Below are 60,948 nucleotides of genomic sequence, written 5' to 3'. Positions count from 1 at the left end.
CACATTTTTAATAAACATGTTTTCATCTCAGGAAAAAACAATGGGCTTTTATATTTTCTTTTCTATTCATTCATGTGCTCCTGATTCAAGTAAAATAAAACCTTAATAACTTTCATTATTTCATATAGCTTATTTTACAGTTTTGTAATATGTTTCTTAAATAAAAGTATGAGTTGATGTGTTGCTTTTCAAAATAAAATTAAAGACAACATGGGGAGTGGATGAAGTCAACTCCAGCCCATACTTGACTTTAGTTATTTTTTCATGGTGCCTTTGGGCACTTAAATACTGCACTGCATTATCTTTGAGGTAGAACAATAGCAACGATGACAAAACAAAGGCCAAAAAATTCACATAAAAAGGAAAAATGAGAAAGAAAGATGTGAGAGATTTCTTTTTAACACAATTCTCATTATCAGGCTTTGCAGTCTTCTTTGACACAAAGTTGAGAAATAGTCTTCTTAATCCGAAGGGCGGTTAGGCGGGCTGCCCCATTGGCATACCAACACTCACGCATTATTCTCCCCATGACTCGGAGTGCCTTTAAGAGAGAAAATATCAAAGTCTTTAGCACAAAACACAGTACGAGAGAAGAAAAACCACAAACACAGGAATCGATGCTAAGCTCTGATACAGAAATAGTAAACTTAAATCAATATGAGAAGGAGATCAGGGCCAAATCACTTCAAAAATCCTGTCAACGGTGTCTCCCCTCAGACAAGGAACAGGGCATCTCCCCCCAGACAAGGACCAGGGCATCTGCCCTCAGACAAGGACCAGGGCGTTTCCAGACAGAAAGGGACCAGAGCATCTCCCCTCAGACGCGGACCAGGGCATCAACCCTCAGGCAAGGACCGTGGCTTCTCCTCCCAGACAGAGAACTTCTCTTAGAAAAAGACCAGGGTGTCTCCCCTCATAAAGGCACCAAGGTGTCTCCCCTCAGAAAGGAATCAGAGTGTTTCCCCACAGACAGAGACCAGTGTGACTTCTCTCAGAAAGGGACCTGGGTATTTCCCCACTGACAGAGACCAGGGCATCTCCCCTCAGAGGGACCAGAGCATCTCCCCACAGAAAGAGACCAAGGTGACTTCTCTCAGAAAAAGACTAGAGTGTCTCTTCTCAGAGACCAGAACATCTACCCTCAGACCAGGACCAGGACATTTCCTCTCAGAAAGGGACCAGACTGTCTCCCCTCAGACAAGGACTAAGGCATCTCCCCTGAGAGGGACCAGAGTGTCTCCCCATGGACAGAGACCAAGGTGATTTCTCTCAGTAAAAGATCAGGCTCTCCCCTCAAACAGAGAAAAAAGTTTCTCCCCTCAGACAGAGACCAGGTCAACTTCTAGCATAGAAAGACCAGGGCTCTCCCTTCAGACAGAGCCCAGGCTGTCTCCCCTCAAACAGAGACCAGGGCACCTCCTCTCCTAGGGAGACCAGGGTGTCTCCTCTCAGACACACCAGGTGTCTCCTCTCAGAAAGGGGCCAGGCGATCTTCTCTGGCTTCAGGCAGAGGCACAGGGCCCACTGATCTGCTAGATGATTTGAAGCCATCATTTGTGGACCTTGAAGGTAGCTATAGGAGATGATAGGGAGTCTCTGCTCAGTGGCATTTTGGTTTATGGAATTACACTATCATTTTTAAGGTCATGTTTGATTACCATAATGTGAAATGATGGACCAGTTTCATTTGTATTAGTCTTTTCTGTTTAGTGATTAGTTGTTTATATGTCTTCCACCTACTCTGTTGAATGTAATTTTAAGAAAGAGAATATGGCCACCTTACACAACATCCTTTTAGAGTAAGTGAAATCGATTGAATAGCTTTATCTTCTTGAGATGATCAGTAATCTTTGAAACATAATTAATCTTTGTATGCATTTTATGAAAATTTTCCTCTTCCTTCAAGCTGCATGAAAATAACATGCTTTTAATTAAGAAATTATATATGTTATGTATAAAAAAGCTAACAATTTCTGCCCTTGGGCTTTCAGAATACATAAACTTTCTTTAAAATCTTTGTAGTGGAATTTAAATATTTTTAAAAATCCTGTCAAAACACAGATATTAATCCTATAGAGGGAGGCTATTAATCCTCTTTTAACTGAAAATTCTGGGAATATGGTAGAATGACTCTCTTTTAAAATATTCTAAGAAAGGACATGAAAGACAAAAATGGATAAGGGATGGGTTAGAAATTCCCTATGTTGCTCTGCATGGTAAGTACACACGTATACATTTTTTTTTTAAAGTCATCAAACTGTATACTAAGATTTATTCATTTTATCATATGTAAATTATGCCACAATAAAATAATGATCTAAGTACTAATATCAAAATTTTTGAATTAAAAAAAATCAGTATAAGTGAACTGGTAAATAAATAAGATAAATACTCAGAGGGGAAAACAATGAGAATGCATGAATCCAGAGAGGTATAAGAAACCACTGAAGCAAGGCATTGCTCTGATGGCATCTGCTGATCTCACAGTCTAGAATTTCAGAATTGATGGACCACATGTGAAAGACAGGAAATACAGCCCAAAGCACACAGAAGGTGTCAGATCAAGGCATTTACAAAGTCCAGACTGTAAGGATGAATTGGTCTTAGAAGGAACTTTGTGAAGAAAATTGTCTAAATCTTTGATCTTGGTAAAGAAAAAATCAAACCTTAGCCTTAAAATGTTGCAGTAAGCCTGAGCTCATAGTGAAAATTCACAAGATGAGGAAATAAAGTATCATAAGCAAGAGTTAGTCAAAACAACAAACAGGAAAATCAAACCTATCAAAACATTAGATGCTAGAATTAAATGATATAAAATATTTAAAAAATAAAGTACATTTTCAAAAGCAAAGAGAAAAGTCTAAACATAAGTAAAAAGCAAAAGTATATTTAAAACAAAACAAACACATGGCATTTTTCACAGAATCAGAACAAAAAACAAAGAAAATTTAAAAAAGAAAACAAAAACCCCAAAACCAAAACAAACAATAAAAAACAAAACTAATATAAAAAAAGGTGTCAAAGGTAAGACATGCAAAGTTTTAAGGAGCAAAAGTATCATAACTTTCACACAACATTGTACTGGAAGTCCTAGAAACTGCAATAAGAAAGGTATGAGTCCCGAACTCTCATTATTTTGGGATATGATCATCTATGTAGGTACTCCAAAAGAATCTATCGTTTTATACCCTAAAGAAATAATTTTTACACACACACACACACAACAGTATTGCTTTAAAAGAAACTAAAAATCACACATGTGACAATCAACAGTAGAGTGAAAAAAAGAAATTCTGCTATAACCATACAATGGAATACTACACAGATATGAAAATAAACAGATTATAGCTATACATATACAAGGTAAAGTAAAAAAAAATTAAAAAGAATATCAATAGTAAGTGTCATTAATATATTTCACAAATAAACAAAAGTTAGCCATATACACATACATATATATATATACATATATATATATATATGTATGGCTAAATTTTAAAGAAAAGCAAAGCAATAATAAAATGATTAGTTATAATAGTAGCCTCTCAGAGGGGTGAGGAGTCTTCAAAGGTATTGGAAGTGTTCTATTTTTTAAACTTGGTCATGAATTCTATTATCTTTACATATAACTTTACATATATGTCAATATCCTCTCATATGCATGAAATGGTTAATATCAGAAAAAATTTTAATTTAATTTCAATTTGCTTATAAATGCCTCAAATTCTGCTTCTAAAATGAGCATGTAGGTAAGCTATCTACACAAAATAGAAATATCAGGACATAAATCTTGCCTTAAATAGGAAACGAGTTGACTGAAACATGAAGGAGAGGAAAAATGAGGAAAAAAGTAACTGTATAAGATATGACATATGACAGAGCCAAAACTAAAAAGATGTCACCTAAAAAATCGCCTTAAGCATTACATTTAAATATGGCAGAAGACAAACAGTCATAATTGGGATGGGGGAGATTAAATCATTAAAATAGTTGTGGAACTAGTTAGATGATTTATAGTCTTTCCTCCACCTTCCCTTCTACTTCCTGTGGGAGCTAGGGAAATCTCTCTCTTCACACAGGCAGAACAAACATTGCAATATGTCTGCTCTATGATGGTTACTACATGTGTGGTTCAAGATGAGGAGATAAACAACAATGGTCCCTGCCATGGGGAAGCTTTTCTGATGGAAGAGAATAAACTCAAACTTCAGCAAGTTAGGGATTAGGAATAATTTATTGACTCTAAGGATGACTGAAATTGTAATACTCTGTGTAGCACAGACATTGACTACCCACCGAATATGCCTGTGTTCCCAACATTCCCAGCTCCCTTCCAGCTGGATGGGACTGTGTGACTCGTTCTGGTCTATGAACCATGAGTGGAAATGAAATGTGTCACTTGAGCCAAAGTATTAGAGAGCCAGTGTGTGACCCTCCAGCTCCTCTCTTCTCCTGATCTAGACCTCTGGAAACTATGTGTTGAGATAGCAGCATCGCAAGATCAAAGTCACCTGGATTACTGAATCACCACAGGGAGCACAGATTCCAATGAAAGTTGCCTAACCTGTAGGGGACTTGGCATAGCAAGAAATAAAGTCTTGTGTGAAGTCACTGGGATGTCAAGGTTGTTCCTGCCACATAACTTAGCATTATGATACTGACAGCTAAAGGGAATAAAATCCTTCTGAAGCTTATACGAAGACATATACCTACATACATGAAATGAATTGGATGCCTAGATAAAGAGAAGGACTATGGTCTCTGAAAATCCACCCTGATACTTACCTCAAAATTATAATGGAAAAATATACATAAGAACATAGCCTTACTTCGCAGCTTTGCCACTGGTTTGGGATACTTGGTCGGAACTTCTGGTCACAGACAACCTTCCTCATTTCCTCTATTGAGGGATCTGAAGGCACCATGTCATAATAAGGCAACTGGTACTCCTCAACAATTCCTATAAAAAAGTTGTGTAATAAATTTCCCAGTGTGAATAATAAGCAAAGATGTTTATTTCAAAATAATACTAATTAAGTTTTCTAGGCACAAGTAGTACCCTGGAAAACTGGAAAATCAGGCTTATTAAAATTATGTATCATTGTAAAACCAAAGATATAAGTTTAAAGCACTAAGTTGAATAGTTATATAAGTTTATGAAATTTTATACTATGAAAATTTATATAATTTTGATAATTAAATAAGTTATATGAGACAAAAGTATACGTAATTACTGTACAAAATATATAATTTTATATAATTATACATTATACATATACAATTCTATATAAAATATTATGTTACATTGACATAACTTTTAATAATTATAAAAATATAGTTTTATATTATGAAAATTATGTAAATTTTGATTTACATAAAATGCCATTGTGCAATTCAGAAGTAATACCTAATTACAAAATTTATAGCAAGCCTCACTGATCTGTGAATGACGTATATTTCTCCATGAATGAAGTATATTTCTCCTTTTCAAAACACAATAGCTTTCTCTTTTTGAAAATTGTTAGACAATCTTTTAAGAGCTGAGTTTTTTACATTTGGATTTTACAGCTACTACATCTGAGAACGTTCCAGAGAAATGGCCAAAGGTATTTGAAGATGAACAGTTCAACGTGAAGGTTAATATTTAAAGAGTCTCAAATAATAGACAAAGATTTGACCTTAATTATCAGAATGTTACTTGAGTTCAAGAATTTCCTTACAGAATCAACTGAATTAAACTATAGTCCTTTTAATTTAAATATTTAAGATTGGCATAATTTAGAAAATGAAATTCAAATCATGTTAACTAAATTACTATTTCAACTGTTGAAGAAAATTTAAGGACAAAAATCTAAAAGCAAATCTAGACAAATATCAGTATGAAATTTAAAAAAATAATAACATGTTTGAATCTTGCTATTTACCAAGCACCTTCCTAAGCCCTTTACATGTTTTAACTAATTATTCCTCAAAAGCACTGACTAAAGAAAGTACCATATTATCCCATTTTTACAGAATCGGGAAACTGAGGCACAAAGAGTATCATGAATTTTCTCAAGGTCACATAGCTAGTAAGTGGCAGATCTGGAACTCGATCCCAGGCTTGGGGATTCCAGTGTCCCTGTTCTGTTTCTGCACCACTCTAAGTCTACTGCTTCTATGAATAGTTTCATCTTCCTGAATATTTTATTATCTGACCTAGGAATAAAAGGGGGAAAGCATGTTTTCTCATTCAAATATAATTTTAAGCTTTTAAGCTTTTCATTTTTTAAAAAATGAGATTGATGTAAGGCAAAATGACATCAATACAAAATGCAAAAACTGACAGTGGTTTAATAATGACAGTTCTTTCATTGAATGTTTACTATGAGCAGGCTCTCTACAAAAAGCTTCACATGAATTAATTGAATTAGTCCATTAAACCTTTAAAGCCCAAGAGGTCAGTTTTATTATCTTCATTTTACAGATGAGGAAAGTGAGACCATATAACTCACCTAAAGTCAGACATTCAGGAAGTTGCTAAACCAAGGTTTAGGACTAAGTCTGTCTCACTTGAAACTGAAAAATCTAAACCATTTTCTACCAGGATTTAACTTTTCTCCACTGATGAAACAACTCCATCAGACTGCATTTACAGGGTTTCATCTTCCCAAATTCTTCCTCTTAATCTCTAATCTTCCTATTAATCTCTAAACTGCTGGGAGCAGTGGAGTCAGGAAGTTGCTTTGCTTACCTCTGCCCTCCACTTTAATCCCCGCACATTCATCATCACCGGAAAGAAATGAACAAGAAAAGCCTGAGAACCAGAAGACTTCAATTTAAGTCCTGCGGCCTTGGCAAGTCATTTAGTTTCCTTGGGTTTAATTTCTGATACAAAATAGGAATACAGCTCAAAGAAGAAGATTTTCAAGTGCTTTGCAAAGTATTATTATGGAAATCAGAATTATCAGGAGAACTAAGCGGTAATCACAACCGAAAATCTCCATTCTGTTCAAAATGCTCCACTTTTGCCGCTGGAAAGATATCGCAAAAAGGTAATCTCTTAAATATTTAGAAACGATTCAATATAGTGCATTGAATTAGAGCATCGAGGAAAGGCAGACGCAAAGAATATTTCCAAAATCTTACCTCCGACTGAACACCTCCGGGCTATCTCCCAGTAAACCAGACCAACAGAATAGATGTCAGCTCGTTTGAAGGACTCGAAGATATTCACATTTATTGTATCATCAAGCATTTCAGGAGCCATGTACCTTCAAAAACATGCACACTTCAGATTCTGTGTATGATTTTATAGCAGTCCAGTAAAACACAATGTTAATAAATCCTGATATACAATATGTTAAGGCAGTTTACATCAAATTTACAGGTTGATCTGAGCCACTATAATACAATAAAATTAAATAATACACTTATTGAACGATAATTTTAAAAACATTTTAAATAGACCTAGAGATCATCCTAGCGTTAAAGCCTCTGGGCCAGGAGCCAAATACTTGGAAAGCACTCAATAGGAAAGATGGAACTCAATTTCCAGTAGTTTGGAGCCCAGAAAGCTCCTTGAGGGCAAGGAATACGTCCTATTCATCATGGTGGGCCCAGTACTCCAACTCAGTGCTCAGCGTCACTCCACAAATACTTGCTCTGAATGAACAGTGTTATTATACATTGGCTCCAAGACATATATTCATATTATATACTGGCTCCAATAAAATTACAGCCTTGCTGGAATAGGACTAAATCAAAAATTCTACAGTCCCTGGGGCCTGACTGAGCCTAGCTGTCCTAGGGATATTTCGAGGATTTCTCAGAATATTGAGGTGAGGATGCGATACTCTCCCCAATCTTTTAAAAACTTTAGATTCTCTGAAGGAATCCAGCATCCCAGGCTTGCCTGATGGACAAGTTAAAACTTGCTTTTTAAAGGGAAAAAAGAAGAGGTCCCTTAGGGCTGCCCAGTCTGAATAAACTGTCCTGAAGTGTTTCTGGGGCCCCATTAAAGTCTCCCAGGGAACGAAGTGAAGGACTCAGAGGGACTGGCCTGGAATCTCAAATATGGCTTGTAGGCCAACTATACCAGCTTAGAAATTCTCTACTCTCAAGGGCCTTTAACAACTCCAGGAAAGTGTTTTGGTTATTTCTGATTTCAAGGTCAAGAAACCTGGAATTATGCCAAAGTAGCACAGATCCTGAAATTCAAATGAAAGGAAACGGAAGTATGCTGGCCATATGGCCACAGTCTGGCTATAATAAGAAAACACCAGGAATCCCATTACTAATGGGCCTGTCCTGACATACGTGTGGTATGCTCTATATAAATCATGCTTGTTCTTAACTTTCAGAGATTCTGTTCCTTGAAAGTGGGAATTGTGTCCAAACTCATATTACCTTAATACACATCAACTGGGGAGACTTAAGGATAGGTACAACTATAGGTAAATATATTACATAATATTTTTAAATATTGAGAGAATATTATATAGAGTCCCTCATCTATCTAGTTCAGCGTATTGATTCTATAACTGTTGTTAGGACCTGAATGTATAGAACTAGCCCTGAGTTTCCGTTCATTTACGAAGTCTTGATATAAAGGCTTTGGAGGAGCTATACACTGCTAACATTTTTTTCCTCCTCTCTGTAGGAAAACTATTCTCAGATGTGGCACACTAAAAATAATCTATCACCATCACTTCCACCATTCCTTTCCACTGGACTCCCCACACAAATAGCTACTTTCTATATGACCAAATGCCAACTCTTCTTGCTTTATAACCATTGTGCCGCTGATTTCTCGGTGACCCAGAGAAGACTTCTTGCTTTCTTGGGCCTAATGATTTCCCACTTTGGATCTGCCACCCACCTCCCTATGCACATATCCCAGGCATTCATGTTTATGGGGCAGTCATAAGTCTCAGTATGCTACCAAAGTAAGTTATCTTACCTTTTGGTTCCTACTTTAGGATTCTGAGGTATGTCAATAGTGTTCAGTATTGAATCATGCTTCACAGCCAACCCTAAGTCTGCTATGGCACAAGTTTCACATTTTTTCACTAAGATATTCTTTGATTTTATATCTCGATGAGCAATAGCAGGTTTACCTATGAAGCATAAGGTAAACATATTCACTTTTTTCATTACTGGAGATTGAACCTCTCTGAAAGGAGTCATCTTGAAGACTTGGCTCAAATGTTATCTTCTAAGAATGGTCTTCCCTGATCCCCATTCTACATTCCAAGTCATTCTCCATCAGACTATCCCATTTTGCCTTCTTCATAGCCCTTATCACTATCTAAATTATCTTAGTCATTCATATGCATTATCTGTCCCTCCCAACTAGACTGTAGGCTACATAAGGGCAGTGGCTATGTCTTACTCATCACCATGCCTCCAATGCTTAGAAAACTAGGTGACATTTAGTAACCACTAGTAAATATTTGCTGAATAAGTAGGGAAACTATTAGCATTGCTACGTCCACATAAGAACATAGCAAATATTCTCTTACAAAACAAGTTTCAAACTTCTACCACCCTACACCGGCAGTTCTCAAATGTGGCCCAAAGATCCCTGGGGGTCCTTAAGGCTCTTTTCCAACTACATATCTGTGTGATGTCACATTTTCTTCACATACTTCAACCAAAAACAACATACTGGGACAGACTGAATGAAGAACAGGTATGAAAATCCAGACATTAAGGAGATTTGCAAAAGTGTAAAATGGCATTATTTTAGCTAGATTGGCTTTTGTACTACAAAAATTATGTAACTTTTAAAAATTATGTTATTTATTTTAATATTTAATTGGTTAATTATTGTACTTTAAGTAAATTAATAAATACTTTTAAATTTCTCAATTTTAGTTTCTGATATAGTAAATATTAATAGATATAACCCACATATACAAACTTTTGGGGTCCTCAATAATCTTTAAGAGTTTAAAGGGATCATGGATCCAAATCTGAGAAGCACTATGGTGACTAGACTGACTTTCTAGAGCCAATTCTCTATTAACTCAATAAACAGACGAGACAGTGTGTATTATTTGGCGTTCAAGTACATGATATATAAGTATTTTTTTAAGGTCAGAATAACCCTTTCTAATTATTTTAATTATCAAAGGTAAACAGTTAAATCATTTGTATTCTCTGAAAATAGAGCATTTGCCACCAAAGCAAGATCTCTCAGGTACATATTGTAAATAGCAAAGATAGAGCCACTAGGAATAAAAATATTATTATGGATAGTATACAAAATGACAAGTATGTAGATGAGAGTTGGCTATATCATGACAAAACCTTCAGCTTTATAAAATACCTTTAGTGTTTCTTTACATTTGATAATTGTTTGTAATAAACTAAAACACAGCTGAACACTAAAATACAACTTAGTGTTTCTATCCTCATATTCAAGGAGAAAAAAAATTAGAAAGAAAATACATACCTTGTGTACCAACAATCTCCATATGAAGGTGGGCCAGACCACTAGCTATTGAAAGTGCCAGTTTGATCATTCCAGCCACTGTCACTATGTTTCTATTCAAATAGTCATATAAGGAGCCCTGTTCATGATATTCAGAGACAAGCCAAAGTTGAGTCCAAGTTCCATTATCTAACAGGAAAAAGTTATTTTGTTGCTGTAAGTTTATGTTGAGAAAGAAGCCAAAAGCTTTTAACAAATGTCAGTGTTTAAAGCAAATCTGTGTTGTTAACAAAACAAAGTTAATTCTTTCAGTGATAATACTTACAGTCCAAGTTAGTAGGCTGAAAATTCTCAATGAATTCCTATTGATATATTAGAACCTGTTACATGTACCCACCATCGCTATAGGAAGCTGTGAGGCAGTGATTCTACCAACTGAACTACTCCTTTCTTATTCCCTCTGTATCAATACCTGCTGGTAATAGCAACCACATTATGGGAGAAACTACTGAGAGATGTATTTAGGCTCAGCGTTGTGCTATAAATTATTCTTGAGCTTTTAAGAAAGATTGTACCAACGAAAAACAAAAATATAACAAATTTACACAAAGTATTATTACTACCACAAAAGCTCTAACATTCCAAGGATGTTCATATTATTCACCATTCAAAATATGAAGTTTATGATTTCCCTCAAAGCTTAATATAAGCGCCAAACACAATTACTAGAACTTTTCAAATAATTTACCTTATTTAACCAAAGGCTAATCCAGTTTATAAAAGATTTTTAGCAGAAGAGAAATTAGCCTAAATTTTCTCTAGGTATTAGAGTCCCTAGACTTAGCTTTAGCTTTCAGAATAAGATGTCTACAATAGCCCTGGGAAGTCCTGACCAGTTTTGATCCTCAGTGAAAGGGAACTGTAATTAAAGAACATTTGCTAAGGTATCTTTGTACCTAGTGCTTTATGTACAAGAGCTCCTGGTTATCCAAGAATTTAATTTCCAAATCCAGGCAGTGATAACATTTCCTAGGAATGCAAAAATCAACATAACATGATAAAGTTCACTAATAAACTGACCACATATAAAACTAACACTTACACCTCTCTCCCTGCTTAACACCAGTGGCTATCTTTGCCCTCTCGTATCAATGTCTTTGTCAGACAGTTGACTAGACTAAAGAGTGAAACTGTAAATGTTGCAAAAGATATAGAAACGCATGAAAATGAAAGTGATGTTAGAGACCACTTGGAATCAAAGCCACTGACAAGTAAGCCATTGACACAAGTAGACCAGTTAAACTGAAGAAGAGACAATCAAGGGTGATCTTTCTTGTGCATATTGTTTTATAATCCAATAAATGTCATGATTAAATTAGCTCTATCAGGATGGTCCACATAACGGCAGTCATTACTGCTTTCATAACATTGCGAATTAAGCTAACCAGTAGTTTAGCTCAATGTTACGAAGAAAAAGTAGAAGTTCTTAACAGCTTAATAAGAAATGTTTCATTTTCAATAGCATAGTTAAGAATTTGGAAAGAACCTTTTTCTTTTTTAAGCTCAGTTTCTCCCTGGCTTTACTTGGGCTTTATTCAGTTTCTCCCTGGCAAATCAGAAAAGACAAATCATCAGCAAACATAACTATGGCCAAAATGTATAATAACACTAAGCTTCTCTTTGGCCATCTAATTAATCATAAATACTTTCATGATCAAGCTTATATTAAATAGAAATAACCATAGATTTTAAACTTTCCTAGGTAATGGTAGGTTTCTGATAGCCACAGATAATTTGTGGCTAGATAGAGGTTACAATCTCCACCTCTCCAAAGTTCTTCATGAGTATTACTGATTCAAATCAAAAAATAATTGACTGGATCAAGTTTTGCTCACCTTTGTTCCCTGTTTCCCTTTAAGGGAACTGTTGCACAGCTAAATGAGTAAAAGCTATGCAAAAAGAAGAAAGAGAGCATAGGTAATCCACAGACTCTATATCCAGTCCCTGATTACTGGGCATATACAGAAAATTTTATGACTATTGATTTAAATACCAAAAAGTTGATGGTCTGTCTTATTCCACAAATCTCATAAAGCAGTATGATTTGGGGTTGTTAATGTTAAACCTCACGATATAAACCATACTCAAAGTACATTAATTTCACTAAAATTATCTTGCTTGCCACCATTCTAATAATGTTCATAGAAAACTAGAGTCCTGGAGTTGAGGTCTGTTGTACAGATGAAAGTATAGTCCTAACAAAGATGAATATTCAACTATCATTCGTTGGTATCTTTGTACCAGTTATCAAAATATTGAAATATTTCTGTCCTGTTTAATTAACAGCTGCTATTCAAAACGTCCAATGGTATTCCTTTGCCCTAGACACCCAAAGCAACTCCTGAACCCCCAAGATGCCTCCAGATCTTTTTATGACCCAGCAACTAAAGGGATAAAACCTAGCATGGCAGGGTTCTCCCAGGACTCTGTTCCAGTTGAAGCTTCTGTTCTGGTTGGTTAGTTCCTGTGCCATACCAGTCATCAAATATTTTAAATATCAAGCTGGCTATAGTGTCATCATGACTTCATATCACTCGTCTGCCCTGCTTTATTTTACATTTATTGCACATTTATCTGTGGAGAAGAGGAAAGCATTTTCTTTCCTCAAAAAAGAAATCAGACTTTTACATAGATTTTATTAAAACAAAGAGATTATTTATTCTCCTCTGATAGTAGACAAAACATTTTATTTGCTGGACCCAATTAGATTGAAAATACCTTTGTTGTCAGCAGCAATGAAGCCAAGGATGTTTTCATGTCTCAGCATAACGGTCTGATAAATTTCTGCCTCTCGAAACCAAGACCTTTCATCTCTGGAGGAAAATATTTTCACAGCCACATCTTCCCCGCACCATCTTCCGTGCCAGACCTCACCAAATCTACCTTTTCCTACTATTTCCTGAAGTACAATCGTCCTTGCAATTGTTCTTTGAACCAATAGAGGCAGACCTAACCAAAGAAAAGATGAAATTGATGATTAAAAACAAGTAATTGCCAGAAAACAACTGTCACAATGACCATTATTTTCACATAAAAAAGCAAACATTTAACCACTTTAGTAATTTTACTGATTTTGAAGAAATAAGCACCATTATACCACACTTTAATTTAGTCAAAGCATGCTCAAAAAATACTCCAAATTCTTACTATGATCTCTCTTCTCATATTCACAAATAAAAATTTCTTGAATATAGCCTGCCACTGCAGATATCTAATTTTCCAAAATTGTTGCAAATCTCTCTGATTTGCACATTGAAGCCAGTCAGTTTACTAAATACACAAAGGTTAAAAAGCATAAGTTGTTAGCCTCTAAAATAAAATATATGATTCCTAGTACAACCGAGAATGCAGAGAATTCTTTATGAATTTTTTTAAAAACCAAGTTAAAATTGGAAAGTGAAGAATCGAATTCAATGATGAAGTGAGGCAATCATGTTACACTAAAAGCAAGGTACAGTCATAGAAAATATCAAATGGATATTTTCTGTGGAATAAAAGAAAGTCAAAGAAAATATATTCTGAATGTATGTAAAATGTTTAGGTTCTTTTGAACCAATAACTTTACCTCTAGAATTCTATTCTAAAGATTTAACGAAAAATGCAGAAAAATTTATGTCAAGATACTTAATATATTATTACTTATAGAAAAAGTAAGGAAAAGTGTCTGATAATAGAAAAATTGTTAAGTACAGTGCAGAGGTTGAGACCACAGATAAGAAAGGCTTGGGTTCAGATTTCATCTGTGCCACATGGTAATCATGGGCAAATTATTGAACTTCTCTGAGCTTCAGCTTCCTTGCCTGAAAACCTGTGGGCAATAATATTACCTATATCATAGGGATACTTTGAGAATTAATAAGCATGTTAAGCACCTAGCATGGTATCTGGCCTATTACATGCTCAATAATGGTTTGCCCTTAACATTACGTCTAAGGATGGATTACTTAGAGCCAAAAATAATGATGCTGTTTATGAAGAGTTATTTCTTAATGACATAGGAAAGTACTTCTGCTATAATAAAAACCATACTTTGTTAAATGAAAAAATACTTTTGTTAAAGACAAATAGCATAGCAAATTCTATCCATCTAAATAAGTGTATCTAGCTATTCGAAATATTCACGGGAAAAACACTGAAAAGAATATATGCTAAATGCTATGATGGGTATTTCTATTTAGTGGAATCGGGGTGAAGTAAATTGTGATATTCTCCTTTCTAATTCTTTACATTTTCTTAATGTCCACAATATTCCATAAATATTTATTACTCTTATAATTAGAAGGAAAATAGCTAAAGAGGTCACAGTATAATTTATTCAGGAAAGTCATGTTTAGTTGTCATTGTAGTCAGATGGCTGGGAAACCCTTATAGCAACAGCCCTGTAAGCTCCTGTAGGCTTCGACCTCTACTCCTGAAATGAGCCACAGTTTATTCAGATGTTCTCATGTTCATGAGAACCACCCACCATGACTAAATAAGCACAGACTATAAGTTTGCTATTATGGGTCTCAACAATTAGTCACAAAGCCTCACAGCCAGAAAGTTCTTCTGAGATCATCTGGTTCAACTTTGTCATTTAGAGATGAGAAAATTGGGGCTGTGTGGTAGTCAAAAACTTGCCCAGGAATAAGTGGAAGTCAGACCTACAACTAAAACACTGTTTTTCAATCCAAATTCTTATGCTCTCACCATTCAGTGGATATGACTACAGTCCTCCCCAGTTGGAAAGATTTCTAGCAGCAAACTATCCAGGATATTTTTGTAAGCTAGAGTCAGTTTCACTACTTGCCACACAATGAAAATTGTACTAACAATTATTAAGCCAAAGTACAATTTCAATCTCTCTCTCTTCCCTCCCCTCGTCTTGCATACACAAACTCACAAAAGCATCACCACGACCAATCACAACAATATTGACAACGACAACAATACAACAACAACAATTGGCTAGAGAACTAGATAAGCCTATGTTTTCAAACTGCAAATTGATTAGGCACATAATCAATGCCTCAGACCGGGGACAAAGAAGGATTTCATCTAAGGTACTCAGCACAGCAATTAAGTTGAGGCAGTAAAACAATGAAAATTGCTTCAGCATATTTCAAAGCAACCACCAAAAATAATCTGAGTAATTTTTGTGTTACACACTTAGAGATTTCCTTTGAAGGCACATGGACTTTGGCTCTCCCTGCAGGTCCATGTTACTCTTTTTTACCAGGGGCTGTAGAAGCTGATGCCTGACTGATGGAAATGTTACCATCCATCAGTAGTGTTATATCACGACAGGAAAGCAGAAACCTACCAAGCCTCTTAGAAGTCACCTGAGACACCATGATCTCTCAAAGACCATCCAGTCAAACACCAGTCCATTTTCCTCTCTTGCAAACATTATATCTCTTCGAAATCTGTCCCTGACCAGGTCGGGATATGCTTCATAATTTTTGTCTCTCAACATCTGACAAAGCTGCTTCTTGCTTAAGGTCGCTGCCCAGGGAAGAGAAGCAGAGGGGAAGCAGAACTCCTGATTTCCTTCCTATGGGTGAGCTTTTGTGACAGAAGCCTTGCTACACATGGACCCATTCTCCCTGATGATCAAAGGCAGTATGGCCATTCATTACTGTTAGCCAGCGGTCACTGGCAAACATATGCAGCTGGCTTTGGGGAAAAGTGCCTAGAACTATTTTAAGTTGATCATTAAAGAAATCATCCATGCTTGGGTATATTTACAGCTTTCTTTTAAGAGAGAACTTAGAATAATCTAAAGAGGAAAGGGTTCAGCAGTCAATAAGTCCAGATTTAGGTTTCAAGATGCACAAAAATACCAAAAAACTTAACGTTAATTTTTGATTTTATGCCCTGGCTCACAACCGCTTTCTTAAACTAAATATCCAGTCTCCAGTTATAAAATCTCCATTACTTTTATTTGAAAGGGAAATCCTTGGTCAATCTTAAGTATAGTCAAGAAGTAGCTCCAAAACACATATTTCTGCCTTACCTCTTCATACGAACTGAAATGTTTTGGTGGGGATTAAATAGATGGTTATTTAATCACTTGAACCTTTTAATAAATTGTATAAGGTTTCAAGGAACTTGGCACAAATCAGAGCTTTCTGTGCCTATATTCTAAGCCTAGAATGTTGCCAGGGCTCAGGAAGTTAGGGCACAGCGGCCCCCAAAAGGTAACACTCAAGGAAGGAAAGAGTATTAAATCCTAGTAAGTTTTACTTTTAAAGAAAAAATGTCAACTTTCTATCCAACAATTTAATCTGGATTTCAGTTTTATAAACTTCGCAGTTTGGAGATACTCTTTCCAGTATTCCTCCTTTGAAAACATGCCACCTGATTTGTGCAATGATGGTGTAAACATCGAGGCTTTGGTCAGTGAGCAAGCGATCTTGCCCCCAGAAGCAGCCAACTACCTGGGCTTTCTGGATGACATAATTAGGTCTCTCTTTTCTGATAAATACTTCTGAGTCCAAAGCTGCTTCTTGTTAAATATGGATGCCCATATAGGTGCTACCAACCCTCTGTCATCTGCCCTTGTTAATTGTGCCTGCCTGGACACTCCCAAAGGCCACGGGCAAGGGAGTTCCTCAAAATCTGTTTGGGGTGATCATCCTTAATGATCTTTCCAAAGCAAGATGGGATGCAGGGGTGACTGAAATGACTCAATTAGGCTTACCTTAGTTCATGTTTCTGCAACACCACATGCTGACAGGATTTCTGGAATTATACATGAAAGTTGGGAGTTCCCTGCCATTTTAGGGAGTTTATTATTACGGGATGTGGGTCGGGGGTCAACGCTCTTCTGTCACCGGAAACTCAAAAAGCCCTCAGATGCTTTGTGCTATGAGAAAGGCTCATTTAAGCCATAATACAGCCTGGTATTTTGAACTGCTTCATCAGTGGTTCTGAAGTTCCATTAAAGAGGGAAAGCGTTGTCATATAACCTTATGAGCACAAGCCAGCACAGGAATGCTCCCTTTCATCTTCCGTTTCTATGCTTGAAGACCACATTCTTGATTTTAATTTCAGGTCAGCTCCTTATTAACTTCACAAACACACATCCCAGGGGTTGCCTACCGATTCCAAAGACCTTTATGATCACAAGAAAAGAACGCTACTTTGCATAACTGATATGTTTTCCCCAGAACTCAACTGCTTAAGCCCCGCAACTATTTTGTGCCCATGAAACATGACCAAGACAGCAACAATGATTATTACTAACCATAATGTGGGAGAGGGCAGAGAAAAGAAACTCTTTCTGGCTTCAGAAATAAATTCTGAAGGCATGTGAAAATGAGAATCTGAACACCTAAAGGCACAAAAAGCAATCGAGAAGACTTCATTTTTAGGCCAGGACAGTTTTTACTCTTCATCAAATCCTGAAAGGAGTTTCCATGCCAGAATTTACCATGTACCATATCAAGCATTTTAAACAATGGAATTAATAATATTTGGGCCCTCTTTTGTTAAAATGGGTATTATTTTTACGTAGAGTTTTTCTTACTGAAAAATGAACAATAGGCACATACCAGAGCCAGATCCAGAGGCGGTCACATCGTAAATCAGATCTTTTAGAGTTTTCCCAGCATTGACCAGATTGCACTCAGAAAGGGGCTCCTCCACATTCGGTCTCTTTTTCTTTCTGTAGGTGCACAGTCGACCTTGGCATGCCCATACTGTCAGCAGTGAAGCTATGGACAGGAGGCAAACTGGCACAGTAATAATAATGGTCAGCTCCATGGGTCCAAGTTTTGGGGCATTTGGTGATGCTGTAATTAAAAAAAGAAAGAACATGACCATATGTTAACCCACGTTAAGTATTTTAGAAATTGGAAATGCGATCACCAAAATTTTATATCTATAATGTGCAGCTACACAGTATGCACTCATGTTAGTGGGTGAAGACTCTCTATGATGAAAGCAAAGGCGGGGAAAGGGAGTTGAGGTGAGGATGCAGTTGCAGTTCCATTCTGCTAGGTGACAATGGAAGATAGAATTAGGATCATGGAAAGCACTAGCACCTGCGATCCTTTTTAAAACCTCCAAACCATTTGACATTTTATTACTATTTTCTCGCCATTTTTCAGCAATCCATCCTTAAGGCACATTCATTCTTTTAGCCACAGATAATTACTGAGCTCTTGCAATATGCTGCCACTATTCCAGGTGATGGAGATAGAGCAGTGAGTGAGAGAGCCCAAATCCTTGCTCTGTGGTGCTTATGTTCTCAGACAACCACAGATGGGTATGTAATACAAAAGCAAGAGATCATAAGTGCTATGAAGAAAAAGAAAGCAGAACAAAGAGAAAAAGTGATGGTGGGACACTACTTTAGAGAGACTGGTCACAGAAGGCCACTCTGAGGAGGGGGCAGGGAGCTACAAGAGAAGTATCTCAGGGAAGCATGTTCCCAGCAGAAGGAAAGCAAGTGTGAGGTGCCCTGAGGTGGAGACCTACTTGGAGTGTTCAGGAACAATCTTTGCCTCAAGTGCAGTAAATGAGGAGAAAGGTAGAAGGAAATGGGGTCAGGGAGGTCAAAAAGAAAAACATCATGTGGGGTCTTCAAGGCTGAAAGGACTGTGAATTGTATTCCAAGTGGAAGCTGTCACAGGGTTCTGAACAGACAAAAGATAGGATCTAACTTATATCTTGAGTGACCGCTGTGTGAACAGACACTAGGGGCACAAAAGTAAAAGCTAAGAAACCAATTACAATGTATCTGGTATTTTCATGGTAAGCATTTTTGCCGCAAACATTTTGGCTGAATAACTACTTGGCCATAAGGCAATTCTGCTGTAAAAGATAAAATAACAAAAAATAAAAGTGGCACATATATACAATGGAATATTACTCAGCCATAAAAAGAAACGAAATGGAGTTATTTGTAGTGAGGTGGATGGAGTTAGAGTCTGTCATACAGAGTGAAGTAAGTCAGAAAGAGAAAAACAAATACAGTATGCTAACACATATATATATGGAATCTAAGGAAAAAAAAAAAAGTCATGAAGAACCTAGTGGCAAGACGGGAATAAAGACACAGACCTACTAGAGAATGGACTTGAGGATATGGGGAGGGAGAAAGGTAAGATGTGACAAAGTGAGAGAGTGGCATGGACATATATACACTATCAAACGTAAAATAGATAGCCAGTGGGAAGCAACCGCATAGCACAGGGAGATTAGCTCTGTGCTTTGTGACCACCTAGAGGGGTGGGATAGGGAGGGTGGGAGGGAGGGAGATGCAAGAGGGAAGAGATATGGGAACATATGTATATGTATAACTGATTCACTTTGTTATAAAGCAGAAACTAACACACCATTGTAAAGCAATTATACTCCAATAAAGATGTTAAAAAAAAAAAAAACTCCTACAATGATTCTTTTTAAAAAAAAAAAAAAGGAAACAATGAAACAGTGAAAAATGAATAACAAAATTTAAAAGACTTTATAGTGAAATACAAAATATTTTAATACATTTAAAAATGTGTAAGAGATTCACGGTGATACTGCATAAATGGCTAATTTTACTTAATGAGTTGTACCTAAGCACTTGTCTTCCAAGTCTTTCGTTCATAGTATTTTATACCTTTTTTTTTGCTTGTTGATTCATCTCCTCATTCAGCATCACACTTTTTTGCTAAAATTTATTCCTTAATTAAGAGAGGTATCAGTTTCCAAATGCTAGGATGCATACTTGTAACTGAGCTTTGTATTGTTTTATGAAAGCCTCTATGCTGCTGTTTGTTCTTGGCAAATTGTCACATGTCTATTGATAGACATTCCAAAGTTGCACGGGAAATGTGGGTTCAACTCTGCACCTTCAAATCACCGAAGGATTTGCAAACCAATATGTTATCATTTTCTAGTATCGTATGCAATCTGGCTTTACATTCTCTTATTTCACACTTCCAGTAATTTATTACCATCTTTTCTATCAAGTCGATATAATTGTTATCATCCAGTATTTTAAGATCACCACATCTACTCATCACTGTAGAGACCATTATGAGGGCTAAGATTTATCTAATATAAAAATAGGAGTACTCTATCAATGGAGAAATGAAACCAAACTGTCAACCAGTTATTTCATCTTTCATGGCAAAATTACCTTACGGCCAATTAGTTATATGGCAAAAACCGTTTGCTGCAAAAATGTCTGCGGCGAGGATGTTTACCTGGAAAATACCTACAACCCAATTAGAAACCTGATGCAATAATCCAGGCAGAGATGATGGTTTTGGCTGACAACTCTATCTAAAATACTACTTCCTTCTCATTCCCTGTTTACTCTCTGTACCCTTGTCCTGTTTTATTTAACTTCCTGGATTTTATCACCACCTGGCACATCACAGATTCACTTATTTATCATCTGATTTCTTCCAAAGAACATATGCTAGTTCTTAATGAGAGGAAGAATTAAGTCACTCCTCAGGCTTCCTTCTTGGTAATGACAATCCAAGAGAGCTTATTATGCTAAATGTACTTGAATTTTACTTACAACATGTTAACCAGAATATGTGAACATAATTTGAAAACAAATATTATTTAATTCTAAAGGAAAAAGAAATTCCTCAAAGATGTGTTCATAAAAGTTTCACTATAAGCCTAAAAATAGTAGTCTATCTACTACCAATGAGTAAAATATTTAAAACTGTTAAGTGAACTTTGGAAACAAACATATTTCATGCTCTTCTCCTTTGCCAGGTGAATTTTGGCAGATCACCAACTTTCCTTCTCCTGAGTGTTGCAGGATTCCTCTGAAATCATTAGAAGTTGTACAGGTGCATATGAGGACAGCTTGGGCTTGAGTGTTCTTAGGACAAGGTGCTAAAAGAGGTCTCAGACTTGACTTTGGCTGAGAAATCATTAACCATGGAAGTTGCACTTCTGAAGTTTGCTGTTATAAAAAAGTTGTATAATCCACTTCATAATAATCTTTCTAATCTACATTTCAAGTTGCATCCATATTTTTATGTCCTCACAAAGGTATTCCAGGAATTCTAAGAAAGCCACAGAATGTACTTAAACCATTTGCAACTTACATAAACATGTACCTAAACATGTTTTTAAGAATAAAACTCCACTATTGGATACATTTATATGGCTAAATTTTATTTTGATACATGTTATTAGGAACTATCAATATAAACATTACTGTTAAAAAACTTATTGTCTTCATTTTAGTAAAGCTCTATTAAGCAGAGCTCAGATCATCACTATGGCAACCAATAAAGAGGCAAAAGGTCAGCAAGCCTGAAAATAGAATAATATCTATAAAAGTGCACTGCTCTGGTGATGGCTACTGCTCTCAGGGATGTTTATTACAGATGGGCAATGTTTCTACTTTTGTGAACAAATTTACTGAAACGAGTTAGTAAGAAAAAAAGATGACTCGGCTAGAAGAAGGCTAGCAACACCATCCAGAAAGAGCTCCTTAAGCACTGAGCAATTTTTAAGGCAAACATTTGTAAAACTATCTTCTAAACCAAATGTTGATTGTAATCTCTACAGGAGACAAATGAAGAAAACTGTGGTCTACACCCAATGAGTCATGGTAGAAAAAGACAGAAGTGCAGTTAAGAATACATTTTAATAAGTTATCTCAGATGAAAATATTAATTTTTCTAACAGATTTTACATTCTTGATCATAGGAGAACTCTTTTTTGTTTTTTGCTTTTTTTAATATTTTTTCCATTTCTATAATTTTATTTTATTTATTTATTTTTATTTTTTTGTCTGCATTGGGTCTTCATTGCTGTGCACGGGCTTTCTCTATTTGCAGCAAGTGGGGGCTACTCTTCATTGTGGTGCGCGGGTTTCTCATTGAGGTGGCTACTCTTGTTGCAGAGCAGGGCTCTAGGCATGCGGGCTTCAGTACTTGCAGCATGTGAGCTCAGTAGTTGTGGCTCACAGGCTCTAGAGCACAGGCTCAGTAGTTGTGGCGCACGGGCTTAGTTGCTCCGTGGCATGTGGGATCTTCCCGGACCAGGGATCAAACCGTGTCCCCTACATTGGCAGGCAGATTCTTAACCACTGCGCCCCCAGGGAAGTCCCAGGAGAACTTTTATTATTTGATAATTTCCAATTTTTGAGACCGTGTCAACTGAGGTGATTTCTCCATGGAATAAGCAGCTCCATGGTGGCATACGTTAATCCCAAAAGTGAGGTCTGGGAGTGCTGCATTGCTAACTCTAGTTATTTCACTCTCTAGTAAATTAAATAGAAGAGGTTGGGAAAAAAGAGACAAGCACTAGCCCACATGGATGAGAGTCTAGCTTACAAAAGTCTCCCCTATGTAAGTTCTGCAGTCCATTAAACAAAGATGACGCAGGGGAAGGAGGTATTAACAAGCCAGGAAGAAGGGAATGTATGAGGTGGAAGATTCTGTGCAGCTGGAGGGAATCATACAAAAGGCAAAAGATTGTAAGAAGGTAAGAACAAAAAAAGGGAGAGGAAAAAAGAAGGAAGGAAGGAGGAAGGAAGGAAGAAAAAAAGAACGAAAGGAGAAAAATTTTTAAAGTATTTTTGTGAATTTGCAACTTTCCCTAGAGACAGGAGTGAAACTGGTGATTGTGAAAGCAGTGGTGGTTACTACTGCCCAAATGAAGTTCAGAACCAGTTTAGATGCCTCAGCTTCTCCCAGGATAGTTCCTGTTACCTCCTCGCCACCTCCTATTTCTGGCTTTAGGGAGGCAAACTTCTCAAGATGAAAAGAAAAAGATGAGAAAATGTGGGCATGATCTCCATGTTTCTTCCCCTGCTGACCTTTTCTCTTTCTTTATTAAAAGTATGAAAAATTATTGATGTTTATGAGATTTATATGACCTTCATATTAATTAATTTATATTTCTTTAGTATACGGTAATAGGAGGAGATGCCTTAGAACTGAGGAGAGATGTGGACTTGATCAGTGGCTTCAAATAACTCATATTGACCTTTGGCACAAAAATCCTGTACTATATTTGTGTTCAACTTAAAGGTATATTTCTTCACTGTATTTGAATGGCATTCAACTGACTAGAAACTGATATATTACAATGGAGCGATGTACAGAAAATGAGGATATAGTGACTGAAAAGATATACACTGGCTGGACAGCTGTTTAAAAACAAATTTGAGCAAAGAAAACAGAGGTCTTCATCCAGACGAAGTGAATTTTTACGAACCATTTCAAGGTTAGTGCTTCCTTCCCAAAAGTTGCTATAGCAAGTAGCTACATAAATTTAAGAGGGTCCAAAGCACCCCTAAAGAAACCACAAACTAATTTAGCATTGAACCACTCCTATTCCTTTTATTAAAAGTTTTCCCCAAGTGAAAAGATGCTATTATTGCAAGGTTGAATCCATGAATGTATAAATATCAAGTCTTCAACTGCCTCCTTACCACCCGCCCGCCCCCCGCCCACCCCAGGAAAAGGGAAGCATTTGTTTCTCCAGCTTGTGGCTTTGAAATGTTCTCAGAATAAAGCAACCAAAAAGACTGTGTTGCTCGAGATGCTTTCTGATAGGTCTGTTTCTGTCCTGGCACCAGAAGAAATGCCACTAGGAACAACTGAATGACATGGTGATGTACAGGGTGATGTACCCTATAAACTTCTATACTCTATAAACTTCTATGACCTCTGACTTCAGTTAAAGAGCTTTTTGTTTAGTTCACAGGTTTCTGGGGGGAAAAGTGTGGAAATAATAAGTGCAGCTGAAACAGAAAAAAGAAATACATTACCTCTAAGATATTCAAAGCTACCTCGTTAATTAGCTCAACAGGAATGATTTCTTTTGTCAAAAACAGAGTGACATGTTAAGCAATGAGAAATCTCCCAAATCTTCTCCTTTACCTGCCATTTCAAAGCACCCAGAAATATGGGTACCATTATCTCAAACATTTGCCTGATGGTAATGAAAATACGTTTCTAATTGATTTCTTGTTGCTTTACTAAACTGGTTCAAAACCTGGAACCAAAGGGATTGGTGTGTATAATGTTGCACTGAGAACAACTCTCTGGGATGGTGGGCAGAGAGTGGGGCACAGTCCACACCTTTGTGGAATTTAAAATCTACTAAGGAATACATGACCCATCTAGGGTACAATTCCAAAGCAATTTGGCTGGTAAAAATAAGGAGAAAACTTTATGTAGCAGCGAGAGATGTGGCAGATAAGAAAAAGATCATGATGAAGAGTTCCATTCATGATGAATCAGTCTAGTATAAAGAATATGTAACTAAAACTTTACATGTGTGAAACACACACATGGGAAGTAGAACGGGTCCAAGGAGTTAAGTCACAAACGCAGTTTTATTTGTCTAACACTTCCATGTAATTCTTTACTCCTGATTACAGGGAGCCCTCCACCACCACCCACGAGAGCCTGTCCTAGCCTCCTACTTCTTCACAGTGACCCTTATATTTATAAATGTCACCAGGAAAAATGCAGTTATAAGTTAATTTGGTTAGATCCCTCCAACATGCTTCACTATAGGGGGAAGCAAATGGTCCCCCTTCTTCACAGAGTGAGAATAATCATGTCAAACAGGTTGTTTCTGATCAACATGAATCTCAAGTACTGAACAATGGCAGAATATTTTCTAATCTAGATATTCAACTGAACCATGACAGTGACAGAAATAACATGAGAATTATTTCTGCCTTTTAACCATATCAGGTGAGGTACTGATGGGCCATTCCGTCATTCAGTGCTCAATCTATAAATGGCTACTAGTATACAAGGTCTACATCTGGCCTGATTTCATGCGTGTGTAACAGGCAGAGAGCACCGCACATCAAAATATTTCCTGGCTAGTTCCCCTTGTGCTGCCAGTTTTCTGGGAAGAACACTGAGAAGCCTCAAATATTCTTTTGTCCACCAGCACCTGAATTTTAAAATAACAATGATTTTATATATTAAGGAAATAAGAATGTTAGATTGAAGAGTATAATCTTTGGCATAAGGGGTAGGAAGAACTCTGACTCAAGCAGAGGTGAGATTAATACAATGTAGGAAGAATTCAAATCGGCTTCACAGTTTTTCTTAATTTTAGGGCATGCACCAGAGATCAGTTTCTTAATCTGTCATCAAAACACATATTCTTTTTTTATTTATTTAATTTTTTATTTTATATTGGAGTAGAGTTGATTTACCATGTTGTGTTAGTTTCAGGTGTACAGCAAAGTGATTTAGTTATACATACTCATATATCAATTCTTTTTCAGATTCTTTTCCCATACAGGTTATTACAGAGTATTGAGTAGAGTTCCCTGTGCTATACAGTAGGTCCTTGTTGATTATCTATTTTATATATAGTAGTGTGTATTCTTGAATGATACATATCTATAAAGAAATTAGATAGTAATTACTCAAAGAACATTTTACATTTTTTTATGCCAAACTTTTACATAAGAAAAATGAAAGTTCCTTGGAAGAAGCACCCTATCTCATAGCTGAGGGCGTTGTTCAAAGAAGGCACTTAAAAATATTGATGACAAAGAAAAGTTACACTTCTCTGTCCTAAAGTTCACGCTAATAGAATTTCTCCCTCAGCTAACACATTCACACAAAGCAGCTTGTCCATTTGGAAAAGACTGACATGAGACAATGATATTTTGACCCAGTTCAACATCCTGTATACGATAATCACCTGAAAAATATTTGAGTAAACGGGTAATAGTATTTATGTAACTGAGAAGAGTAGGGCTTACATAGTGTAAAATCCTCAATCTAGAATTGGTTATAAATTTTACTTTCAATTTCCTATTAATCCCTATGAACAAAATTTCATAATTAAAATCAGTGTACTTGTTCCTTGAGACAAGAAATGCTTCCTATATTAAACATTTAAAGTACAAGGTTTGACTTTTTGTATACTTATATTTCATGGACTTTTCAAAATGTAAAAATCACAGCATCTTTCAGCTTATGGGGAAAAAAAATCCCTGTCTGGCACACCTGTCAGGTGTGTGGGGGATCCTCAGAGAGTGAGCTACAAATGGATTTGTTCATGTGGTGGCAGAGCAATTCCACAAGGGGTCCCATGAGTCTTTCTCAGCATGTTGATGTCACCTTACACTGCCTAGAGCAATGAATTTACATTTAAAATAGAAAACCATAAAAGTTGAGACAACAATGGATTTTTTAAAGGGATTAAGATAGCAAGACTTTTCAGCTCCCCAAAGAATAATATTCACTACCTGAGTCTGCAAATTTTTATAATTATAGCACGCTTTAAAATGATTAATTTTGATAAATTCAATGCTAATGTTTTCACATTTTATCTTCCTTCAAATGTAATCCTTCAGTTTGGCTTAAAGTCTAATTTAGACATGTGCCTAACAATATGCATTGTTCATCTACCCTAGCTGATATAAATAATAAATTGTTCTTTTTTTCTTTACACAATTGAGAACAGGACGGTGAAAACTGTACTGAGGTTAATTAGGAAAGTACCCACATTTTAACGTTGTGCGTGTATTTTCTTTATTGAAACTAATTATTTGAATTAGTCAAAAATACAATAGCATTAAAATAGTGTATTGAACTCCAAAAGGAAAAATCAGAAATTATTATTACACTTACCCTTTCAAGCACTGTATGTTTTGGCAGCAAAATGGGAACAAAGATACCCAGAACTTGAATGTTTTTGTTGAATACTCTATTTCCATATGAAGGGTGGTAATTAGTGCATGCATAAACTAAATAGCAGTTCCTATAAAAATTAACCCTATAAATAAAAGGCTTCTCTAGCCCAGGTTTCCTGACCTTATCCTCGATGAATTTTCATAGACAATTTTAGAATGCTCTTGATGCTATTTGACATCACCACTATTTCTCTGAGCATGTCTCTGATGTCACCTAGAGTCACCAGAAATCATTTCTGTTACAAATCACAATGCAACCCACTATGAAAGAAACAAGCCACAAAATGTGATTCCTTCACATAGGAAAGACATGTTTTAATAATAAGAAAGGAAAGTCAGACATAAAATTATATTAAACAGAATAACTCAACTATATTAAAATAGAAAATATACTAAACTACTGATAGTAGGAACTCTAGGCCAGTGAATATAAGTTCAGTAGGTATTGAATGAGTGAATGAATGAACAAGGAAAGCTCATGCCCAATAAGGAAATCAGTCACTTCTGCTTCCGCCAACTGATAACAAGAGGGAGACTTCAAGAATGCCAAATCTTCTGATTTTTTCAAGATAAGCCAGATGTCTGGATTTTTATACTGACTCAATGTTTAACATTATAAAGAAACTCACTTCTTTTCCCCAGAAACTATGTAGATCAAATGAAACCTGTCTGTGGGTCAGGTACAACCAATAAGCAGGTAGAACTCTCAATGACTTGTTTTGCTGTTTCTATGTACATTAGAATTAGATTTAGCTACTAATGACAGAGGAAACTATATAGAAGTTTCCTTTTCTCTTTCATGTAAAAGAAATTTGAAGATGGATAGTCCAATGTTAGCAGGTTGGCTCCATGTAGTTTTTGGTCAGGGTCCTTTCATCTCCCTTGTTTCCATCCCTATCATGTAGGTATTATCCTCATGGTCCAAGGTAGCTGCTAAACTCCATCCTTTACATCCAGGCAGCATGATGGAGGATGGCATAATAAGGTGCCAGTTCTGTTTTAAATGAGTCTTCTCAGAAGTCCTCCAAAACACTGCCAGTCAACTCATTAGCCACAACTTAACGCCACACCTACCAGTAAGAGGAGCTGAAAATACTGTCAGTTGGAGGGACAGCCATACACCCAGCTAAGTCTAGGTTCTGCTACTAAATGGGTATTGGAGGAAACTAGATGTGTTTGAAACATTTATAGTCTTAGCAAACTTTGATCCATTAGATTTTTTCATTAGAAAAAGAACACATTTGCAACAAAACAAACAGCATAAAAATTTATAAGGAAAGAATTAAATAATGTCCTCAGCCGGTTAGCTCTCCGATATCAACTCCGAATGTTAGGAGAATGTGTAATTTTCATAAATTTACCCATACTCAAAAGTTACTTTGGGACTTCCCTGGTGGTCCAGCGGTTAAGACTCTGTGCTTCCAATGCAGGGGGTGAGGGTTCGATCCTTGGTCAGGGAGCTAAGATCCCTCATGCCACGCGGTGTGGCCAAAAACAAAGTTACTTTGAAACTTAATGTTTTGTTTTCCTTTTGTTGCGAAATATAATAAATATACAGAAAAGTGCATACAACATATACACTGGAGCATAAAAATAATTATAAACCCCTATGGATCACCAGCCCCCTTACCCCCTACCTGCTCCCCAACTCGGAGATACCCCACATGATCATATCCTTTCCCAACCTCCAGGGTAAGCATTATCCTGATTTCGCAAATAATCCTTTCTCTGTCCTTGTACTGTGCTTCCCAGAATCCCTTTTCCTGTATTGTTACAGGTTAAAGTTGGGATATTTACATATATGCTCATAAATGAGAATGGCTTGTAATTTCTTTTTTACGTACTGTCTTTGTTGGGTTTTGATATCAAGGTTATGCATAAAATAGGTTAAGGAGTGTTTCCTCTTTGTCCATGTTTTGGAAGAGTTTGTGTAACAGTTACACAGTTATCTGTTCCTGGAAATTTAGCAGAATTTTGTGGTAGAACGTCTTGGGCTTTGAAATTTTCCTTACAGATATGTCATAAGACTATTATAATTTACATTATAATTTTCTAAAAATTAGGTTGCTCATAAATCATGTTGTTTCAACCTTATGTAGTCTCGCTGGTTTTTTTAAAAAATCTACTTATTCTATCAATTACCAAGACAGTGGTGAATCTCCTTCTGAGATCATAGACTTCTTTATTTCTCCTTATAGATCTGTAAATATTTTCTTTATTTTTGAGGCCATATTCCTTTTTTTTTTTGGCTGCATTGGGTCTTCGTTGCTGCACACGGGCTTTCTCTAGTTGTGGCAAGCGGGGACTACTCTTCCTCGCGGTGCGCAGGCTTCTCATTGTGGTGGTTTCTCTTGTTGCAGAGCATGGGCTCTAGGCACATGGGCTTCAGTAGTTGCAGCACGGAGGCTCAGTAGTTGTGGCACGCGGGCCCTAGATCATGTGGGCTTCAGTAGTTGCGGCGCATGGGCTCAGCAGTTGTGGCTCACAGGCTCTAGAGTGCAGGTTCAGTAGCTGTGGCGCACGGGCTTTGTTGCTCCGCGGCATGTGGGGTCTTCCTGGACCAGGGACCAAACCTGTGTCCCCTGCATTGGCAGGTGTATTTTTAACCACTGTGCCACCAGGAAAGTCTGAGACCATATTCTTAAGTACACAGAAATTTAAATTTATTAAGAGTCCCTGGTGGGGACTTTCCCTGGTGGTCCAGTGGTAAAGAATCTGCCTTGCAATGCAGGGGACACAGGTTTGATCCCTGGTGAGGGAACTAAGATCCCACATGCTGCGGGGCAACTAAGCCCGCGTGCCACAACTACTGAGCTCGCACACCTCAACTAGAGAGCCTGTGTGCCGCAAACTACAGAGCCCACACACTCTGGAACCCTTGTGCCATGGAGCCCATGCGCCACAACTAGAGAAGAGAAAACCCGCACGCCACAACTAGAGAGAAGCCTGTGTGCCACAGTGAGGAGCCCACGCACCACAACGAAGGATCCTGTATGCCTTAACGAAGATCCTGCATACCGCAACTAAGACCCGATGCAGCCAAAAATAAATTAAAAAAAAAAAAAGAATCCCTGGTAAATTGAAACTTTAATTATTAAAAAGTGAACTTTTTAACTCTAGTAATTTTTTTTTCATTGAAGTTAATTTTGCCTGCTAGTAATATGTCAACATTTTTATTAGTGTAATATATGCATGGTATATGTAAAAGCACATATCAAACCTTCTTATACTTTCCTCTATTTGTCACCCTCTCTTTCATATTTTCCATTATGTATTTTCTTTATTACTGAATACAAAATAGTTTCTTCAGACCCGTATTTCAGATCCCTAATTCTCTCTTCAGTTGTTGTTATATGAATTGTTATTAAACCTATACACTAAGTTTCTAATTTTTGTTATTGTATCTTTAATTTTAAAAAGTTTTCTTCAATATTGTTCAAATCTGCTAGGTCATTTTTGTAGAATTTACTATTCTCTAACAAATGTTTTCAAATTTGCCTTTTGTTTCTTTAAACATAGAATAGCTACTCTATAATTATTGTCTGATAATTCCAATATATGAAATTTTGTGCTCTCTTCTACTGGCTCATGCTCATGCTGTTTTGAACCCCTGTAAGCTTGGAGTGCTTGATCTTCATTATGTACTTCTCATGTCCTTGAAAAAGTGTTTGTTGTCTCTCTTTGAGACCTAATATTAAAGTGCCTTTCTCCAGAGAGTTTGAACTTTCTTCTGGCAGGCAACTGGGGACACTATTAGTCTGGGTATACTTTAAAAAAGTTTTTCTTCTGGAGAGTACCACTCAGACAATGGAAACTCAGGTTTAAAATCCATGTGATGGCTACGCTATGTCCACAGCTTCTCAAGAATAAGGTTTTTCATTTGCTTTAAAGTTGTTGCTTTTCATTATTTCTTTTTTTCCCCTGCTCTGCTTAGTAATAAACCCAAGCCTCCTCCCTGGGGTTGGAAGGAGATGTATTTACGTTTGGTTTAAACTTGCAATAAGGAAAGAGACCTTTGATAATTCTACTAAACATGGCGGCTTCTATTAGACGACCCAATTTGAGCAAATCATGTTTTTTTACTTTTGTCTTCCCTGAATCTTGAGATTGCTAATAGCAAAACCCAACATTTCCCTTGTTAGAAAAAGCAGATACACATGAGGAAAAAAATGTACCAGATAAGAGTATCAGAAAGTTAGATAATAATGTCTTAAACAATAACGGTGTTCACCAATTCACAAAAAAAGAAAACTGGAAGTAGGCTGTTGACACTGCTGAGTCTCTTTGTTAACAAATCATAGAAAGAACCTACTTCCAGATTTCTTGTCATGCTGAGGCTGTGAACTCCCTCACTTGTTAAGATATTATCTAAGTTTCTGATACTTTTAGTTGAAAACATCCTCCTTTACCTTTTACCAATCCAGTGGGTGGAAAAAAATAGTATGTTGTTTTAATTTGCATCTCCCCAGCTATTAGTTTTGTTGAACATCTTTTCAATACTTGACCACTTTGAAGATTCTCTTCTGTAAAATTTCCATGTGTGTTTTTTGCCCATTTTTTCACTTAGCACCCCCTCTCCTTCTCTCTCTTTCCACTCTCTCCCTTGCCATGTACAAAGGCATGTGCACATGCACACACACACATACACAGAGGCTCTTTATCTTTTAAATAGTTATTTTTTTTCCAGTCATATATGCTACAAATATTTCTATCCCATATTTCATTTATCGTGGTTTTATTTATGTTATCTTTTATTATTCATTTTTATTTTAGTTTGCATGTAGTCAATTATATCTGTCTTTTCCTTTTATAGCAATTGGATTTCCTGTCTTACTTAAAAACAGCTTCCATACTGTAAAGTCATAAAAATCCTTTTTTTTCCTAAATTTTCCTCTGACATTTAAATTGTTTTATGTTTCACAATTAGATATTTAATCAAGCTGTAATTTATTTTTGTATATGGTATGACACTGTGGTACAGCCCTGTTTTCTTCCAGATGGATAGATAATTATGCCAGCATCATTTCAAAAATAAACCATCCTGGAGTTTCCACTTCTGCCAAGTTACACTTTAGATGTCCACAGAGCCCTTCTTAGTACAGCACACACAAAAATGCTGAATAAAATATAAATGAAAAACTCTTTTTTCTATTATATGATTAACCTGGTAGGAAAATAAATGAATTGCTCAGCAGCCGAAAATAAAATGCAAATCCAAGGAGGTATCTGAGCACAGGGACTGCCATTTACCCTGGAGGCATCTGCCAGTTCTTGGTAGTTAAGTGCTTAGTTTATCAGATTGTATCACAAGATCAGGAAATAAAACATGGTTCCTGAAATTGTGAAAGGTCAGATCAGAGATCCTGGTATAAATCAGTCAAATATGAATAGCATTACATTGAAAATAAAACAAAATAGAAACCTTCTGCAGAGAGAGACAGGGTGTATATCATCTATTTGTCTGTCTCAACCTTGACTTTGGGTAGAGAAAAAAAAAAACAACTGTCTCTAAGAGGTCCTCACCATAAGTGTGCATCCATATAGGCAGGCTTAGAGCCAGAATTCATGCTATATGTTGGCCAAAAAAACCTAATCAAAACACTGAATGGGTTGGAGTTGGTAGCACTTGCAGATATCTGGCAGTAGCTAATATAAATCTCCTCTGGAGGAATATATTTTAAATACAGGCATCAAAAGTTTCCTCCAGATATGATTCTCAAAACATGAACTCACAATCAAAAATTACAAAACATGCAAGGAAAGTAGCCACCCAGAATATGAGTCAGCAGATTCAAACTCATAGAAGCTGTAGATAGTATTAATTAATTATCAGAGACTCAAATATTAGAAAATATAGGGAAAACAGTTTAAGAAGCTTGAAGAATAGATACAGAAGGTCCAACTTACACAAAATCAGTAAAGAAACTGTGAGAACTTATTAGAGGGCTCACAGAAAGAACCCATTATAGGGACACACACCCTAAACATCTTTTGGAACATTTTCCAAAAGAATGGAACTTTTTCACTTATTATTTGTTTGTTTACCCTGAAAACAATCCCCCTCCCCATCCTCCACCCCAAAAGTATGCACTAATTTGGGTAAATAAGTCTTTTTTTTTATTGAAATGGAAATGCTCTTGAAGAGCTAAGAATACATCATTTATTTTTGAGGTGAATTTTTCCCACCAAAGTGGCTTCTATCCTAATTTCAGAGGAAGCTGTGAGTGGTCAATCTGCATGAGTTACTGTGCAGGAAATTTACTGAAGCCTGAGAGTACTAGATCTAAAGTCACTGGAGTCAGGGCAAGATAAGTAGAATCCAGAAAGGTGGGCAGATATTTTTGGAGTTTAAAAGAGCTATTTTTATCTGGTCTAAAAATAAACAGTTAATAAGAAATTAGGTTACACTACAAACAATATATATGTTTCTCTTGCTTAACTGATTTGCATAGCCTATATTTAATTGTAATATTTAAATATTCAGTATGTTCGTATAATGAAAATAACAACATATTTACTATTAGTAGAGACATGAGCTCCAAGCACTAGTCAAACACATGCCTGTTTTTGGAAATGGTTTTTGCCTTTCAAGTTTACTTAGAAAAAAGCCCTCTAAATATTTATGATAATAGTTTAACTTGGAAGGTCACTCCAGTGACATCAAAGATATCTACTACAATAAGCTTCAGGGAAACGAGCAATTTTTCTGATGTTATATTTCTACTAAACTATAAAATTACTTCTATCAAAAAAATTAACTCCTGAAAATTAAACCCACATGCAATGTCAAACAAGGAAGTACTTTTTTTTAAGGGCAAGTGATCAAATTTAATGTGATCTTAATCAAATCTTGCTTACAATGATCTGAATTAATTCAACTTTAATCCAATTTAGTATTATAAATGAATGGGTAAGAAGGTTTTAAAAGGCCATTTAAAAGAAAAACATTGTAAATTAAAATAGTAACCAGATTCTTAATAGTTTGTTGAACTAGTTAATTAAAATAATAAATGTCCTTGCTGCATTTAAAATTACCACATTTTAAATATCAACTAAAGCAGTCTCTCTTAAACTGTAAATATGTAAACAACTTATGGGGTCTGATCAGCATTTTTACTTAATGAAAGAGCACAGAGTACCTTGTACATTTTATGGGTAAGAATATTTTGTGAAATTCTTGTTTCAGATGTGTGTGCATGTGGGTTGGGGGAAATTATATAAAATGTGTTTCTTTCTGTGTGTCACAATGGAAAGCTGTACGAAAGCCACTAGTCTAAGGTTTTAAGAATTAGAATCAAACACTTAAGAGGATTTTTAGGAGGGCAAGAGTTTGTGCCTACAGAGCTCCAGTTGCTGAGTTACTAGGACACCATCAGGGAGAGGAAGGGGGGAGAAAAAAGTCACGAGATGTAGTCAAGGTAGGAAGTTTGTCACAAAGAAACAAAGCAAGAGCCCAATTATCACAAACAGGACCTAAGGACAGAAAAGAACCAGCTGAAACATGACAAGAGTGGGTTACTGTACCTACATGAAGTCAGTTATCCAGAAATGACACCACAGTCTGGGGTGATGAATGAAAGAGCCAAGAGGCAAGGATCCACTTAGCTTTCAGCTGGAACTGAAAAGGGAAGTCCTAGAGTTTCTCCAACCTGTTCTGGTCACCTCTCAACATTTTCTTCTACCATTTTACCCATGAATGTGATGCAGAGTATTAAGTACTGTGGAAATATCACACTGTCTACTTTTCAGAGTGCTTTTATATATTTCATATACATGTGATCACATTTGAAATTGATAAATTCCTACTAGGCAGAGCAGGGGATATCAATCACACTCCCCTGATGACACAAAAACAGCAGAGTTCTTGGCACTGGCTGTATCACTGCTCAGCCTAGAGGTTCCCAACTCCTCTCCAACAGCTGCTGTTCCAAACACAGCTAATAACCATTCAGTGCTGCCTCACAGAGAGAACAACCTAACACAAGATGACTGCACATGCAATCTTACTCAATTCAATGTCAATTTACCATACCCATGTCACTAAAAGAAACAAATTTTTAGTTTATGTAAAGAAATTTGATATCAATTAAATGTCACATAGCATTTTTCGTAGACATATTAATTAACTGGCTAGATAATACATACCTTCCCTGTTATAAGTAATCTTTGAAAGCCAATTAAGATAATCCATCATATCAGTAGACTAAAGAGGAAAAGTCATGTTATAATCTCAATAAATCCATGAAAACACTTGAAAAATGTTAATATTCATTCATGATTTTAAAAAAGACTTTCCCGGGCTTCCCTGGTGGTGCAGTGGTTGAGAGTCTGCCTGCCAATGCAGGGGACACGGGTTCGAGCCCTGCTCTGGGAAGATCCCACATGCTGCGGAGCTACTAGGCCCATGAGCCACAACTACTGAGCTCGCGCGTCTGAAGCCTGTGCTCCGCAACAAGAAAGGCCGCGATAGTGGGAGGCCCGTGCACCGCGATGAAGAGTGGCCCCCCGCTTGCCGCAACTGGGGGAAGCCCTTGCGCAGAAACGAAGACCCAACACACAGCCAAAAATAAAAATAAAATTAATTAATTAAAAAAGACTTTCCCCAAACTAGCAATAAAAGCAAATTTCCTCAGTTGATAACAGGGATCTACAAAAAAACCTTCATACTTAACGGTAAAAGAGTGAGTGCACTCCTCCTAGAACCAGGAAAAAGGCAAGGATCTTTAACCACGCCTACTCATCATCATATTAGTGATCCTAGCCAGTGCAAAAAAAACAAGAAAAAGAAATAAAATGCATAGAGATCAGAATGGAAGATGTAAAACTGTCTGTACTCACAGATAAGATTATTCTATATTTAGAAAATGCCAAAGAATTTTTTTAAAAGCTATTAGAACTAACATGTTATTTTCACAAGCTTACAGGATATAAGGTCAATATACAAAATTAATTTTATTTTCATATACTGGCAGTTAACATTTAGAAATTGATATAGTAAAACTACCATTTATAGTAGCATCTAAAAACATGCAATACTTAGGGATAAATTCAAGGAAATATGTATAAGACCTGTTCTCTGATAGCTACAATACACTAAGAGTAACTGAAGAAAAACTAAATAAATGGAAAAACATACTATGTTCATGGATCAAAAGAGTTAATATTATTAACATGACTATTTTCTCCAAATAATCCATATTCAACTCAATCTAATAAAAATTTCATCATCCTATTTTTGTGAAAATTGTCAAACTGATTCCAAAATTTAAATGGAAATTCAAAGGACTTAGAATAGCCAAATCAATTTTGAAAAAGAACAAAGTTGGAGGGGTCATACGACCTGATTTTAATACTTACTATAAGGCTACAATAATCAGGAAAGTTTGATAGTGACATAAGTATAGACATATAGAGCCAGAAATATACCCACATATACATGGTCACTTTATTTTCATTCAAAAGGTCAAAGTAATTGAAAGGATAGATTTTTCCACAAATGATGTTGGGAACAACTTCATATACATGTGGAAAAAATAAAACACCTAACCTCAAATAATAACAAAAAATTAAATTTAAATTGAACATAGACCTAAATGTAAAAGCTGAACTGTTGAAATTTCTACAAGAAAACATAAAAGAAAATATTTATGACCTTTGGATAGATAAAGACTTCTCAGGACATGAAATATGTGAACCATTAATAATTTTTAAAAAGATAAAATATACTTCATCAAATTTTGATCTTCTACTCTGCAAAAGACACCTTCAAGGAAACAAAATGTCAATCCACAGAATGAGAGAAAATAGTCATAATATACATATCTGATAAAGGACTTGTATTCCGAATATATAAAGAACTCTTAAATTCAACCATAAGAAGATAACCCAATTTTTTTAATATGCAAAATATTTGACACTTTATAAAGAAAGAAACACAAATGTCCAATGTGCACAAGAAAAAAATAAGTTATCATCATTAGTCATTAGGGAAATGCAAATTAAAACCACAATGAAATACCACTATACAATCACTTGAATGGCCAAAATTAAAAAGACTGATTATACCAAATGCTGGCAAAAATATGGATCAAATGGAACTATCATACATTTCTGTTGGGGATATAAAATGGTATAAGCAGTGTGAAAATTATTTGGGAGATTAGATTTATAAATTAAACATATAGATATTATATGACCATTCAATTCCACTCTTAGGTATTTTCTCAAGAGAAAGGTAACATATCTCCAAAGACTTGTACTCAATTGTTCACCGCAGCTTTGTTAATAACAGCCCCAAAATGAAAACAACCTGAATACCCATTGTGGATGAAAGCGTAAAAAGAACAAAACATACAGTGGGATATTACCCAGCAGTAAAAAGGAAACAAGCTGCTGATATACCCAACTTCATGAATAAATCTCAAAAACATGCTGAGTGAAAGAAGCCAAGTGCAAAATTATATCTTCCATAGGACTCCTTTTATGTGAAACTCCAGTAAAAATTAATCTACAGCTATTAGAAAATAGATCAGTTTCCTGGCCCTGGTGAAAGTGGCGATTGAGAACATTTTGAGGTAATGGAAATGTTGTGGCAGTTACATAAATGTATGTGCCAAGACACATCAAACTGTACACTTAAGATGTGTGCATTTCATTATATCTAAATTATACCTCAATAAAATTGATTTTTTAAAAAGAAAGTCTGGTTCCCAAGTGGACTTGAAGGTAGAACATAGGCATCTCAGTAGTTAGGCAGAGTTTAGAGTTGGGCTGGGAAGGACCCATATCCTAGCTGCGCTAAGCACCTTTAATTTGCCCAGCTGCGTGTGAACCATTTTGTCCTCCAAGACCTTTTGTTGCAGTCAAAGTGCTGTCTTGTACCCATACTGACTGGCAGAACATGGTCTTATGGATAATTCTTTATTGAGAAGACACATTAAAGAGGTCATTGCCACAGCCTAACATGGAGACTTTCCTTCCCCTCCTTAATCTTTTGGATCTTGGTCATGGGAAGACCAGCATCAAATATAGGGGACCTTCATTTTAGGGTTCTCTGGTCCACCAAAACCAGGGGAGAAGATATAAGGAAAGAAAAATTCTGGTATCAGAATAGATACCAGATCACTATCAAACCAAGGAAGTCTATGGAATCTGAGACAAAATAACTGTGGTCTAAAATCTAAGACTCCTAGTAGCTTTGGGGGATGAAATATGCCAAGTATGACTTCTGAGGTTGTAACATAGGATAATGCTTCAGAGTAGTGTTTCCCAAAGAATGGGACAAGTATTAGGGGTGGTTCATGAAATGATTTTTAAGGGTTCTTGAGATTAATTGGAGTGGTAAACCAACATGATACTAAATAACATTGAATCACACAAGAATTTCTCCTCTAGTTCTCTTAGTTTTTCTGATTATGTATCAAAAGGACTCATTTCACGTTAGTATGTCTTTAACACCACTGTCTTCTCTTTTAAACAAAAAGAAAATACAAAATACCTAACTGTAATGCAGTCAGTACATTTGTTTGTTTATTTAGTTAGTTACCTTTTATTAATGGCAAGTAAACTGGTTTTTCATTTGTAGAAGTAATGTCAAGTTTTTGCATAAAGTAAATGTTCTCCAGTAAAAAAGGGGGAGGGCAGTTAATTTATTAAAAATAATAATAGGTTAAAAATACTATAGTAGAATATGGTGATATATGAACATCTGAGATTGGATAACAGTACATGTAAATGTTCATTTGTGAGGAAGAATATGTATTTCTGTATAGATATTAACATACTAAAGAAAATCTACAAGCAGGACATTTTCATGTCATAAATTAGTTTTTAATTTGAATTACTTGCCTCTTACTAGCCCCCAAAATTTCAGACTCCAGATTATTGATAAAAGGCCAGATTAAGATTTTTGTACCTTGTAAATTAGGATAAAACTCCATGAAATTGGGGGAAAGGCAAGAATATATTTGCACAATAATGAAGGGTCAAATTCCATTCTATCTGTCTTTCTGTTAATGAGCGCTCTCACTTGAGTGTGGGCAAAGAAGATATGCAGAAGTTACCCATGAAAAAAAGATTCTGTCTCCATAAAAGTTGGCAATCTACTATTTTTGTTTTCCTCTTTCTTCTCTTCTTTTTTCTTGATATACATTTTAATTTCTTTCCTTTAAGAGACTCCATAAAAATTTATATTTTACTTTAGGTTCATTAATCACTTCAAAAAATACAACTCATGTGTACAGATTTCTTCAAAATTGTTATGCTGTTGTCAATGTTTTGACAGTCTTGTGCAATTTTTAAAAAATCAACCTCAACTAGGCTCTAGAGAATTTTACCAAAAAAAAAAAAAAAAAAAGGGAGAGAGAAAACTGTAAAACAGATTTTCTTATTTAAAGAAACATAAAACAGTTTGATTTCTATCATGTGTATATAACTTTCCAAGAGTACAATTAAATTTGGCATGAACAAGGATAAACCCTTTACCTGTTGGAAGGTGCAGAGTTATGTTGTTGCAAAAATCTGTGAAGCAGCATTCCGTTTTGGTAACATTGTTGGAACTATGACAGAAGACTTGCGCATTTAATTCTGGGAGAGAGACGCAGGACTTGATCACCTGTTCCTTTCCGTTGGTTAACATAACGGAAGCCCAACATGCTCCTTCTGTTTGGCAGGTAAAGTTTGAAGAGTCACACAAAAGACAAACACACTTCAAACCTGGAAAAGGTAAGGCAAAAAGCTTTAGGAAGCTATAATGCAAATTTATTTCATAATACTTGAATAGAGAAATTCAATCTTTAAGAAGACTGAGAGAGGGTTTAAATAGTACTAGATAGAAACACATGCTAAAGCTGTTACTCCCTCTCGGCAATGTGTTTTATCAAAAGGGTTGCCCAATCATCATTTACTATTGCTTATATTTTTACAAGCAATTTCTTCAGTTGCTACTATATTTTGAAACAGTTTTCTCATCCATGGTGTAAATCCCTCCTTTTTAAGCTCAACCAGCTCATTCCTAAATCAATAGCTCCTATGAAATGCTAGGATACAGTAACACAGCAACCTAGGGGCGCTGTCCAGCATCACTTGTAGAACATAAGTGTTGTTACAGGAGCTGAGTAACTGAACAGTCCAGTGTATTCTGTTCATTTACAATTTCTCCTTTAAACTGTTAAGTGAATGTGCTAAACACAAACCAAACCATAGATATTTACAGCTTTAAAAAATAGTGTGACTCTTCACATTTATATTCTGTGACTCTTTAACATTATTGTATCGTCACAGTTACCTTTAAGGCATTGATGAGCCATTATACTTCCCTCTCTTCACTAAAGAATACATCTCAGAATGAGAGTCATTTGAACATAGACCATGACCTTCGGGCAATTTTCTTTAATGAACACATCTATTCAGTAGAGCAAAACACATCAATCGTAGAATTTAATATATTTGCATCAATAAAACTTTCAAAAATTAGACTTTGCTAAATTAATCTGTTTCCTTCTCAAGTTTTCTCAACATTCCCTACTTAATAAACACACACACACATATACACACACACCCCATGTTAACTCACATGTTCAAAGTGGTAGAGTACTTCTGTTCTGACGTTAAATATCTGTCATCACGTCAACCACTGGAATAGTCCAGTGGTTGTGAGTAATTTATTCAAATTTTATTTAAATTATTTTTAAATAGAACAATGCTGAATAAGCCTTTTGTATCATTACTTTAATGAAGGTTTTGTTAAATTGTAACAGCACCCTGCAATTTCTGAATGTCCAACGTTTTTCCATGCAATCATTTTTTTCTCAAATTAAAGTCTTTAAATTGCTAATTACTCAAATTGGAGCTGATTTTATACCTGTAAAATATTTGATACATAAATGGCCATTTTTATATTCAACTTCAAATACCAATGTAAGCAATATAGATAATATTCCTATATAACTGCATGTGTAAGAAAGAACAAACCACATATTGATCAATAGAAATTATCTCTTCTTTTGATAATTGTTCTTGAACAGTAAAATACCATCCCTACAAACATTTTTATTACTACATGCTAAGGGACTTACAATCATGAAATAAAATACCATTTTTTTATCAACATTGGATCAACCATAATAGCTTACTCTTCTATTTATTCTAGTGGTTATCAGTATAAATAAATATAATCTTTTGTTGATATTAAAGTGCCATGGTAGAACCTAATAATGTAGACTGATTGGGACTCAGTAGAGCTAGATATATAAAATCTAGGTGATTTGGAAATGTTTTAAGTCACTCTCCTTGCATAAAAGAGAGCTCATATAATAAAGATCCATCCACCCAGGCATCTTCTGACAGTGGAATCTCCCTCTCTCTAGCATCTTCTGATTCAAATCTGACCAAAGCCTTCAAATCCTGGTAATAATCTTGGCTATTACTTGGCTCCTCTGTGTTTCCACACCCTTATATGAAAGGTGAGATATACCTCCTCACGGTGTCATTACGGAGAATAAAATAGTTAATCTACATAAAGTCCTAAGAATAATGCCTGGTTCATAGGAATTACTATGTAAATATTAGTGACTCTGTCTTCTTTTACTGGAGGAGTTAAAGCTGGTGGTCCTATGAAACAATCAAAATACATTTGTATTACATAAAGAAAGACTTTACATAAAGAAAGACTGAATGAACTAATGTGCACAGACCATTTAAAAAGCATAACAAAGAGTGTTTTTCCTATGTTTTCCTCTAAGAGTTTTACAGTGTCCAGTCTTAAAGTTAGGTCTTTAATCCATTTTGAGCTTATTTTTGTGTATGGTGTTAGCTAGTGTTCTAACTTCATTCTTTTATATGTAGCTGTCCAGTTTTCCCAGCGCCACTTACTGAAGAGGCTGTCCTTTCTCCATTGTATATTCTTGCTTCCTTTGTCATAAATTAGGTGACCATATGTGTGTGGGTTTATCTCTGGGCTTAAAACTCTTGGAGGAAAACATAGGAAAAACACTCTTTGACATAAACCACAGCAAGATCTTTTTTGACCCACCTCCTAGAGGAATGAAAATAGAAACAAAAATAAACAAATGGGACCTAATGAAACTTAAAAGCTTTTGCACAGCAAAGGAAACCATAAACAAGATGAAAAGACAACCCTCAGAATGGGAGAAAATATTTGCAAATGAAGCAATGGACAAAGGATTAATCTCCAAAATATACAAACAGCTCATGGAGCTCCATATCAAAAAAACAAACAACCCAATTAAAAAATGGGCGGAAGACCTAAATAGACATTTCACCAAAGAAGACATACAGTTGGCCAAGAGGCACATGAAAAGATGCTCAATATCACTAATTGTTAGAGAAATGCAAATCAAAACTACAATAAGGTATCACCTCACACGGGTCAGAATGGCCATCATCAAAAAATCTACAAACAATAAATGCTGGAGAGGGTGTGGAGAAAAGGGAACCCTTTTGCACTGTTGGTGGGAATGTAAATTGATACAGCCACTATGGAGAAGAGTATGGAGGTTCCCTAAAAAACTAAAAATAGAACTACCATATGACCCAGCAATCCCACTACTGGGCATATACCCTGAGAAAACCATAATTCAAAAGGACACATGAACCCAAAGTTCATTGCAGCACTATTTACAATAGCCAGGACATGGAAACAACCTAAATGTCCAATGACAGATGAATGGATAAAGAAGATGTGGTACATATATACAATAGAATATTACTCAGCCATAAGAAGGAACAAAATTGGGTCATTTGTAGAGATGTGGATGGACCTAGAGTTTGTCATACAGTGAAGTAAGCCAGAAAGAGAAAAACAAATACCAGATATTAATGCATATATGTGGAATCTAGAAAAATGGTACAAATGAACCTATTTGCAGGGTGGGAATAGAGACGTAGACTTAGAGAATGAACATGTGGACACAGTGGGGGAAGGGAAAGGTGGGACGAATTGGGAGATTAGGATTGACATATATACACTACCATACATAAAACAGATAGCTAACAGGAACATGCTATAAAGAACAGGAAGCTCAGCTTGGTGCTCTGTGACGACCTAGATGGGTGGGATGGGGGAGGTGGTGGGAGGGAGGTCCAAGAGGGAGGGGATATAGGTATACATATAGCTGATTCACTTCATTGTACAGCAGAAACTGACACAACATTGTAAAGCAATTATACTCCAATAAGGAATAAAAAGCATAACAAAGAAATGCATCTCTTTCTGCACGGCTGAGTGAGTTGAATGCTCTTATTCTTTTAATGGTCCAGGCTAGATCCCCAGTGGTCACAAAGAAGGGTGGTCTTGTGATAGTACAGATAAAGATTTCAGGAAAAGACCAAGTTTCCAGTCCTGGCTCTGTCACTCACTTGTTGATTGACTTTGGAGAAGCTATTTAACCTTATAGGGCTTCAGTGCCTTCCTCTGAAAAATGGGAAATTAACCAGGAGAGGGGCAGTGGGTCTAGAAATCCTGAAGTCTCATAGAGTGTCAACATTTTACAATTTTATAAATTTACAACTTACGGAAATTTACAATTACAAAATATGGAAAACTCTTTTACAATTAAAAAACCTACCCCACTGTGGTTATTCTTCAATCTCATATTTTAAGGGGCTGAAGTTGGGAAGAATAACTCTCCTGACACATAGTCTCAAACCATTTGTTACTAGACTCTTCATCAGAGTCTCCATGAATTTTCTATTTCCATGAGAAGCCTAGCCTGGAAATCAAGGCAAGTAACTAAGGGATATGGGTCCAATGAGTGGAGACAACCATAAAGCACTCAATAACTAAACATATGTTAGTTTCATGTGTGCTTATCGTTGAGTATAATTCCCAGTGCAACCGTGGGAATTATTTGCCACTCTCTCCATTTTACAGATAATGAAATGAGGCTCAAAAAGATCAAGTGACTGAATTTATGTGGCAGTCATCAGACTACTCAAACAATGCTGTCTCTATCCTACCAAAGCTGATATTAAAAAAAAAAAAAAAAGATGGGTACAGAAACCACCCTCCCACCTCACCAGTTTCTAGCAATGGTGAATAAAATATAACTTATTATAAAATTTATATTTTATATACAAGAAAATATTTTATTTTTAGACTAAAATTTAATTCTAATACAGCAAAAAGAAATTAATAATTACTTAACAATGGACAATTGATATTTTGATCTTTATTGTCCTAATTATCTTTTTAAACAAATTCTACCTACATATTTTCTGAGGAGACAAGTGGTCAAATAAAAGTCAATATCCTGTGCCTTACATCTAGCATAAATAACCTTACCTTTCAGTTTGTTTAAGTTTTGTATCAAGTGTAAGTTTCTAAGTACATAATCTGATAATTTCTCTTGGAAGTATTACTAGCTCCTTATAAAAATGATTACCTAATAGTTCTTATCAAGGAATAACGTGGATTCTCACTGAATGTTTAACAGGCTATAAAAATCTCCTTCAATTTAAAGTAAAAGGTACCAATCAGAAGAATAATACAGACCAAAGTGATAAAGTTAAGACATAGTAAGTGACACATTTACTTTAAATCTTGCATGATGGAAAACATTGACAAAACTGAGAATTTGTTGATGATAATGGCTTCAAACAATTGCTAAATGTCCTCATTTATTCCAAGTCAATTGGCTGTACTGTAGCACTGACAGAGAACAAACAGCAAGCTAAAACGAACCTAAGATGTATATCTAATACACAACCTACAAACATATTCAGTCTTGCACATAGTGGATTGGTGGGAAATGAAAAATGCAAGACTGACCATAGATCCCTAGCGTTACCAATTAAAACACAGGTTGCCATTAGAGATGAGACATGCATTCATATTTTGTTTTTTAAAAAAATTATGTTATTGAGTCAATTACACTGGAATATTCTATGACAGGATAAAACTGGTTGTTAGCAGACAACAGGTCAGACTTACATTTCTTTATTTTATACTTTTCAATTATACTGTACTTGAGTCATATGGAAAGGGATAGCAAATGAAGTTGAAGAAGGAGGTAATTACCCATAATAAGGAGGTCTATTAGATTTTCCCCACAAGGAAGATTGCACTTTTCTGTGTCTCCTCCTACCCTTTTAATTATCCTCTTCTTCCCCCTTTTTGCCAATTAGTCTATAAAAGCCAAGACATCTGTTACCCACAAGACATCTGTTACCCATATGAAAGCAAAGGATGTGCATATTTCTAATCAACCAGAAAATAAATGTTCATCCATATTTACATGTGGTGGCAAGCACACCCTCGTGTCTAGAAATGTAAAGACCATAAGACTACAAAAAAGAACCAAATGTATCACTTGTGTTTGTGTGCTATTCTTACTAATATTTGGTTGGGAAATATTAGTTGTTTTGAATTAGATACTATTTTCAATAAACTGGTTTCCTACATTCGGGGGCTATAGGTTAAAACATTTATTGGCAAGTGCCTTACATAAATTTCTGACACATAGCTTTTCCTCTTTTCCAGAAATTAGTTGATTCAATTTCCCTAATTTGGGAGCAGGACATAAAATGCAAAATATTTTTTTAATTCAGAAAACTGTCTCAGGTTTGACCTGCTGCCTTTCATCATTTGCAGACTTCTGAGTTAAAAAAGAACAACTCAAGTTCATCAGTGTGCTGAATATGAAAAGGACAGCAACAGGAAAGGAGCCGGAACAACTGGCACTACTGTCTGTGAAGTAAAGCTAGACAGGGCAATGGAAACTCTTTGACCCTTTCTATTCCTTTTCAAAATTTTATTTTCTTGTCATATGGTAATTTCAAAACATTTTCCATTCTTAATGGTAAGGAAAAATAGAATAGAAAAAGAAAGTAGCTTTAATAAAATATGGGCAGAGGACCTTCAAGATGGCAGAGGAGTAAGATGTGCAGATCACCTTCCTCCCCACAAATACATCAAAAATACATCTACATGTGGAACAACTCTTACAGAACACCTGAATGCTGGCAGAAGACCTCAGACCTCCCCAAAGACAAGAAACTCCCCACGTACCTGGGTAGGGCAAAAGAAAAAAAGGAAAAACAGAGACAAAAGAATAGGGATGGAACCTGCACCTCTGGGAGGGAGCTGTGAAGGAGGAAAAGTTTCCACACACTAGGAAGCCCCTTCACTGGTGGAGACGGGCTGGGGCGGGGTGGGAGGAACCTTCAGAGCCATGGAGGAGAGTGCAGCAACAGGGGTGCAGAGGGCAAAGCAGACAGATTCCCTCACAGAGGATCGGTGCCGACCAGCACTCATCAGCCTGAGACGCTTGTCTGCTCACCCACCGGGGAGGGTGGGGGCTGGGAGCTGAGGTTCCGGCTTTGGAGGTCAGATCCCAGGGAGAGGTTGGGATCTCTGGGGTCGGCTGCATGAACACAACCTGAAGGGGGCTAGTGCGCCACAGCTAGCTGGGAGGGAGTCAGGGAAGAAGTCTGGAACTGCCTAAGAGTCAAGAGACCATTGTTTTGGAGTGCGTGAGGAGAGGGGATTCAGAGCACTGCCTAAAAGAGTTCCAGAGATGGGCACGAGCCGCGGCTATCAGTGCGGACACCAGAGACGGGCATAAAACGCTAAGGCTGCTGCTGCAGCCACCAAGAATCCTGTGTGCAAGCACAGGTCACTATCCACACCTCCCCTCCCAGGAGCCTGTGCAGCCCGCCACTGCCAGGGTCTCGTGATCCAGGGAGAACTGCCCCGGGAGAACACACGGCACACCTCAGGCTGTTGCAAGGTCACGCTGGCCTCTGCTGCTGCAGGCTCGCCCCACATTCCGTACCTCTCCCTCCCCCTGGCCTGAGTGAGCCAGAGCCCCCGAATCAGACACTCCTTTAACCCCCTCCTGTCTGGGCAAAGAACAGATGCCATCAGGCGACCTACATGCAGAGGCAGGGCCAGATCCAAAGCTGAACTCCGGGAGCTGTGCGAACAAAGAAGAGAAAGGGAAATCTCTCCCAGCAGCCTCAGGAGCAGCGGATTAAATCTCCACAATTGACTTGTTGTACCCTGCATCTGTGGAATATCTGAATAGACAATGAATCATCCCAAAATTGAGGCGATGGACTCTGGGATCAACTGTAGACTTGGGGTTTGCTTTCTGCATCTAATTTGTTTCTGGTTTTATGTTTATCTTAGTTAAGTATTTAGAGCTTATTATCATTGATAGGTTTGTTTATTGATTTGGTTGCTCTCTTCCTTTCTTTTTTTATATATATATATTTTTTTCTTTTCCTTTTTCTCTTTGTGTGACTCTGTATGTGTATGCTTCTTTGTGTGATTTTGTCTGTATAAGGTTGCTTTTACCATTTGTCCTAGGGTTCTGTTGGTCTGTTTTTCTTTTTAGTATTGTTTTTAGCACTTGTTATCATTGGTGGATTTGTTTATTGGTTTGGTTGCTGTCTTCTTTTTTTTTAATTTTTTTTTAAATTTTAATAACTTTATGTATTTACTTTTCTTTCTTTCTTTCTTTTCTACCTTTTATTCTGAGCCGTGTGGCTGACAGGGTCTTCATGCTCCGGCTGGGTGTCAGGCCTGAGCCCCTGAGGTGAGAGAGCTGAGTTCAGGACATTGGTCCACCAGAGACCTCTGGACCCCATGTTATATCAATTAGCAAGAACTCTCACAGAGATCCCCGTCTCAACGCTAAGACCCAGCTCCACTCAATGACCAGCAAGCTACAGTGCTGGACACCCCATGACAAACAACTAGCAAGACAGGAATACAACCCCACTCATTAGCAGAGAGGCTGCCTCAAATCATAGTAAGTTCCCAGACATCCCAAAACACACCACCAGGTGCAGTCCTGCCCACCAGAAAGACAAGATCTGGCCTCATCCACCAGAACACAGGCACCAGTACCCTCCACCAGGAAGCCTACACAAACCACTGAACCAAACTTAGCCAGTGGGGGCAGACACCAAAAACAATGGGAACTGTGAACCTGCAGCCTGTGAAAAGGAGACCCCAAACACAGTAAGTTAAGCAAAATGAGAAGACAGAGAAATACACAGTACATGAAGGAGCAAGGGGTAAACTCACCAGACCAAACAAATGAAGAGGAAATAGGCTGTCTACCTGAAAAAGAATTCAGAGTACTCATAGTAAAGATGATCCAAAAGCTTGGCAATAGAATGAGGAAAATACAAGAAACGTTTAACAAGGACCAAGAAGAACTAAAGAGCAAACAAACAATTATGAACAACACAATAAATGAAATTAAAAATTCTCTAGAAGAAATCAATAGCAGAATAACTGAGGCAGAAGAACGGATAAGTGACCTAGAAGATAAAATAGTGGAAATAACTACCAAAGAGAAGAATAAAGAAAGAAGAAAGAAAAGAATGAGGACAGTCTCAGAGACCTCTAGGACAACATTAAACTCACCAATATTCGAATTATAGGGGTCCCAGAAGAGGAAGAGAAAAAGAAAGAGTCTGAGAAAATATGTGAGGAGATTATACTTGAAAGCTTCCCTAATATGGGAAAGGAAATGGTCAATCAAGTCCAGGAAGCGCAGAGAGTCCCATACAGGATAAATCCAAGGAGAAAAATGCCAAGACACATATTAATCAAACTATCAAAAATTAGATACAAAGAAAAAATATTAAAAGCAGCAAGTGAAAAGGAACAAATAACATACAAGGGAATCTCCATAAGGCTAACAGCTGATCTTTCAGCAGAAACTCTGCAAGCCAGAAGGGACTGGCAGGACATATTTAAAGTGATGAAGGGGAAAAACCTACAACCAAGATTACTCTACCCAGCAAGGATCTCATTCAGATTCGACAGAGAAATTAAAACCTTTACAGACAAGCAAAAGCTAAGGGAATTCAGCACCAACAAACCAGCTTTGCAACAAATGCTAAAGGAACTTCTCTAGGCAGGAACACAAGAGACTTACAAAAACAAACCCAAAACAATTAAGAAAATGGTAATAGGAACATACATATTGATAATTACCTTAAATGTAAATGGATTAAATGCTCCAACCAAAAGACATAGACTGGCTGAATGGATACAAAAACAAGACCGGTACATATGCTGTCTACAAGAGACCCACTTCAGACCTAGGGACACATACAGACTGAAAGTGAGGGGATGGAAAAAGGTATTCCATGCAATTGGAAACCAAAAGAAAGCTGGAGTAGCAATTCTCATATCAGACAAAATAGACATTAAAATAAAGACTATTACAAGAGACAAAGAAGGACACTGCATAATGATCAAGGGATCAATCCAAGAAGAACATATAACAATTGTAAATGTTTATGCACCCAACATAGGAGCACCTCAATACATAAGGCAAATGCTAACAGCCATAAAAGGGGAAATCGACAGCAACACAATCATAGTAGGGGACTTTAACACCCCACTTTCACCAATGGACAGACCGTCCAAATTGAAAATAAATAAGGAAACACAAGCTTTAAATGACACATTAAACAAGATGGACTTACTTCATATTTATAGGACAGTCCATCCAAAAAAAACAGAATACATTTTCTTCTCAAGTGCTCATGGAACATTCTCCAGGAGAGACCATATCTTGGGTCACAAACTCAAGCCTTGGTTAATTTAAGAAAATTGAAATCATATCAAGTATCTTTTCCAACCACAACGCTATGAGACTAGATATCAATTACAGGAAAAGAATCTGCAAAAAATACAAACACATGGAGGCTAAACAATACACTACTTAATAACCAAGAGATCACTGAAGAAATAGAAGAGGAAATCAAAAAATACCTAGAAACAAATGACAATGAAAACACGACAACCCAAAACCTGTGGGATGCAGCAAAAACAGTTCTAAGAGGGAAGTTTATAGCAATACAGTCTTACCTCAAGAAACAAGAAACATCTCAAATAAACAACCTAACCTTACACCTAAAGCAATTAGAGAAAGAAGAACAAAAAAAACCCAAAGTTAGCAGAAGGAAAGAAATCATAAAGATCACATCAGAAATAAATGAAAAAGAAATGAAGGAAACAATAGCAAAGATCAATAAAACTAAAAGCTGGTTCTCTGAGAAGATAAACAAAATTGATAAACCATTAGCCAGACTCATCAAGAGAAAAAGGGAGAAGACTCAAATCAATAGAATTAGAAATGAAAAAGGAGAAGAAACAACTGACACTGCAGAAATACAAAGGATCATGAGAGATTACTACAAGCAACTATATGCCAATAAAATGGACAACCTGGAAGAAATGGATAAATTCTTAGAAAGCACAACCTTCCGAGGCTGAACCAGGAAGAAATGGAAAATATAAACACGCCAATCACAAGCACTGAAATTGAGACTGTGATTAAAAACCTTCCAACAAACAAAAGCCCAGGACCAGATGGCTTCACAGGAAAATTCTATCAAACGGTTAGAGAAGAGCTAACACCTATCCTTCTCAAACTCTTCTACAATATAGCAGAGGAAGTAACACTCCCAAACTCATTCTACGAGGCCACCATCACCCTGATACCAAAACCAGACAAAGATGTGACAGAAAAAGAAAACTACAGGCCAATATCACTGATGAACATAGATGCAAAAATCCTCAGCAAAAAGGTAGCAGACAGAATCCAACAGCACATTAAAAGGATCATACACCTTGTTCAAGTGGGGTTTATCCCAGGAATGCAAGGATTTTTCAATATATGCAAGTCAGTCAATGTGATACACCATATTAACAAACTGAAGGAGAAAAACCACATGATCATCTCAATAGATGCAGAAGAAGATTTTGACAAAATTCAACACCCATTTATGATAAAAACCCTCTGGAAAGGGGGTTTACCTCAACATAATAAAGACCATGTTGACAAACCCACATTGACAAACCCACCATTTCCACTATGATCAGGAACAAGACAAGGTTGCCCACTCTCACCACTATTATTCAACATAGTTTTGGAATTTTTAGCCACAGTAAACAGAGAAGAAAAAGAAATAAAAGGAATCCAAATTGGAAGTGAAGAAGTAAAACTGTCACTGTTTGCAGATGACATGATACTATACAAAGAGAATCCTAAAGATGCTACCAGAAAACCATTAGAGCTAAACAATGAATTTGGTAAAGTAGCAGGATACAAAATTAATGCACAGAAATCTCTTGCATTCCTATACACTAATGATGAAAAATCTGAAAGAGAAATTAAGGAAACACTCCCATTTACCACTGCAACAAAAAGAATAAAATACCTAGGAATAAACCTACTTAAGGAGACAAAAAACCTGTATGCAGAAAACTATAAGACACTGATGAAAGAAATTAAAGATGATACAAACAGATGGAGACATAAACCATGTTCTTGGATTGGAAGAATCAACGTAGTGAAAATGACTCTACTACCCAAAGCAGTCTACAGATTCAATGCAATCCCTATCAAACTGCCACTGGCATTTTTCACAGAACTAGAACAAAAAATTTCACAATTTGTATGGAAACACAAAAGACCCCGAATAGTCAAAGCAATCTTGAGAAAGAAAAACGGAGCTGAAGGAATCAGATTCCTGGACTTCAGACTATACTACAAAGCTACAGTAATCAAGACAGTATGGTATTGGCACAAAAGCAGAAATATAGATCAGTGGAACAGGGTAGAAAGCTCAGAGATAAACCCACACACATATGTTCACCTTATCTTTGATAAAGGAGGCAGGAATATACAGTGGAGAAAAGACAGCCTCTTCAGTAAGTGGTGCTGGGAAAACTGGACAGCTACATGTAAGAGAATGAAATTAGAACACTCCTTAACACCCTATACAAAAATAAACTCAAAATGGATTGAAGACCTAAATGTTAGGCCAGACACTATAAAAACCCTTAGAGGAAAACATAGGCAGAACACTCTATGACATAAACCACAACAAGATCCTTTTTGACCCACCTTCTAGAGGAATGGAAATAAAAACAAAAAGAAACAAATGGGACCTAATGAAACTTAAAAGCTTTTGCACAGCAAAGGAAACCATAAACAAGATGAAAAGACAACCCTCAGAATGGGAGAAAATATTTGCAAATGAAGCAACTGACAAAGAATTAATCTCCAAAATATACAAGCAGCTCATGCAGCTCAATATCAAAAAAACAAACAACCCAATCCAAAAATGGTCAGAGGACCTAAATAGACATTTCTCCAAAGAAGATATACAGATTGCCAGCAAACACATGAAAGAATGCTCAACATCACTAATCATTAGAAAAATTCAAATCAAAACTACAATTAGGTACCACCTCACACCGGTCAGAACGGCCATCATCAAAAAATCTACAAACAATAAACGCTGGAGAGGGTGTAGAGAAGAGGGCACCCTACTGCACTGTTGGTAGGAATGTAAACTGATACAGCCACTATGGAGAACAGTATGGAGGTTCCTTAAAAAACTAAAAATAGAACTACCATACGACCCAGCAATCCCACTACTGGGCATATACCCTGAGAAAACCATAATTCAAAGAGTCATGTACCACAATGTTCATTGCAGCTCTATTTACAATAGCCAGGACATGGAAGCAACCTAAGTATCCTCTGACAGATGAATGGATAAAGAAGATGTGGCACATATATACAGTGGAATATTACTCAGCCACAAAAAGAAACGAAACTAAGTTATTTGTATTGAGGTGGATGGACCTAGAGTCTGTCATACAGAGTGAAGTAAGTCAGAAAGAGAAAAAAAAACACCGTATGCTAACACATATATATGGAATCTAAAAAAAAAAATGGTTCTGATGAACTTAGGGGCAGGACAGGAATAAAGATGCAGATGTAGAGAATGGACTTGAGGACATGGGGAGGGGGAAGGGTAAGCTGGGATGAAGTGAGAGAGTGGCATTGACATATATACACTACCAAATGTAAAATAGATAGCTAGTGGGAAGCAGCTGCATAGCAAAGGGAGATCAGCTCACTGCTTTGTGACCACCTAGAGGGGTGGGATAGGGAGGGTGGGAGGGAGACGCAAGAGGGAGGGGTTATGGGGATATATGAATACATATAGCTGATTCACTTTGTTATACAGCAGAAACTAACAACAACCTTGTAAAGCAATTATATTACAATATTACAATAAGATGCCAAATAAATAATATTACAATAAAGATGCCAAATAAATAAACAAAATATGGGCAATATAAAAGCAAACTTTTTGGCTAAATGAGCCTTATTACAATATTATATTATTATAATTACAATAAAGATGTATTACAATATTACAATAAAGATGCCAAATAAATAAATAAAGATGCCAAATAAATAAATAAAATATGGGCAATATAAAAGCAAACTTTTTGGCTAAATGAGCCTTAAGCATTAATTCAACTTCTAGAAATTCTATTTGCCCAGCCATATCCAAAGAAATTCATAACTCCTAAAATATAGGAATGTATACCCAGCACAACGGAAAACTGTTCCTTTGTGCAAGTGGCAATTATGTTCCCTGTTCCAGAAGGCCTCATCCTCATGGCTGAGGAGGAACAGAACCAGCCTAACAGGAGGGATGCTATCTAGGTGAACCGCTTTCACCTCCAGTTGTAGAGCTCAATTTAGGAAAAGTCCAGCACATTTTGAATTCTAGTATTAGCCATTCTGAATGTCCTCAATCCAAAAGCAGCACTAAAGGGACTTCCCTGGTGGTCCAGTGGTAAAGAATCCTCCTTCCAATGCAAGGGACACAGGTTCAATCCCTGGTCGGGGAACTAAGATCCCACATGTTGAGGGGCAACTAAGCCCACGTGCCACAACTACTGAGCTCACGCGCCTCAATGAGAGAGCCACATGCCGCAAACTACAGAGACCATGCGCCCTGGAGCCTGTGCCACAACTAGAGAGAAGCCCGCATGCCACAACGAAGAGCCCACGCCACAGTGAAAGATCCCGCACTCTCCAACGAAGACCCTGCATGCTGCAAGTAAGACCCGACGCAGCCAAAATAAATAAATAAATTAAATAAATAGAATAAAATAAATAAATATTAAAAAATAAAGCAACACTAAATGAAACCTGAGGTTTCAGCCCACCTTTACCATAAACCACCTAAGACTTCAGACAAATTTCTCAACCTCTCCGCATCTTAGACTCCTCATCCGATATATCATAAGGTCAGGAAGTAGATTAGATTTCTAAAGACCCCTCCAATTTTATAGCCCTCTTCTGCTCTGAGCTCAGGTCACAATTCTCAATATAAGTAATTTTTGGGTTACCCTATCTATCATAGATAGAGAGCTGGGGTTAGAAATATGAGCACCCAGTGAAGGACAGGTTTGTACCTCCAAATCCACACACATATTTCAGTGGGCGAGTGGATCCTACTGGTTTGTAATCCAACAAAACTTCTCCAGTCAATATTAAAGATGATTTATCTTGCTCTATATTTATCATATGAGAATCTAATGTCCTTTTCGATGTCAGCATGATATTTTGGGGAAGTAGAGGAAAGTTCAAAGCCTCTCTGAATTGATCTTGACATCCAGACTCCTGACTAACCCCTAAATCACAGTATATACACCATTACAACTTTAGACCTTGACTGTAGTCAGGCAAGGAAGAAAAGGACTGACTCTGTTTGGGGTCTCCCATCTCAAAGCACCATGTCAAAGAAAAGGCTGTTCCTAATCACAGGACACATGTCTTCTGCTACCCTCCCATATACTTCTTATTGAATTTGAGAAGTTTTCTTACATTGGCAGCCTAAGTGGTTCCTTATCAAACTGTTCCTTCAAGTCCTGAGATTTTGTATTGTCTTCTGCCTAGGAGAAGAGTGACTCTCAATGGATTCCAATTACATTTAGGATAAAACAAAATCCACAATCATTATTATGACCTAAGAGCCTAGTAAGTCTGGATTCTTCTCAATCCTTGAACCTCATTTCTTATAACTAAGCCTCCTGGACACACTGGTCTCCTCGTTATAGCTCTAAATAACAAGTTCTTTCCCACATCATTGTCTTTGCTCAAGCTGGTCCCTTTGCCTGTCATGCTCTTCCTTTCCTTCTAATTCTTCAGATCTCAGCTCGAACATCACCACCTCAGAGAAATCTTCACAGACTCCTCTTGCCAGACCATCTGCTCTCCATCCTTTCTGGTACTTAACTGCAATCTGTAATTACCTTATGTATTATATCAGCCTCACTAGAATGAAAACTTCATGAAGACAGGGATCTTTTCCTGCCTTATCTACCATCATATTCCCCAACAACTAGAAGAGGGTATGGCATATGATAAAAACCCAATTAACAAGTATTAAATTAAAAATTGTAGAAAACTGCAAAGTACAGAAGAATATAAGATAGCTAAATTCATAACACAACTCAAAACCCTATAATATTCTCATTGTGGTGTATTTTCTTCTAGTTTTTTCTGTAATAGTTTTTCACAGTTGAATTCTACCTATAAACACAATTTTAAGTGCTGCTTTTTAAGTCTGTCAGCATTATATCATGAGCTTTATAATATCTCCTTTATGATCATTCAATGGTATTGATAGATCTATTATTAATGTAAATGGATGGCATATAGCATCTCCTTACTTTTAAGTGTCAGTTGTTTCTAATTTTTGCAATTAAATAACACTGTTGAACATCTTTGTGGATTAATTTTTAACCAAATTTAATTTCCTAATCTAGAGCCCCAAAAATTACAACATCTGACATTCTTGATAGAATTGTCAAACAGCCTTCCAGAAAAGTTGTACTAATTAAGATTTCCATTGGCCCTTATGAAAGTACCTATTTCACAATACATTTTTCAGCATTAGATATTCTCACTAAAAACTTAATAATATGACACATGGAAGTTACATCTCATTTTAATCTGCTTTTCCCTCCTAATGGGGTTGAACTTTTTTTTAATATTTCCTCTGGGTTTTCTCTTAGGTGAATTTTTTGTCCATACCATTTATCTCTTGGATAAATCTTAAAACTTCTCAGTTTGAAAGAGCTGTCTATAAAGATAGAAATCCTTTGTCATATGTGTCACATATAACATTTCCCACTTTCAGTTTATTTGCTTTTTTCCTAATGTACCATCTTCATTGTTTTGAAAATATATATATATTTCCTCTAGATTACCAGTCTTTTACTTGGCACTTTCCTCCTTTGCCTTCAAGCTTGAAAAATCTCCCATCCAGATGTTTTCTAAATGTTCAATATTTTATTCCACCTAATGATTTTTTATACACTTAACCATTAAATTCATGTGGAATTTGATTGTGGTATGAAAAAATACATAAATCTTTTATTTTTTAAATTTATTTATTTATTTATTTTTGGCTGCGTTGGGTCTTCATTGCTGCATGCAGGCTTTCTCTAGTCGTGGCAAGCAGGAGCTACTCTTCGTTGCAGTGCACAGGCTTCTCATTGCAGTGGCTTCTCTTGTTGTGGAGCATGGGCTCTAGGCATGCGGGCTTCAGTAGTTGTGGCATGTGGGCTCAGTAGTTGTGGCTCATGGGCTCTAGAGTGCAGGCTTGGTAGTTGTGGCGTATGGGCTTAGTTGCAGCGCAGCATGTGGGATCTTCCTGGACCAGGGCTCGAACCCATGTCCCCTGCATTGGCAGGCAGATTCTTAACCACTGCGCCACCAGGGAAGGTGATAAGTGAATTATTTTATGGCAAGTTCCCAGATGCTAAAAATGTTTTTTAAAGCATTATTAAAAGAATGTTGCAATTTTAAAGAATTTAAAGAATTTGTATCAGGGAAGTGCAATCAAAACCACAAGAAGATATCATCTTATACCTGTTAGAATGGCTATTATAAAAAAAAAACAAGAAGGGGGGGTCTGGGCAAGATGGCGGAAGAGTAAGAAGCGGAGATCACCTTCCTTCCCACAGATACAGTGGAAGTACATCTACACGTGGAACTGCTCCTACAGAACACCCACTGAACGCTGGCAGAAGACGTCAGACCTCCCAAAAGGCAAGAAACTCCCCACGTACTTGGTTAGGGCAAAAGAAAAAATAAATAACAGAGACAAAAGAATAGGGACGGGACCTGCACCAGTGGGAGGGAGCCGTGAAGGAGGAAAGGTTTCCACGCACTAGGAACCCCTTCGCGGGCAGAGACTGCGGGTGGCAGAGGGGGAAAGCTTCAGAGCCACGGAGGAGAGCGCAGCCACAGGGGTGCGGAGGGCAAAGTGGAGAGATTCCCGCACGGAGGATCGGTGCCGAGTAGCACTCACCAGCCCGACAGGCTTGTCTGCTCAGCCGCCGGGGCAGGCGGGGACTGGGAGCTGAGGCTCGGGCTTTGGTGCTAGCCTGGAGGGAGTCCGGGAAAAAGTCTTCAGCTGCCGAAGAGGCAAGAGACTTTGTCTTACCTCTTTGTTTCCTGGTGCGCGAGGAGAGGGGATTCAGAGCACCGCCTAAACGAGCTCCAGAGACGGGCGCGAGCCGCGGCTATCAGCGCGGATCCCACAGCAACAGGGGCACAGAGGGAAAAATGGAGAGATTCCCGCACAGAGGCTCGGCGCCGAGCAGCACTCACCAGCCCGAGAGGCTTGTCTGCTCAGCCGCCGGGGCAGGCGGGGGCTGGGAGCTGAGGCTCCGGCTTCGGTGCTAGCCGGGAGGGAGTCCAGGAAAAAGTCTGCAGCTGCCGAAGAGGCAAGAGACTTTTTCTTGCCTCTTTGTTTCGCGGCGCACAAGGAGAGGGGATTCAGAGCGCCGCCTAAACGAACTCCAGAGACGGGCGCGAGCCGCGGCTATCAGCGCAGACCCCAGAGGCGGGCACGAGCCGTGGCTATCAGTGCGGACCCCAGAGACGGGCGCGAGCCGCGGTTATCAGTGCAGACCCCAGAGACGGGCAGGAGACGCTAAGGCTGCTGCTGCCGCCACCAAGAAGCCTGTGTGCGAGCACAGGTCACTCTCCGCACCGCCCCTCCCGGGAGCCGGTGCAGCCCGCCACTGCCAGGCTCCCGTGATCCGGGGACAACTTCCCTGGGAGAACGCACGGCACGCCTCAGGCTGCTGCAACGTCACGCGGGCCTCTGCCACGCAGGCTCGCCCCGCCTCCTCCGTACTGCTCTCTCCCACCGTCCTGAGTGAGCCAGAGCCCCCGAAGCAGCTGGTCCTTTAACCCCGTTCTGTCTGGGCAGGGAACAGATGCCCTTAGGCGACCTACACGCAGAGGCAGGTCCAAATCCAAAGCTGAACCCCGGGAGCTGTGTGAACAAAGAAGAGAAAGGGAAATCTCTCCCAGCAGCCTCAGAAGCAGCGGATTAAAGCTCCACAAACAACTTGATGTGCCTGCATCTGTTGAATACCTGAATAGACAACGAATCATCCCAAATTCAGGAGGTGGACTTTGGGAGCAGGATATATTAATTTTTCCCCTTTTCCTTTTTTTGTGAGTATATATGTGTATGCTTCTGGGTGAGATTTTGTCTGTATAGCTTTGCTTTCACCATTAGTCCTAGGGTTAGGTCCGTCCGTTTTTTTTTTTTCTTTTTTTACTTAAAAAAATTTTTTTTCCTAATAAATGTTTTCTTAATAATTTTTTCCTTATTTTCTATTTTTAGAAATAAAAAAAATTTTTAATAAGTTTTTTCATATTTTTATTTATAAAAATTAAAAACTTTTTTCTTAATAATTTTTTTCTTATTTTTTATTATAAAAAATTAATAAATCTATTCTTACAAATTAAAAAAAAATTTTTTTTCTTAATAAATTTATACTTAATTTTTTTTCTTATTTTTTATTATAATAGTTTTATTTTATTTTATTTTATCCTCTTTCTTTCTTTCTTTCTATTTTTTTCTCCCTTATATTCTGAGCCATGTGGATGAAAGGCTCTTGGTGCTCCAGCCAGGCATCAGGGCTGTGCCTCTGAGGTAGGAGAGCCAACTTCAGAACACTGGTCCACAAGAGACCTCCCAGCTCCACGTAATACCAAACGGCGAAAATCTCTCAGAGATCTCCATCTCAACATCAAGACCCAACTTCATTCAACGACCAGCAAGCTACAGTGCTGGACACCCTATGCCAAACAACTAGCAAGACTTCCCCGGGAGAACACAGCCCCATCCATTAGCAGAGAGGCTGCCTAAAATCATAATAAGGCCACAGACACCCAAAAAGACACCACCAGATGTGGACCTGCCCACCAGAAAGACAAGATCCAACCTCATCCACCAGAACACAGGCACTAGTCCCCTCCACCAGGAAGCCTACACAACCCACTGAACCAACCTTAGCCACTGGGGACAGATACCAAAAACAACGGGAACTACGAACCTGCAGCCTGTGAAAAGGAGACCCCAAACACAGTAAGATAAGCAAAATGAGAAGACAAAAAAACACACAGCAGGTGAAGGAGCAGGGTCAAAACACACCAGACCTAACAAATGAAGAGGAAATAGGCAGTCTACCTGAAAAAGAATTCAGAATAATGATAGTAAAGATGATCCAAAATCTTGGAAATAGAATAGACAAAATGCAAGAAACATTTAACAAGGACGTAGAAGAACTAAAGAGGAACCAAGCAATGATGAAAAACACAGTAAATGAAATTAAAAATACTCTAGACGGGATCAATAGCAGAATAACTGAGGCAGAAGAACGGATAAGTGACCTGGAAGATAAAAGAGTGGAAATAACTACTGCAGAGCAGAATAAAGAAAAAAGAATGAAAAGAACTGAGGACAGTCTCAGAGACCTCTGGGACAACATTAAACGCACCAACATTCGAATTATAGGGGTCCCAGAAGAAGAAGAGAAAAAGAAAGGGACTGAGAAAATATTTGAAGAGATTATAGTTGAAAACTTCCCTAATATGGGAAAGGAAATAGTTAATCAAGTCCTGGAAGCACAGAGAGTCCCATACAGGATAAATCCAAGGAGAAACACGCCAAGACACATATTAATCAAACTATCAAAAATTAAATATAAAGAAAATATATTAAAAGCAGCAAGGGAAAAACAACAAATAACACACAAGGGAATCCCCATAAGGTTAACAGCTGATCTTTCAGCAGAAACTCTGCAAGCCAGAAGGGAGTGGCAGGATATACTTAAAGTGATGAAGGAGAAAAACCTACAACCAAGGTTACTCTACCCAGCAAGGATCTCATTCAGATTTGATGGAGAAATTAAAAGCTTTACAGACAAGCAAAAGCTGAGAGAGTTCAGCACCACCAAACCAGCTTTACAACAAATGCTAAAGGAACTTCTCTAGGCAAGAAACACAAGAGAAGGAAAACACCTACAATAACAAACCCAAAATATTTAAGAAAATGGGAATAGGAACATACATATCGATAATTACCTTGAATGTAAATGGATTAAATGCTCCCACCAAAAGACACAGACTGTCTGAATGGATACAAAACAAGACCCATATATATGCTGTCTACAACAGACCCACTTCAGACCTAGAGACACATACAGACTGAAAGTGAGGGGATGGAAAAAGATATTCCATGCAAATGGAAATCAAAAGAAAGCTGGAGTAGCAATTCTCATATCAGACAAAATAGACTTTAAAATAAAGACTATTACAAGAGACAAAGAAGGACACTATATAATGATCAAGGGATCGATACAAGAGGAAGGTATAACAATTGTAAATATTTATGCACCCAACATAGGAGCACCTCAATACATAAGGCAAATGCTAACAGCCATAAAAGGGGAAATCGACAGCAACACAATCATAGTAGGGGACTTTAACACCCCACTTTCACCAATGGACAGATCATCCAAAATGAAAATAAATAAGGAAACACAAGCTTTAAATGATACATTAAACAAGATGGATTTAATTGATATTTATAGGACATTCCACCCAAAAACAACAGAATACACATTTTTCTCAAGTGCTCATGGAACATTCTCCAG

The 60,948-nt window shown here is 37.2% G+C and overlaps 1 protein-coding gene across 3 annotated transcripts; it reads right to left on the bottom strand.

The window, feature by feature from the left end:
• Positions 1-415: 415 nt before the first annotated feature.
• On the bottom strand, positions 416-39,765 carry ACVR1C (activin A receptor type 1C). Of its 3 annotated transcripts, XM_068543970.1 has the most exons (8): positions 39,597-39,750; positions 18,013-18,252; positions 13,196-13,426; positions 10,439-10,606; positions 8,942-9,098; positions 7,129-7,253; positions 4,830-4,960; positions 416-541 (listed from the first exon to the last, which is right to left on the bottom strand). In XM_068543970.1, exons 1-8 carry the CDS (start codon positions 39,748-39,750, stop codon positions 416-418), a joined length of 1,332 nt encoding a protein of 443 aa, XP_068400071.1. The 3 variants fall into 3 exon arrangements, with proteins under 3 accessions (XP_068400071.1, XP_068400072.1, XP_068400073.1); XM_068543971.1 differs by lacking the exon at positions 18,013-18,252; XM_068543972.1 differs by lacking the exons at positions 13,196-13,426; positions 18,013-18,252 and having other exon boundaries at positions 39,597-39,765.
• Positions 39,766-60,948: the final 21,183 nt, after the last annotated feature.

This window comes from Eschrichtius robustus, chromosome 5 (assembly GCF_028021215.1).
Source record: "Eschrichtius robustus isolate mEscRob2 chromosome 5, mEscRob2.pri, whole genome shotgun sequence".
Classification (NCBI taxonomy): Eukaryota; Metazoa; Chordata; class Mammalia; order Artiodactyla; family Eschrichtiidae; genus Eschrichtius; species Eschrichtius robustus.
Note: the sequence above shows the minus strand (reverse complement) of the source record. Positions and strands in the feature narration are given on the sequence as shown.

Coding starts and splice junctions, on each gene's coding strand:
- ACVR1C (XM_068543970.1), bottom strand. CDS start 39,750: ATGTTAACCAACGGAAAGGAACAGGTGATCAAGTCCTGCGTCTCTCTC. Junction 4,961..7,128: donor CCGGAGGTGTTCAGTCGGAG/GTAAGATTTTGG, acceptor ACTTTTTTATAG/GAATTGTTGAGGAGTACCAG. Junction 542..4,829: donor ACCAGTGGCAAAGCTGCGAA/GTAAGGCTATGT, acceptor TCTCTCTTAAAG/GCACTCCGAGTCATGGGGAG.